Source organism: Amblyomma maculatum, chromosome 5, assembly GCF_055883805.1.
Source record: "Amblyomma maculatum isolate TAMU_Amacu chromosome 5, ASM5588380v1, whole genome shotgun sequence".
Classification (NCBI taxonomy): Eukaryota; Metazoa; Arthropoda; class Arachnida; order Ixodida; family Ixodidae; genus Amblyomma; species Amblyomma maculatum.
This window is the reverse complement of record NC_139348.1, coordinates 118722825-118794497: the sequence shown is the minus strand read 5'-3', so window position 1 is coordinate 118794497 and position 71673 is coordinate 118722825. Positions and strand designations below refer to the sequence as shown.

General features: G+C 46.4%; 1 protein-coding gene across 3 annotated transcripts; it reads left to right on the top strand.

Annotated features, from left to right (window-relative positions):
• The first annotated feature begins 31123 nt into the window (after positions 1-31123).
• LOC146189330 (uncharacterized) lies at positions 31124-68708 on the top strand. Of its 3 annotated transcripts, none has more exons than XM_084604184.1 (16): positions 31124-31352; positions 38252-38465; positions 39244-39455; positions 40421-40569; positions 43045-43245; positions 46578-46668; positions 48144-48282; positions 53562-53846; positions 55603-55649; positions 57215-57320; positions 59083-59277; positions 60155-60323; positions 62439-62554; positions 64178-64345; positions 65941-66033; positions 66589-68708. In XM_084604184.1, exons 2-16 carry the CDS (start codon positions 38313-38315, stop codon positions 66700-66702), a joined length of 2238 nt encoding a protein of 745 aa, XP_084460310.1. In that variant the 5' UTR covers positions 31124-31352; positions 38252-38312; the 3' UTR covers positions 66703-68708. The 3 variants fall into 3 exon arrangements, with proteins under 3 accessions (XP_084460310.1, XP_084460308.1, XP_084460309.1); XM_084604182.1 differs by lacking the exon at positions 31124-31352 and adding an exon at positions 31525-32025; XM_084604183.1 differs by lacking the exon at positions 31124-31352 and adding an exon at positions 31527-32025 and having other exon boundaries at positions 39247-39455.
• The last annotated feature ends 2965 nt before the right edge of the window (positions 68709-71673 follow it).

Sequence of the window (71673 nt, the reverse complement as noted above, 5' to 3'; positions counted from 1 at the left end):
CTGAAGCAAACGCGACGACTGACAAGCAGATAACTCATTTACAAAGTCGACACCTATGCTGTCGCTTCCGAGGGAGTCATCCGGAAAGTCGCGAGCATGGTCTCGTGCACGGACAGAATAACCTCGTTTAGTTTCAACAGAGTGTTTTACTTTTGATTTAGTTCCGAGGGCACCACAGACCAGCCCCATTCTGCTGGCTGACTCAATACCTACACAATTCCTGCCTACAGTGCGAGCTAAGCCTACAACGCCATGTATCCTTGCTCACTGCGCTTCCGTCACGGAGAAAAACCCGACGGCGATGGTCCTGGAAACCTCCGAGTCTTGTCACTTTATGACTTTTATGCAATGCTTGCGGAAAGAGCGCAAGTGGACCTTAAATTTGCACTAATGGCCAACCGGTGGTTTCCACGGACACAAGTCGCCCTCGCCTACCGCGAGGCTTATCCCCGCACTCACCTTCGATGCCGACGGCCTGGCTCGTAGATATTCCTTGGTAGTGACAGGTCTGTCCGCCGGGGATGAGTGGCCTTTAGGTGACTCCAGGGGCACGGTGAGCAGTTCCAACAAACTGGCAGCAACCACCAAGTTAGGCACAGAAGCACAGTCACGGAAACTTTCGTGGATAGTCACTATCTAGTCAACTCAGGTGTCACTGCCAAGTCTTCTCAAAGCATCTAAAGGAAGGCTGACTAGGGCGTCGTATCGTTTTCAGGGCAGCGGTGTGTTACAGGAAAAATTCAGAATTCAAACTATCTTCGGCGAAAACAGCGCAAAATTTGTTTCCTGGTGTCTCCGGCAAATTAACAACTTCCGCAGTGGCTGGCCCACAGCATGCTTGTACTGGAAATAACGATTCCTGAACATCAGCCCCTCTCCAGTATTCAAGTACGTAGTGGCAAAAACGGATCAGACTATTGATGGTGCAGCCGCTAGTAACGACGACAGTTTCGGCTCGTCGGGCACTGTAACGAACTGCGCGATTTCTGAGCTGAAATTTCTTTTCACTCGCTAAGCCATGGTTAAGCCAGCTCGCGCATGCGCGTTACTGTCCCAGACAAACCTTTTTTTTTTTTTCTTTTCAAGAACCACTGTCTCGCCTGAATTATCAGCGACCGATAAATAGTGCCGGCTTAAGGCTGCCACAGGGGCTGCGCACACCGCCGCACCGTTGCTACCAGGCGCCCGCCGTCGTCTTTTCTAGGATCAGACCTTATTTCTGTCGTGCATGACACGACTCAGGATATTCGCCGTGCTTGTTTCATAACGCTGCACGCGTTTATCGTTCGTGCCTCTTGTAGTCGCGAGCTAAAAGGGGCTCTGGGGCAAAATTTTGAACGCTGTCTGGAAGTCCCCGACGTTTCGTTCATTGAAGTTTTCGTTTCACAGCGAAAGGATGCGCCTTATAGCAAGTTTTAATTACAGGTCTTAAGTAGGACATAATTTAATATGATCTGATATAACATGATGGTGAAGCTGCGAAAGAACCGCGGAGGCGTGCACGATGTCGACTGGCCACACTCTGTCAACTGCAGTCAAACATAAGCAAGGGTTTTCTGGAAAAAGCGATTTGGAGAAGGCTCGACTGACCTTTCCCTGTTGAGCCTATATCTCGACGTGGGATTAAAACGCAGAACAACAGTCCTTCAAAAATTACGAACAAGCACCGTGTTCTACGAAGACAGCAGTTTTACCGGAGATTTCCTACCACTCGTTGAGTCACAGCGGAAATGTAGTCGTATGTGGAGAACTCCATTCGCCTCTTCGGAACTTGATATGAACTCTGGTCGATATTCAAGTAGATTACATTCCTTGCCCCCAGGTCCAAACGTTAACGGATAGTACATGTGAGAATCAGTGCAGCGCCTGGTATGGGAGAAACATGCTTAAAAAATTTCTTCCAGAGCCATTAAAATGCCGCGAAACCTAAATGAGGAACGCAGCATAGCAATTGACGTCGTACGTAACTCCCTGTAAAACTGCTTACATATTCAAAGCCATGAAACAAAGAGCAGGGAGCTAATACCTGTTTGTTCTGCTTTTTATTTCAAACTGTTAATAAGCAGTGGCTTGCTTTGTGTATTTCAGAACTCGTACTTAGCTTTACAGGCCTAAAGCTAAAAAAACAGCCATGCGTAACTGCTGACTGAGGAGGCTAATTACCACATATATTTTCATTACCTTCTGAACAATTAACTTTAACGTGCATGTTTCCCTTCATCGAAATTGGGGAGATGGGGAAGCATGCGGAGGCTGCAGCTGTACTGTAAAGTGAGAGGGAAAATACAGTTGGTTCTCCTACACGAGCAATCATTCTGAAGCCATCCTTAAACTGCAACTGGTCAGGAAAAAGGTTTGCGGTGACGTCTACTTTTAAACCTATGACGCAGATATAATCGGTGGCGATATCACCGTGTGTCACTCCCCTCATCTCTCTCTTTCTATACGGTGGCAGCCTTCGATCTTGGAGTCTTCACTCAGCGCAGTCTGTGCGCAAATTTTACTTGCTTCTCGTGGCGAAGTACCGGGTGATGTGGGCCAGATAGGCGCTGTTATTCACGGCATCTTTGTTGGAAGGCGCGGGATCGCCCAAGCTTATGCGTAGGGTTTGAAATCTGGTGAATGCACCAGACAGCAGCGGTTGGTCTGTGGCACAGGATGGTGGGGGTGAAAAACCTTCATTGGAAAAATGGTGAAAACTAAATAAAATCACATCGAAGCTTTGCGTGCGGCCTTCGGGCTGGCAGTTTTGGCGTCCAAGCCATGCCCAGTCATGACTTTCTTTTGGTCGGGTAAGCAGCCGAAGTTGGAGATCTGGCCCGTTGCTGGACAAGGAAGCCTCCCACTGCTGCGCACTGGTAAGGTGTCAAGCGGCAGGGGCAAATGTGTCTTTTGGTTTGTTTGGTAAAACACGTTGTTGGGCTAGTTGGTGCATTGCATGAAGTAAGACTAACCGGCCAAGAAGACGCACACAGGAAAAATCGACACAGAAAGAAAGAGGCTGGACTACCAACTGATTTATTAGCAGGAACGGGGCTCAAATATATAGAGGCGCTCAGTCACATGACCTTTCCACAATCACCATCACATCCTTCCGTCGTGGAACCACAATTCACTTTCATCGTAACTCCTTTATCGTACCTACGCTTACCCAGTAATCACTACGTACATATAAAACTTTAAAACACCACTATCTATGCAAAGCTGCGTCAGAAGGAACTAAAGTCTTACACAATACAAACATTCACGTGATTACAAACAGGTGATTACAAAACAGATTGAATGAACCTGATTTCCTTACTTCGTAAGGCAACAGAACAATCACTACAGCATGCATCTCCTTTCTGTGTTATCATAAATGCTTCAAGAACTTCACGCGCTATTTTGTCGCGATTTCTGCCGAGAATCTTAATGCCGTCAAGCACCGGCTCACATCTTCACTCTTTACAGTGAAGGGGCAAATTAGACCCGGTTCCATTCCTTAGGGAATTCGAGTGCTCCAGTGCTCTGTCGTTAATACAACCACCCGTCTGGCCTATATAGACCTTGCCGCAGGTCAGTGGTACTTCATACACCACACCGACCGCACATTCCACAAAGGGTTGGCCATGCCTCTTTTCGCACTGGGGCTTCTTTTTCCGCCCGATGCGTGCACACATCCCGCTCAGCTTTCTCGGGGCTGAGAATACAACAGGCACATCATACCTGGCTGCAACCTTTTTCAGGCTGTGGGCGACACGGTGCGTATAAGGGACCACCTGTGGTCTCCCTTTTCGAGGCTTAGCGGTGGAGCTTTTGGTGGTCCCTTATACGCACCGTGTCGCCCACAGCCTGAAAAAGGTTGCAGCCAGGTATGATGTGCCTGTTGTATTCTCAGCCCCGAGAAAGCTGAGCGGGATGTGTGCACGCATCGGGCGGAAAAAGAAGCCCCAGTGCGAAAAGAGGCATGGCCAACCCTTTGTGGAATGTGCGGTCGGTGTGGTGTATGAAGTACCACTGACCTGCGGCAAGGTCTATATAGGCCAGACGGGTGGTTGTATTAACGACAGAGCACTGGAGCACTCGAATTCCCTAAGGAATGGAACCGGGTCTAATTTGCCCCTTCACTGTAAAGAGTGCAGATGTGAGCCGGTGCTTGACGGCATTAAGATTCTCGGCAGAAGTCGCGACAAAATAGCGCGTGAAGTTCTTGAAGCATTTATGATAACACAGAAAGGAGATGCATGCTGTAGTGATTGTTCTGTTGCCTTACGAAGTAAGGAAATCAGGTTCATTCCATCTGTTTTGTAATCACCTGTTTGTAATCATGTGAATGTTTGTATTGTGTAAGACTTTAGTTCCTTCTGACGCAGCTTTGCATAGATAGTGGTGTTTTAAAGTTTTATATGTACGTAGTGATTACTGGGTAAGCGTAGGTACGATAAAGGAGTTACGATGAAAGTGAATTGTGGTTCCACGACGGAAGGATGTGATGGTGATTGTGGAAAGGTCATGTGACTGAGCGCCTCTATATATTTGAGCCCCGTTCCTGCTAATAAATCAGTTGGTAGTCCAGCCTCTTTCTTTCTGTGTCGATTTTTCCTGTGTGCGTCTTCTTGGCCGGTTAGTCTTACTTCATGCTTGGTTTGTTTGGTTTTGGGGTTTACCGTACCAATGCAACTCAGGCTATGAGAGACGCCGTATTGGAGGACTCCGGAAATTTCGACCATCTGGGGTTCTTTAACGTGCACTGACATCGCACAGCACACGGGCGATGTCAGTGCACGTTAAAGAAAGCAGTAAAGAAGAGGAGCGTAGTCGGTGCGGGAGCTGTCACATAAGCGGCCGGCAAACGGGTACATTCCGATGTCGAGGAGGGCAAGGCAGGCAAGGCGTGCAGGAGTAAGAAAAGTACAGGAAGCTCGGCGAAAACACGGCTTCCGTTAACGACATTGCGCATTGACTACGACGTGCAATTAGAACTGTTTGCCCTTTTGTGCCACGTCACGGTAGCTCATTTGCTTTATTCTTTTGTGCAAAGAAAACAGTAGTCATTGTCAATAGCCTTGTAGTCCTTTTTTGAGAGCAACGCAGCAAAAGAAAATACATGATGCGGTGTAGTAACCCAGGAAGTTCGAATTTGTCGCGTATAACTACAACAGGTCATCAAGAGATGTGCGCTTTCCTCCGTGCTTTCTTCACAATGCGCTGTTTACCGTTTCACGCAGAAAAAATCTCGCTTCCCATCATCAAGGAAACCGTCATCACACGCTTTGAGAACCGCAGGATTATTGAGACAGTTTCTTTCTACCCTTACTTTCGTTTCGATCATATTAGAGAGCTTTAGTTTACCGTGATCCGCGATCCGCTACCGTGATCCGCCACGGCGTGCTCCAGTGCGCATGCCCAGATCCACTTGACACCGATAGATGGCGCCACGTACTGGACGTCGGCACATTGACCTGCCGCGTCGGAACCAATCAGCTTGCGCACCCCGCCCACGCGCGGTGGAGGGTCACGGTGGCGGATCGCGGATCACGGTAAGCTAAATCTATCGAGTGTGGCACGAAGCACGGAGTAGATTCTTTACCGTTACCAATATATGGAAAAGGAGAGCGCTCAGAATAAATATTCTTGGAACTTATTAAATCGACTTATGTTCTTCAAAGCATTACATGCTCCATGTTTACTGGGCGAAAAAGGCAATAAAACACCTGCTTGTTCCATTGATAAGTCCAAATTCATTTATTCAGTATTTTAGATAAGTACTTTGTTGCGCCTTCTTTATTAATTGAACATCTTGGGAGTAATTTTGGAGTAAAGCGAATTGGGCCTGCTCCGGCTGGAAGCTAGATGGGGGAAGGAGAAAGTACACCGCAGAGGTGGCCGCCGCAAATCACTGATGCTCTCTTTCAATCCATTGTTCGTGTAAACCCAACATAGAATTGTCAGCGGTGCCACTGCCGTGTTCTGCAGTGCAGTGGCAGTGTGGGGCAAGCATGGCTCAATGTGCGGCGCTCACTTTCAAAAATATTTCTCATTTAAAACAATAATTGTTTGGAAAAATTTGCTCAGAAAAATTTCAATGCAACTAGCTAGCAACTGAGCTACAATACATATTTTTTAACAGGAATACCTATATATAAAATTTATACCAAAAAATGTTTCACAGCAAAGTTTTTTTTATTTTGGCCATTTTAGGTTACCAAATAATTAAATGTGAAACGAGTGAAATACCTTAAAAACGGTAAAATTTACCATATTACCGAGTACTGACCCAAAAAGACTTGGATAAAGCGAGCGCTTTTGTAATTTTCAAAATGTTTCGAGTGCTATGCTATTCACTCTGCATTTAAGGACGGCTATAGTCGGCCTATAGAACTGATAATTTGAAGTTAACAACAACAGAAATTACAAGGATAAATAAAAAATTGGAACTTACTAATTAGCAAATTATTTTTCAACTACATAGCTTGTAAATATTAGATTCCAATTAACATTTACGACATCTGTGTATAAAGTTAGGTTTCCAACAGACGATAAATTATAACCACATTGAAGTGTGTGTGTGTGGGGGGGGGGGGGGGGGGAGTGCCTTGAAACACGGTGAAACAGCCTGTTTAACCTTTTTTGACCATTCAATTTTTATTTCACATTGACATTATAAAGCGCCGTTTTATATGATATTCAAAAGCAAACCAGAATGAAAAAAGCCATTCTGGCATTTTTTATTTATATAAAATGACCCAAACTTGGCTGTTAAGTGAACATTCATAACTAGCGAATGGAGAGCAAGAATTCTAAACTTTTTGGCACAGAGTTAGCCAACTAATCAGACTGTGCAACCAACTAGGATCTTTGCCACCCGATAAATAGCAATCATGTTATAGCACAAATACCGAACAAAACAAAAAAATCATTTTGCCTGCATTCCTTGACATAAAACATGATTGCATCAAAACTTACCATTCGATTTTAGTTATCCTAGTTAATTGCACAGACTAGTAATACAGGAACGATCGTGCAAAGTTTCGGTAAAAAATATGTATTCATTTTCAAGGTGTAATTTTCGGCGCAACAAGAAAGTGCAAGAAATCAAGTTTTGATAAACACAAGATTAAAGTTTTTCAATCCTTGTCGAAACAAGATCATCCTGCCCTAGGAAGTTAAAACTTACCAGGTTCATAGCTAGGGCTCTTCTTAGCTGCCACAAGCTCTCTTTTTGCTTTTGTTGCTGCCCGTATTTTCTCGCGGAGATGTTTTACCTCACCCGTTGATTGACGCTGGGCCTTCTTCACGCGGTACTGGTCACTGGTGCAACACGCTACGGGAATGTGGTGGCCAGGTTCGATGCCTGCTTCCCTCAAATTATCTGCTTTACTTCTGTTGCCATCATTGAAGCGGCACACAGCATCATATAAACATGCTATTAAAAGCTGCGAGCATTCTTCCAATCTGAGCGACGTCTTCTTGCCTTCCTGGCAGGCCAATTTTACCAAGACAGATAAAAAGATCACATTTCTAATCCTATTACTTGGCAGTAGAGGTTCTTGCAGTGGCACTTCACAATCGTTCACCAAGTTCCCAAGCTTTGCAATACTCGCCGATACATTCATGTCCGCATGGTCTTCGGTCGAAACATTCATCATGGGGCGATCGCCAAGGAACTTCCGTTTCAATTCGCATTTTTACCTTGAACTTGACCATACCTTTTTATAAAAATATCCAGCCTGTGTTATTACTGTTGCTGCTAAAACAATATCTATAGAAAAGGCGAATTCGGTAGCATTCAAAGCGGTATACATAAAGCGCTCGCAAAGTAAACAACTCAGACGCTCGTAGCGTCATGGATCCCCCTTGCGGAAATTTAAAGCATGTTTAAAAAAAGGAAGCCTTACAAATTGCTTCTGAATAATCTTTTAGATATCAGACTTAATAATACGAAAACATTTTCAGAATATGCCGTTGATTATCGCTGAATTATCAGATTCTGTTTCCGAACCACATTAGTTTCGGTTTCAGAACTGTTCACCACCTGTTCGAAAGTTGGCAATAGCTTTTGAACTCAATAAGGTACGAACATGACTCTTGCTGAAGAACATTTTTAAATGATTGGGGATTTCCGAAATGTAAAAAAGAAGAAATGTCATTTTTACAAAAAAAAAAGCCTTTTCAAAGGTGGCGACATACCATAAGGGCATATGGTAATCTCAAGACTAAAGTAGGCGATGTCCAACGTATTCGATTCTGTAGTGAAATCGGGATTTACTTATTTGTGTAAGCTAGCGGCGATCATCAGCCAGCGGCGCTGTCAACGATCGTGGTTTGGTTCTCTGGACTGGCTTTAGCACCACAAAGCTATTACGAACAATTAACAACTGACAATATTCGCCTTCACGATTATGCGAAACAGACAGGCAGAAATTATTTGATGTCTTGCCGCCGCTCGACGTTCAAGGAAAGAACTGCAATCAATCTTGCGTTAAACCATCTGTCTTTAGCATGCAACAAGAAAATCAAGTTGCGTTAGTTTTTACCTGAGTCCACGTTCCGTCTAAAACAGATACTGACGTGTTGTTTTTATTCATTGTCTGCTGTCTTTCACATCGCACTCGCTGCGTCGCTCACAACTTAGTAATTTCTTCGATTCTGCATCTTGTTCACAAGATGAATTTCCAAGAATAAATCTACTAAATATTTTATGAGAACATTGTCATCGTTAAACCACGGGCCTGCCCTCACCAACATCACGCGTAACACCAGCCATGAGCAAGTTACTTTACAACCCTTCCAGAATCTCGACAACACGTCGCCGTCAACTGCACTTTCAAAATCGGAAAACCTCTCTCCTTATAAGGCCTGCGCCTCTTCTCATTTACGAGCTCTCTCGGCAAAATTATTTCACGCTAAGCATATGCACCTCGTTCAGTCGTAAAGGCGCGCCATTGCCCTTGCCGTAAGCAGGAATTGCAAAAAACGTGTCAGAAAAAATTCGCCCGCGATTTCTAGTCAGGACTGTGACGTAATCTTCCTTTGCAATGTTCATGTTAATGTCGTACTATTTCGCGTCCCCCTAACCATCCATCTGCTAATCAAATTCGAAACGACGACATATGTACCAGCTATTGTATGCCACTAATTCTTAGTGTAGGCGTCCAAACTCTGTGCCATTATCTCAATGTCGAAATTTCGCGGGAGTGAAAGGCGGTGTTAATGGAGCGCCCTATCTTAAAGCGAAGCTTAAGTGTCCTGAAACATTTTAGGATGTAATGCTCAAAACAATTGAACATCAACTACCATCTACCGACACCTACGCTCAGGCTCGAAGACAATCTAGCACAACTGAAAGAGGAGTGACTAAAGAAAAAATATTTGTTAAGACGCCAAAGGAGTATACTTGGCCGTGCTATATGAAATGAAGTTGGCTACATCAGACACAACCCCATTCCTTCTACCCAAACCACACCGAATGCGGTTCACACACGCCTGACGCCATGTCGATGCGCTTCTGTGCAAACGCATTACCAACATGGTAACTCTTTCTGCCATCCACCTTCGATCTCGACACTCCGCAGTGCTTGGACTTCTCAATTCCCCTTTTTGCACAATTAGTCAAACTCCTCAAGCACGGATACTCGGAAATGCTTCGAAACGTCACAACTTCATATACGCATATTATGCTCTGTTGAGGAAAAATGAGGGCACCATTACGCCTCGTGATCGACCCTCCATCTCATTACGGACGCCATCCACATCTCCACTTTAGTCTTATAGCTTCCTGTGTGCCCTAAAATAATCCTTACGACCCGGCCATAAAACCTCCTCAAGCGCCTGAATCATCACAATTCTCCTCGAGATCATTCCGATATTACTACTGGGACTCCTAATTCAGCAGGAGACAAGAAGCACCCTTGCCATGAATCTCCCGCAAAACCAGACAAACCGATTCACACATCTCATCCGCCGCACAAAATGCCGCAATTACGACATCAGCGAAAAAGTTCGGAAACACACGTTTTTCATTTAAAGGATTTACGCGAGAACGTTAATGTATCCTTCTGCAGATCCTCTTGCGGATCATCATTCGTCTTATGCACAACGAAGCTTATTCACTAGTCTTTTCGTGTGTCGTTTATCCCGCACAGAGTATTCAGTATACATTTCGCAAGCTATCACATAATATGAGACACCAACAAAAATAAGTCTCACGAGTTGCGCGTGTTGTCTAGAAGCAGCGTGCCTTACTCTGGATCCCGGGGTCTCGGAAACAATCTGCCATCTCAAAAAAGGTGGCCTAGCCAGCTCTGTCATGTGGTCTCGCGGCTTCCGATAACCCACCGAGCAATCGGTATTCAGACATGTCCCTCGCGAGCACCTAGCACCGGCACTGTACGTTTCCGCTCGTGGCGTTTATAGAGAGATTTAGCTTACCGTGATCCGCGATCCGCTACCGTGATCCGCCACCGCGCGTTCCACTGCGCAAGCCCAGACCCCTCTTGACTCCGACAGATGGCGCCGCATACTGGATGTTGGCACACAGACCTGCCTCGTCGGGACCAAACAGCTTGAGCTCCCGCCCACGCGCGGTAGAGAGTCACGGTGGCGGATCGCGGATCACGGTAAGCTAAATCTCTCTAATAACTACAACGGCAACGCGAACTTCTTTGCGGTACGAGAACCTTACGGTTTCGCTTTACCCAGTGTCTCGTATATAATAGGCAACAGTGTAGCGAAACAGGGCAGTATTCTGCTACGATCCGCCACTTTTCTTTTTCCTTAACGAGCTCATTAAAGGGTACGAAGCAGGAATCGAACCCTTGGACCCCGAGCCGGACAGACTTGCCCTGTAGGTCACGCAGGCAGATTCGTATGTGGTATATCTGGCGGTCTTTTTCAGGAACTAATTAAAGGATTAAACATTGAGCTACTAGCAAAATGAATTTGAACGAAGGAACAACAAGGAATGCCACCGGCGGGAGCGATAGGCATTGCCCCGTCATACTTTTTAACACAGCTTACGCGTCTCTAGTTATTTTCACAGGTGCCCGCTTTAGGTGCGCAGGTTTACTTTTCGACAGCATGTGGATTTCAAAGAGCAATGCACGACTGAGGACTAACTGGTCTTTCATACAGGATATATCGCACTGACTGATTTCAGAATCACGTCAAGTGAACAATTGGTCAAACATTTAGGGGAATCCCCCAAGGTGGAGTAGATTTGTAATAAGGGAGTAATTACTCATTGCATCCACCCAAGCGCAGCCATACGGCTACAAAGGAAAGCTATACAGCTTCCTCACAAACTTCGTAGTTAAAGAAAAATTCGTCCTGATCCGGGAATTGAACCCGGCACCACCGCCTATCCGGGGCAGTCGCTCTACCGACTGAGCTAACCAGGACGGTCAGCAGATCAGATGGTAGGGCGACAGCGATATGATCTATAACTCGAAGTAGGAATGGTGTTGGTCTTCTTTCCTTTTCTTCTTTCCAATAGCTTTTCCTTTGTAGCCGTATGGCTGCGCTTGGGTGGATGCAATGAGTAATAACTCCCTTATTACAAAGTGAACAATTACTGACACACGAAGCGCTTCGTCTTTCAGTGCTTGTTCACGTTAAGTCCTTCTGTGCCAGTTGGGGAGATGTCCACTTAGATCTGAAAAAACGGACATTAACTCCGCGTTTCACCATAAAGGCGAACGCTACCGCTGTAAATGATATTCTGCACATCGACATATGTAAACGTTTATTCCGGCAGTGCTTTCATAGTAGTATTCGCATAGCAAAATTACAGTACAATATTGCAGCATTCTTAATAGAAATATACAGCGAACCCCAGCGCTACAAGTGACGCAGACCGTCCGCTCCTAAGAGCAGGACGGCGGCCACCGGTGCGATACGCCGCCTGCAGGTAACCTCAGTGGCTGTGCTGGAAATCTCCGCTCCGTACTCCGTGCAGATCCTTTCAGCTGCTCAGCCACGGTGGACCGGCTCCCGCAGTGTCGCTACGACGCGGGCAATGACTGCGTTGTGCAACTGGGACTTCGTTTTCATGCTCGCGGTCCACGTGGAAAGTGGCAAGTCGACTTGGCAATCCCTGCACTCGACGTTGCCCTCGTCCACCGCCGGCGAAGCGCGCACTGGAGCCGCCCTTTCTGCTGGGAAATGCATTTCTGTGGAAGAAGAAAAAAATGGGTCTGGCTTAGCTTATGGTTAAGCCTAGGATGCGAAGCATACTAGCCTAAAAAATTAATCATTACCTGGCTATACCTGGTAAGCCATTCATAGACAAGACATTACCCCTCTCCCTGGCCGACATCTCGCTGCTCAACTGACTCAACGAGTGCGTCGCCTTTTATACAATTGCGTGACGTCAGCATCTCCTAGCGGTAGGAGCGGGAGTTAGGCCACCTGCGGAAGCTACGCGTCCGCAAGCGAGCGCACGAGTTGAGCCCCAGCTTTCACAGCTGTTGTGACGTCATATCACGTGGTGCGCCGATGTAGGTCAAGTGGTAGCTACGCGGCCGCGCGCGGCGCAGCAAGGAAGAGCTCGGTTGTGCGGCTAGTATGCTTCGCATAAAAGGACGGGGTGGTCATTACACCACTAAAGCACGCCTACGACCGATGTGTACTAAAATACTAATGGCGCCTTCTTGTCTTAAACGATAGCTTCTGCAACTGGTTCGGTCGAATAGCCGTCGGCGTCGCGCGGTCTCCATCGTCGTACTAGGAGTAGTAGTGGTAGTAGTTGTCAACACTGCGTGTTTCGAGTGATCGGGGGCACGGTAAAAAACCGTATACCACTCTGCCGTTCAAGTGATTGCCGACTGATTTATCATAGGCGATGACTAATTAATGAACGCATTGTAATTAAATAACTGATGGATATATAGAAATTGAAAAATGGGTTCAAGAGCGACAAAATACTAAAAATTAAAGCCAATGCTCGATGAAGCTAATTAAGAAAGTCTGGAGGAATTATTCGACTGAAATTAACAAAAAAAATGAAAAATGCTTACAAATGAGTGAAACTGGTCAAACTGGAAAGCCAATGTCTGCCGATCTAAAGTAAACAAATTATTACAAAAATTAAAGTGAAAAACATCCGAGTGGCAAAAGCGCTATCCCGTCATACCTTAACGGCGGAGCTTGAACGTAAACTGCACAACGAAATTTTAAGGCGAAACCTTTCTAGGCTTATGGTGAAAATCCCACGTGGACGAGATATGTCTGCGAGATGTGTCCGTGAGAATCGGCGAGAGACAGATACAGCGTCTTTCCTTTCCTGTAAACCAATAATAGAGCGCCTGTGAAGTTTAGTGCGTCCTATGGAACGCTGGTTGTGTTCGACAATGGACGCGCGATGTAAGTACCATGCGCAGCACCAACGCTCAGGCTTTCGCATTTCTCCTCTGCAGCTTCTGCGGTGTTCTCAGAACTTTTTTTCGTATCTAGCAACATAGTCCTGGAATATTGAAATTTAATACTCTCGCCTTAAATTGCGAACCAGTTGTCAAGCACAGAAAGCACGCCGTAGTACGTAAGCCGTGAGAGTTTAGGTTTGCTTTGGTTTGTGGGGTTTAACGTCCCAAAACAACTCAGGCTATGGACCACCTGGGGTTCTTTAACGTGCACTGACATCGCACAGTACACGGGCGCCTTGCTTTTCGCCTCCGCAGAAAGGCCGCCGCCGAGGCCTGGATTAGATCCCGCGTCCTTGGGAACAGTGGTCGAGCGCGCCCTAACCACTGCGCCACCCCGGCGGGGCGTAAGGACGCTGGGAAAGTGCGCGGTGTAACTGGCATAGAGCAAAGGATAGTAAAGGTCGTGAAATAGGCGGCCGCAGCGTTGTTGGCACCACCATTGTTCACGGTGGAATAGCGAAAAGCACCCCTCGAGCACAAAGCGGGGCTGTCTTGCCAAGGTCTGGTTCAAGGCGCATGAGCAAATAAGTTTGCTTTACCAACGTAATAACCTGTTTTTGTTGAATAGCATCCATGATCAATACACGATCACAAGAGTCGTAGACGCACCCTGAATAGACAGTCTTGAATAAACCGCTGAAGCATCGGCCATGACTGAAGGTTTGACATGGAGCAGCACGGCAATGCTGTCCTCATTCATGCACCATGGTCGATAGTGGTGGCTATTTTCTTGCTAAAACACAAATACCCGAACTGCTTTATAATTCTTTTAGTCTTAAATCATGCAGTTAATGGGGCCAAACATATCCCCCGTGCGAACAGAGCGTGAACTTTAACACGTTTTTGCGAACTGCGTTCAGTAGCCCTCGGCTAAGTAAGTAGCTCTCGCTGTTCTGACATAAGTCCGATAGTTATTTTTGCGTGGGTAGAACGGTCGCAATAGACAGTCCGCCTGGATTAGGGCCCGTATTCCGAGTTTGTGTCGCTATCTCCCGAACCTCGAGTCATCTGATTGGTGGAAACGCCGAAACATGATGTTGCCACCACTTCAAAGGAATTCTTAGTAGCAAAGGGATAATCAAACTCCAAACCTTTCCGCAGTGGCAACATGGTTCCGGCGTTTCGACCAATCAGATGACTCGAGGTCACGAGAGATAGCGACACTTCGATAACGACGAAAACTCAGAATATGGGCCCAGGACTGCTTTCGGCCGTAGCCGCTTGAAGCTAACATAGTGAACGCGACAAACAGGAATAACAGCGTCCATTGGCATTGCTGATGGTTTCCGGAATGAAGTCAGGGCTTACCTCCTGAGGCGAAGGATCTGAATCGAAGCCGTCACCAGCCTGCCACTGCGTGACTTCAGTTTCGTCGACAGCACTGAGCCATGCAGTCGGGAATGGCTCGGCTGTCTGTGGGTTCGTATCTGTTCTTTCCGCCATACTTGAGTTTGCACAGCAGCACCGGTGACAAAGGAAGAGCGACCAATGTAGACCTACTCAGCGAGGCTGTCTGTACGGAGAAACGGTGCCACGAGAACGACACGAGCCAATGGCGCTGACACGTGATCGATATGACGTAATTCTGACGCGATGCAGAGATGGAACGCCACAAAGGCTAACAGGGAAGGAAAAAAGGAACAAAAATTCACAATTGACCACCGTCGAATACAGGCGTAAGCACGAAATAAACAAGGAAATGCGTACCAAGCTCAAGATTAATTTCTGCTTCGGCGCGTCTCAACAGAGTGCCCTCTCCAGGCACTCTGTGTAAACAGCATCATCCACAATCTAGAACCTGGACGAGTGGGTTGCCGCCCTTCAAGATGATATTAGCCGCCACACTGAGGAGAGCCCAGAATAAATAAACGAAACACCAGACAAACACCTCCTGCACCTGTGGCAGGCCCGAAATTTAATCCAAGCACGTTGGAAGCCGCAGAAGCACAATCGCGCCCTGAAATTGAAAATTGCGCAGCTTGACCAACGCATTGAGGAGTACGCCCTAATGCTAGCCCACCAACAATGGGGGCATGTATGTGATAATATGCAAGGGCAGTTAGGTCGGGCTCGCACTTGGAACTTACTGCGGTACCTTCTTGACCCAGCTGACTGCAAATATACCCAATTAGACAGCCTGACAACGCTAATGCACAAATACCCGGGAACCAAAGGAGATCTCTTCCGGGACCAACAAACAATGTACATAAGCTCACATCCCTCGATCCCCCTTCCAAAGTATGCGAGGCCTGCAAACCAGAACTTGACGCCACAATCACCGATGCCGAAGTATGCTTCTCCATAACACAGCTTCGCGTAAACTCACAAGGGTGAAGGAACGGGCTAGTTGGTAAATTATCTTGGAAAGCAAAACAGCACACTTCAAAAACAGACACAGAAAGGGAACAACAACACAGTTGAAGTCAGCGCTGTGCTGTCGTTCCCTTTCTGTGTCTGTGTTTTGAAGTGCGCTGTTTTTCTTTCCAAGCGTAAACTCGCCCCCGGTGCGGACGGTGTTACCAACAAATCTCTACGAAACTTGAACGATGTTTCAATTACAGCACTTACAAATTACATGAATGGATGTTGGGTGGAAGGCCGAATTTCTGCAGCATGGAAGCATGCGAAGGTAACATTCACACCTAAACCGGGTAAACGGCTAGTCCTTGAAAACCTCAGGCCCATCTTTTAACATCATGTATAGGAAAACTAATGGAGCATTTTATTCTCAATCACCTCCACACCTATGTCGAGGATCGCCATCTCCTACCATCTACAATGTTAAGTTAAATTGGTTCACAGGAAGGGAAAGGCCCAGTAACTGTCACACTTGCTCTGTGGACACCCGAACCGCGCCGTAAGGGAAGGGAGGAGGGTGGGAATGAAAGTGGAAAGAAAGAAAGAGGAGCCGTAGTGGAGGGCTACGGAGTAATTTCGACCACCTGGGGATCTTTAACGTGCGCTGACATCGCACAGCACACGACGCCTCTTCGTTTCGCCTCCATCGAAACGCAGCCGCCGCGGTCGGGTTCGAACCCGGGAACTCCGGCACAGTAGTCGGGCGTCTTACCACTGCACCACGCCTACAATGTTGGGCTTCCGTTCTCGACTCTCAGCTCAAGATGTCATGCTGCAGCTTTCCTACCGCATATTACAACTGCCCATTGGCTATAGCACCAAAGCTATCCTAGGTCTAGACTTAGCCAACACATTCGATAATGTAGCACATGCTGCTATACTTAACAACCTGCACGTAATAAACCCTGGTCCGAGAACCTTCAACTACGTAAGGGAATTTCTCACAGATCAAACAGCCGAACTAAATTTTGGAACGCTTAAACCTGACACTATATCACTTGGCAGCCGTGGCACTCCACAGGGGTCCGTGCTGTCCCTCTTTCTATTTAACTTGTCCCTCTTATCACTCCCGGACGAACTGAACCGTATACCCAATCTGCCTCATACGTTATAGGCCGACGACATAACGCTGTGGGTCACATCATGTGTCGTCACCAAAGTATCACGTTTTTGCGGTGGCACTGATAATTAAAAAATAAATTAATAAACCTTGTCCCTAACCGGGGAATTGAACCTCCGTCCCTTGGATCCCCGACCGAGAGCTTTACTACTGCGCCACGCCCCGGACTTTTATTTCTTTATTGCCTGGTTTTGGCACACACATAACACAAACGGAAACTCCGACCAAACATGAAAAAAAGACACACAAGCTAGTGTACATGAATGAATGTCTTGATCAGCCAGTGTTAGACTGACCTCGTCGCTTTAAAACGTCTCCCATTGCCTGAGTCGCTTTGGGACGTTAAACACCACAAATCAACCAACCAAAACTTCCGCAGTGACAACAGGGGCTCTACCCTTGAAGCCATTCCGGTTGTTGTTGTTGTTGTTGTGGCTGTAGGAAGGAAGAAAAAGAAAATGCACGGAGCTCCTACTGGCTTTGTAGCTTAGCCACCTCCGCTACCTGATTGATTTATAGGAAGAGAAAGGCGCTGTAACTGTCTCACTTGTTTTCTGTGGACGCCTGATTGATTTAAAGGAAGGGAAAGGTGCGGTAACTGCCTCACTTGTTCTCTGCGGACACCTCAACCGCGCCGTAAGAGAAGGGAGGAAGGTGGGAGTGACAGTGGAAAGAGAGAAAGCGGAGCCGTACTTGAGGGCTACGGAGTAATTTCGACCACCTGGGGATCTTTAACGTGCGCTGACATCGTACAGCACACGGACTCCTCTTCGTTTCGCCTCCATCGAAACGCAGCCGCCGAGGTCGGGTTCGAACCCGGGTACTCCAGCACAGTAGTCAGGCATCTTACCACTGCACCACCCCGGCGGAGCTCTGTGGACGCCTCAACCGCGCGTAAGGGACGGGAGGAAAGTGGGAGTGAGAGTGGAAAGAGAGAAAGAGGAGCCGTAGTGGAGGGCTACGGAATAATTTCGACCACCTGGGATTTAACGTGCGCTGACATCGCACAGCACACGGACGCCTCTTCGTTTCGCCTTCATCGACTCCATCGAAACGCAGCCGCTGAGGTCGGGACTAAGAGGCGTCCGTGTGCTGTGCGATGTCAGCGCACGTTAAAGATCCCCAGGTGGTTGAAATTACTCCGCAGCCCTCCACTACGGCTCCTCTTTCTCTCTTTTCACTTTCACTCCCACCTTCCTCCCTTCCCTTACGGCGCGGTTGAGGCGTCCACAAAAAACAAGCGAGACAGTTACCGCGCCTTTCCCTTCCTATTAATCAATTATTCGTGCGGACAGAAGAGAAAATAAGGAAGAAAGGAAAAAAGGAGAGGGAGAGAAAGAAGCGCGCCGCAACAACAGCCGCCGTCCGCCCCCGAAGCAGTGGCGGGTGCAATGACGGCCTACAACAGATAAAATTCGGTGGCTGGCTAGCCCCCGCCGTAAGCGGCGTTGACCTACCGTCCCAGCCCCGGAGGGCCAGGAACTGCCACCCTTCACCACCTCCCCATTCCGGAGGTTATGCGGCCACTTTTTAAGGCGAAAGCCTTTAATGGCTCGTACTATCGTAGACAAAGTGTGTCCCGTTTTTGAGGCTTTCTGATTGGCCAAGGCGGGATACGTCCCTGCCATCTGCAATGCCACACCTAACGCGCGCCAATGAACGCCACCCGACAGGAGCGATGGTGTACTGTCCAAACACACTTGCCGGAGGGTGTTATAGATACTGCGCCTTTCCTTTCCTGTAAACCAATTATAATTATAAGTAGCACTGCAACGAATGCCGACAAGTGCGGCGGCTGTCGCGTGGCGTTTCTTTCTTAGCGCGCGTTCAAGTGTGGGATTGCAGATGGCAGGAACGCTAGACAAGACTGCTGGAGGAAAGGCGCCGTACCTATCACTTTCTCCGATAAGTGTGCACCGACGCTTTCATTACGAGCGAATTTGCATCTATGAGCTGGGTATGTGATGACAACCCTTCCCGTACAGGTGCTTATGCCTGCCGCCTGCCTCAAGGCACCCCTCTTCATGCTGAACTCCTCGCCATTTGGCGAGCCTTGTCAGGCGTGCCTTGCACAGGAACTGATTCAATACGTATTCTTACTGATTCCTATGAAGCTTACAAGGAAATCGCTACTCCGGGTTTGCAAGATACAACTGCTACGGCCATACAGCGCCTCCTTAAACACCACCAACTTGCGACCAGAACTGTCGTTATTCAATGGACCCCAAGTCACTCGGACGAATCAGGGAGCAATGAGGTGGCACACGCCGCATTGCCCCCCACACCTTGGCAGGTGGGATGTTCACATTAACTTCCCCACCCCCCTTCATCCTTACTCGATCTTGGGCGGGCAACACACCCCTTCTCCATGCCCTCATGCATTATATGAGGAAGTCAGGCGAGCAGGAACTTCCGCGCTAGATGGTCAGGAGCCTTTGAGCTCTGGAGACCTGGGTTGCACGCTCGATGGCCCGCAGTTGGATTACCTGGTCCGAGCTGAGCATAGCGGCCTCCAACTGCTCGCAGGTGGAGAGCTGCAGATCCTGTGGAGGAGGGTTTCGCGGGCATGCTCATAGTATGTGGTAGAAGTTGGCCCCCTGGTGACGTAAGTTACAGTAAGGGATGTATAATGCAGGGAATGCATGGGCTTAGATGACTGAATTTGGAAAGGAATGCGTCTGTAATTTTCGCCAGGTGACCTCCTGTGCCGTTGTAAAAGATTTGTCTCCCGTAGGGTGTAGGGTGCGTGTTTAACGGAAGTGTAGTGTATTTTATTGATAGGAAACCATACAGTCCCTCGCCGACCTCATGAGGGGTTGTCCCGTCGCCAGACTAACGAGTCCTCAGGCCAAATTGTGAGCAGCTTCATTACCAGGAAGGGAGGAATGTGCTGGTGTCCAGGTTAGCTGTATTAAACGGTGAGTTGTTTGAGAGGCAAGAAGCAATTTGAGTGCTATAGGGGATATCCTGCCTTTGCTGTAATTTCTTACTGCGGTTTTTGAGTCATTAATTATATGAAGAACTGTGGTTGAGCTTATCGCGAGGGCGATCGCAGCCTCCTCCGCTTCCTCCGTGCCGTTGGTAATGACCGAACCGGCCGTGACTTGTTGACCCTGATAATTACAGCCACAATCGTGAATGCATTACAGTCCGCGTGTTCGGCTGCATCGACATAGATCGCGCCTTCTTTGGACTGGTATTGCTTTTGTAGGGCTTTGGCTCTTTTTACTCGCCTGTCTGAATGAAATTCAGGGTGCATATTCTTCGAGAGAGGTAGAATTTTCAAGCGAGTTCTCAGGCTCATTGGAAGTTGCACTTTGTCCTGCCTCGTTGCAAGGTAACCGATTGAGAGATAGAGAGAGAGTCAACTTTAATTGGTCAACGGAATTTCGTGGCTGTTTCCGCAGTCCAGGATACCATTGGCTTGGGCTGCCTCCCAAGCCCTGGTGAGCAGGCTGCGCTGCTCAGAGAGATCCGTGTAGGTCTGCCTCCCACTCCGCTTGGCTCAGTGCTCGAGCTTTATATTTCTCTAATTGCTCTTTACAGTTCCATATCATGTGCAGGATGTCCGAGAGTTCCCCCCTTGCAGTGCATGTGTTATTTTTTTAATTTTTCGGGCCATATTTTATGGTAATTTGCTAGATTTGAGAATGCCCTAGCCAGTATGTTCCTCCAAGCTGCTGCATCCCGTCTGCTGTCTTTGTGTGGTTCTGCGTATCATTTTCATCCTCATATGAAGTATTGTATTAGTTCCCCGTATGTGAGAGAGGTTGAAAGCTCTGGGGGAGCATCAAGGATAAGGCGTCTCGTCGGTGTGTGGGTTAGCCGTTCGCATTGAGAGGTGAGGTGGACCTCTACCAGCTCGATAAGAGTGTTGTGGACTCTAAGGGCACTGAAGCGCTCCGTGCAGGTGTTTATGGGAAGACCAAGTGCGGACTTGAACGCCCATCTGATCGGGCAATCAACACGTTGTTTTTCTGCTACGCTAAAGGGTAGTGTGTAGGTAATTCTACTAATGACAAATGCCTGGAATAGGCGGACGAGATCAGTTTTCTTCATACCCGAATACCGGTTAGCGATTCGAACTATGAGACGCACTGTCTGAGAGACACTAGCCGTGAGGCGATTGAGGGACTCCGTGTTTCGGCCGTTGTTCTGGATGTAAATTCCAAGAGCCGGTATGACAGACACCTCCGGTATAAGTTGTCTCTTAACAGGCACCCGGATTTGGGTATGGCCCCCTGGGCCTGGTTTACCACGCATGAGCAGAAGTTCTGATTTTGGGGGGGAGCAGGACAGACCCGCCCTCTCTACCATTCGGTAACGGCGTCCACTGCTAGTTGTAGGGTTTCTTCTATTTCTGCGTCATTTCCTGGTGTGACCCACAGTGTTATGTCGTCGGCCTATAACGTATGAGGCAGATTGGGTATACGGTTCAGTTCGTCCGGGAGTGATAAGAGGGACAAGTTAAAGAGCAAGGCGGACAGCACGGACCCATGTGGAGTAACGCGGCTGCCAAGTGATATAGTGTCAGGTTTGAGCGTTCCAAATTTTAGTTCGGCTGTTCGACCTGTGAGAAATTCCCTTACGTAGTTGAAGGTCCTCGGACCAGGGTTTATTACGTGCATGTTGTTAAGTATAGCAGCATGTGCTACATTATCGAATGTCTTGGCTAAGTCTAGAATGTCTTGGCTAAGTCTAGACCTAGGATAGCTTTGGTGTTATAGCCAATGGGCGGGTGTATTATGTGGTTGGAAAGCTGCAGCATGACATCTTGAGCTGAGAGTTATTTTATTTATTGCACTTTGTAGCAAAAATACAATTTTTTGCCGTGGGACCGAGGCTAAAGGTGACGTACAAGTCACCTGACGGGGCCTTCGGCACCACAATGACATGTGCAACACAACGCAGCAGGCACAGAGCAGCACAAAATAGTCAGTCATATGTGAGAATGTAATACAAACACAAACAGTTGAGAACGGAAGCCCAAAATTGTGGGTGGTAGGAGATGGCGATCCTCGATATAGGTGTGGAGGCGAATGAGGATAACATGCTCCATTAGTTTTCCTATACATGATGTTGGAAAGATGGGCCTGAGGTTTTCAAGGACTAGCCGTTTGCCCGGTTTAGGTATGAATATTGCCTTCGCATGCTTCCATGCTGCAGGAATTCGGCCTTCTACCCAACATTCATTCATGTAATTTGTAAGTGCTGTAATTGAAACATCGTCCAAATTTCGTAGAGATTTGTTGGTAACACCGTCCGCACCGGGGGCGAGTTCACGCGAAGCTGTGTTATGGAGAAGCATACTTCGGCATCGGTGATTGTGGCGTCAAGTTCTAGATTTGCAGGCTCCGCATACTTTGGAAGGGTGATCGAGGGATGGGAACTTATGTATATCGTTTGTTGGTCTCGGAAGAGATCTCCTTCGGTTCCCGGGTATTTGTGCATTAGCGTTGGCAGGCTGTCTAATTAGGTATATTTTGAGTTGGCTGGGTCAAGAAGGTACCGCAGTAAGTTCCAAGTGCGAGCAAGACCTAACTGCCCTTGCATGTTATCACATACCTGTCCCCATTGTTGGTGGGCTAGCTTTAGGGTGTACTCCTCAATGCGTTGGTCAAGCTGCGCAATTTTCAATTTCAGGGCGCGGTAGTGCTTCTGCACGTGCTTGGATTAAATTTCGGGTCTGCCGCAGGTGCAGGAGGTGTTTATCTGGTGTTTCGTTTATTTCTTCTGAGCTCTCCTCCGTGTGGCGGGTAATATCATCTTGAAGGGCCGCAACCCACTCGTCCAGGTTCTCGATTGTGGATGGTGCTGTTTGGTCACGGAAGGTGCGGAATTTGTCCCAGTAAGTGAGGAGAGTTTTATGTCGTTTCGTTCGGTATGATTCAGAGGTAAAGGTAGCAGATATAATGTAGTGATCACTACCGAGGTTTTTCCCTTGTATTGTTTCACGGTTCTACATGTATATTTCGGCAGAAGGTAAGGTCGGGGGTTGTATCTACTGAGACACTTTTACCCAGCCGGGTCGGGGTATGCTGGTCTGTGACGATCGCGAAGCCCAGCTGTTGTAAATGTAGCCATAAATCTTTGCCCTTGGCGCTGTCCTTGCGATAGCCCCAGGCTATGTGGGGTGCGTTAAAATCTACTATAATCTACCCGTGGTGCTAAGCGAGATTAAGAGTCTGTGAGAAGAGAGAGCTAAATTTGTGTCGTCGTTCTTTTTCTCGAAGAACCAATTATGAAAAGCACGCTTCAGAGCTCAAGTCGAAGACACAGAGCTCAAGTCGAAGACATGACCGCACGTGGTACACTCTGCAAAGCTAACAATTCATGAATATAACAAGCGCCCATACCGAACTGCAGGTAACATGCGCGGTAACCAAGAATTCACACATTCACAGAGAAAAGCATCATATTTTGATGTAGTTTGCATATATACAGCTAGTTCACCACGGTAAAAAAAAAAAAGGCCTTCGCTTTTCTAAAAATGTCTCGAATAGCATCGTTTCAGCATTAAGCTTTTGGCGCCCATTCCTGGGTTTCGTGTCGGCGTCGGCGTCGCCGCAGTCCCTCGTAACCAGTTGTCTGTTATTTTACATACATGTCTTGCTCGAATTCTTTGTCTCAATCTATCCAAAGGCTGAAAGAGCTGATGATCTGCGCTCGAATTTCGCATTAGGAAGTACCGTAATCGTCACCAATTTTTTTCTTTCTTTAGTTCTCTATTTTTTGCTCTGTTCTCGCGAGGCAGCGGAGGCGGCTAAGTTACAGAGCCAGTAGCAGACTCGTGCATTTTCCTTCTTCCTACAGTGGCAACAACAACAACCATGAAGTGAGAGTGTTTTTCGTATTTTCAGTTTTTCACTACAAATACAGCTTGGTGTGAAAGAAGATGATGCAAAGCTCAAGGTCAGCATCTCATGTACTCATTGAAAGTTCGTTCATCTAAATCACGACAGTGTGAGGTAGCCTGACTCTTATGCAATGAAGGATCCCTGCCTAAATATTTACTTATGTAGATGCGGGTTCAGTACATACAACCTTTGAGAGGCGTATATATGGTGAAATCGAAATTACTGACCACTTGCTTCTCGCTCACCGAAGGTTTTCGCTTCAAAAAAAGAGTACATTTAGAAATTCCCATTTTAGCGAAATTTGATTTATTTTGTGGGTCCCGCTTTTTCTCTCCTTGGGTGCGAGCACAAATGAATTTGCTTTTCTCAAGGTCGGGAATATTTACACAACTGTGTCACAGCTACGGAAAGATTATCTTGCTAATTGTATTCAGAATTCATAAACTTCAAAAAACTTTGCTCAGTACTTTTTGCATTCATTCAATTCTATGATCTGGAATCATATAGGTTTTTCTTTAGTCGATAATTTATTACACTAATCTAGTATGCGCAGAAGATTTGGCTGTCCACACTGTGTCCTAGCCAATCTCCCCTTGTTGCGACTGAAGGAAGAAGGAAAATAAAATGCACGGGCCTGCTACTGGCTCTGTAGCTGAGCCACCTCCGCTGCCTCGTGTGGACAGAAGAGCAAATAGAGAAGAAAAAGAAAAGGGGGAGAAAGACGCGCGTCGCAACAGCCGTCGTCCACCACCGAAATGGTAGCGGGTGCAATGACAGCCTACAACAGATGAAAATATGGTGGCAGGCTAGCCCCCGCCGCAAGCGGCAGTGACCTACCAGTCCCAACCCCGTAGGGCCAGGAGCAACCACCAATCTCCCCTCATGGGTAAGGAATAATAAGAAGAAGAAGGAGAAGAGGAGGAAGAAAGAAGCAGCATGTAGGCGCTAAGAGGTGACCTACAAAACCTCGTTTAAGTTCTCCTTCGGGTTCTCCTTTCGGTTCGCATCCGTATAAATTAACTGGCTTTCAAGAAAGGAAAGACGATCTCACCCTTCTCGACTGGCCAAGATGCCGCCGAGGTCCAAGAACTGCCTTTCTGCAACTAAAGCTACTGTGCCACCTTCCAGGTCTAAACGTCAAAGAGCGGGATAGTCACCCTGTTGGACAAATAAAAGTTCTCTCTTTCTCTCTCTATCTCTCTCTCTCTCTCTCCTTGTTTAGCATCATGCCAACGCGATCGCGCCACGACGTCTGCCGCTGACGTCGTGGCGCATCTTAGCAACAACGTGACGTCATGGGAGAAGGCGGCAGGGCGAGACGTCCCGGGGAGAGAGCGGTGACGTGATGGGAAGAAAAGACCTAGAAAGGTCGTGCGCTTCGAATCCGCTTCAGGAGATTCCACCCCGCTATAAAGGATTTCGCCTCACCGTACATTAATTGTCTAAAGCGGCCCCTCTAAATTTAATGAGCAAGCATTGAATGGGTATCTTTTCAAGATCATATCAGAATTTTGTCGGAAGGATTACGTTCGAATGAAATGAGCGATAAGAAAACGAGTGATTGTACTAAATAGAGAATAAAAACATCCCGATGGAGAAAAATTTTGGTGCGTACAGAATAGTTAATTAATTAAAGCCAATTAAGCCATTCAGAAGTCGAAATAGCCAGGGGGTAGTGCCGACGTCCAAGGGGAGTCACATGGTACCCAACTTGCATGAGGTGTTACGTCATAGTATGGCATCACACACCGGAAGCCTCTTAGTCCGTGTCTCTTCTTTCTTCTACAAAGAATAAGCAGCGATTTCAAACGTTTTTTTGCGTCCACAATTTGGCCTCACCAAGATAATCTGTCAAGGCTTTCACCTTAACGAACAGAATAAATAATCAAAAGCAAACATTACAAAAAAAAATTACAAAAACGTCGTGGCAACGCCAATGTTTCACATTCTCCCAGTGAGGTTTCTGCAGCGACCTGTTATCTTTAGTAGATACGCGTGCTGAGGCAGCCTGTAGCTTCAAAGAGTAGGGTACATGGTCTTGAGTTATCAAAAATGTATTCCTGATTTTCATTATGGGGTTTCGATATAGTCACAACCTGCTTATTTTCCATAGAATTTGCCCACTTTTACCCTCTGTTTCACTTGTAGTTTAACCCTCTATAGCGAGCTTGGACGAGCATTTTCTCCAATGTGAGTCAATATTTTTTAGGTATATAGGTATTTAAGCAGTTTGGTTGACCACCTGTTATTGTCCAATTTACTCATACGTTCCTCATATAATATTTTATATGAGCTTTCCGTGCTTCGAAACATGCCCAGCCCTCATCTCCCTGCACCGCCTCATTTGTGGTTTTGCCGTTGTCCCATGGTGGTAATCATCTAGCAGCTCTCTGATTTATTTCTTATATCTATTGTACATCTGCCTAATTTAGACACAAAACCTTTTTCCTGAAAGGAAGCCCTGGCATCGTTATTATTCTCCAAATACCCATCAATACCTAATGCGTGATAAATTCCCAGAATGTCCTATGCTTCATTATCCCGTTATCTTTTCGCAGTTTTGACCTAATAAGTTATTCGTGCACGCTTTTTCATGTATAAGCCAGTCCTTCGTTCGCCCATATCCCAAGACATTTGTATTGTGCCACTCTGGGAATTTCAGGGCCCTTGTATCTTAAGCACCTGATCGGCTTTACCATTGAATATTATCAGGCCCGGCTTAACCGCGTTAAAACTGAAGATTAAAGCATCCACTCTTTCTCCACAAGAATTAACTAGACTTTTCAAGTCTTCCTGGCTATATGCTAACAGTAAAATATCGTAAAATATAAAATAAAGTCCTTTACGCCTGAACTATATTTTGTGTTTCAAGTGCTGTGTTCTCGGATGTGACTAGAACAGTGCGCCTTCATCGCGCGGGGGAGAGACCCACCCCTATGGACCGCGATGTTGTGAAAACGAGCCGCCTTTGGGCCCCTGAACTCGCCCCCTCTCCGCGCTCAGCGGAATGCCCCCCTCGGCGGGCTCTCCCATCTGTGGACGCGCGTTCCCTCTGTTGTTCGGCCGTCCAGTTCGGCTTTCGCCTCGGCCGACGCTGGTCGCACCCTCTTGTCTGTTTAATAAACATATGCATTTAAAAGTACCGCGTACGCCTTTGCTACATTGACGACGCGCAAGCACGACACTATACTGCAGATTAAATTTCGGTTATTGCGGCGTTACGACGCCCGACTATTGTACCGGTGTACCCGAGTTCGAACCCGACCACCAGTGGCTGCGTTTCGATGGAGGCGGAACTTAGTGGCGTCCGTGTGCTGTGCGATGTCGGTTGTTGTTGTTGTTGTTGTGGCTGTAGGAAGAAGGAAAAGAAAATGCACGGGCCTGCTACTAGCTTTGTAGCTAAGCCACTTCCGCTGCCTCATGCAGACATAAGAGAATTTTTTTTAAGAGAGAATAGAGAAGAAAAGGAAGAGGGAGAGAAAGACACGCGCCGCTACAACAGCCGTCGTCTACCACAGAAGCGGTGGCGGGTGCAATGACGGCCTACAACAGATAAAAATTCGGTAACAGGCTAGCCCCCGCTGCAGGCGACGGTGTCCTACCTGTCCCAGCCCCATCAGGGGAGATTTGTTAAAGATCCCCAGGTGGTCAAAATTACTCTGTAGTCTTCCACTATGGCGTCTTATATCATAGCCTGAGTCGTTTTGGAACGTTAAAGCCCACGATCCAAACCAAACCAAACTTTGTATAGCCTTCTTTCCATACTTAGCATACAAGGCATGAACAGCAGGGTGATACAGGAACACACTGCCTTATTCATTTGCATACCTCGACAGTTTCCATACCTCTTATCCCTTCCAATATAATTTCTACTCTATTAACTCGGTATAATTCCTGTATAAAATTAGTTATCTCGTAATAGTACAAAACTTGTGCGGCGCCAACTTGCTTCTGCCACAAGATACCCACCCACAAAGCAGCCTTTGGGATCTGAGGCCCGCACCAAGCGGCGCCAGTTTCGAATACAGTTCTCGTCTGCAAACGAATTCCAGTTATTTCTCTCGCAGCTTGTGAAACTTTAAAAATACAACAAAAGTGAACCAAAAAGACGTTTTAATCAGTTATCGTTACTCTATACGGTTGTCCTGTCACAGGCGGAGAATTTGCTGCTGCTTGTCGTCTGTTTAGCTTTAAGTAGATATGTGTTCCGTCACCCATTCATCAAGAAACAGGTAAGAAAGTTTTTGTTCTTTGCTGTCTTGTTTTTTTTTTTTTTTTTCCTCTTTGAAGGTAGCCTCCGCTCATTTCTACATTTAATGTTTCGGCCTGAAAGTAGATAACTGAATAACGGATAAAGAAACTGTGGCTATAGACGGTGTTAAGCTTCGTGCGTAACGGTTTTCCGTTCAGACAAATATTGAAGCGGTGTATAGACCTCTGTTTGACACTGTAGGGTGTCATGTCGTTTAAAACTAAATCATAGCGCGGGAGCCATTTTTCTTTTATGCACGTATATTACCATAGACAATACTTCAAATACAACTAACATAATAGGTCCGTACGATAGGTGGCTATCAACATTGGGCCGCAGAAGAGGTGTAAAATTTTAACTTTAGGGGCGTGAATTCTTACGTGGGTTGTTTATTTCAGCTGTTCGCAGAATTTGTGGCATTTCTTTGTGTGTAAATAGCATAAAAAACCAACACGAGGCGACTTATTTGCTATAAATCGCCGCACTATTTACACTGAAATAGACAGAATGGAAAAATTTACCTCCAGAGGATTGGACCCAGGCTTTCTGCACGAGAAGCAAATGTTCTAACCACTAAAAAACACCACTTTTTTGTGTTGCACTCAAAATATACAATATTTACCCAGGAACCGTCAGCCATATTTGACTGACATACTAGGGTTAAAATTGTTTTAATGATTTCAAAATTTCAATGTGCGGGAGCCAGTCAGGTGCTGGCTCCACAAGTTTTATAAGTTCACAATATCTTCCAACATTTTCCTTAAAGTACTCTCTAGCTAGCCGTGCGTCAAGATCTGCATGACGCACCGCCAGCCTCCAACGCCATTACAAGGTCATATGGAATACCGTCCTCGTTTTCAATCGGGAGATGCCTGATTCCGCGAGAACCAAGCGGAAACTGCGTCCCAGCAGTCCAAGAAAACATGCTTTATGGTTTAATTGTTTTTTACATAACAAACAGCGGATTCCCCATGGAACAAAAATTCCTTTCTCTGCAACCCCGCTTTAATCAGCAAAGTCCCGCTATGTAGTCTAAAAGAAATAAAAAGAAGGAGTGCCACAAGCGAGAGCCTGCAATCGAGGCCAAAAAAAAAAAAAAAGTAAATTTTTTTGTCTCACTATCAGGGTCTTGTTTGAGGCACTCTTTTCTCCTAGTCATGCAGAGGCAGCAAGCTACGTGAGAACACATTCTTCATCCACACAATTAGGAAGAAAACAGAAAGCTAAAGATCAAGTATCAGGAGACAAAAAACAACGTAACCATCACCGTCCGAGCCCTCTGCTAAGTTGCGATTCCTATATAGGAAACGACGCTCTTCTTCACCCAAAAAGACTGATGGTGTGCCGACACATAGTTTTCCTGTAATTTCACCCTCTCTCTAGCTGATTAACTAGTTGGCATATTTATGGAGTATTGTGGTTCTTACGAAGGTACCATGTTCCTTGCACTGTTCGCAGTCATGGCAGTGTACGCCAAGGAGCTATGATGCCCCAATGACGATTTTATTTATTTATTTATTTATTTATTTATTTATTTATTTATTTATTTATTTATTTATTTATTTATTTATTTATTTATTTATTTATTTATTTACCGCGATCTGGTACAGATCACAGCAGGGTGGGAAAAACAAAAAGAAATACAAGCATATAAACGCACTCAAATTCATAAAATTTGCAGGCACTTTTCAAACATTAGTAAAGAACTCTGAGTTACAGTCTCGCTATTAAGTTTATTCCATTCCGTAATTGTCCTCGGAAAGAGAGAATATTTAAAACTGTTATTTCGCGCGTTCACGGGGGTTATTGTTAGTGCATGCCTTTGTCTCGTATTATAACCTGAAGAGTAAGTAATATAATTGGAAGTGTTAATATTATAATGACCTTTTACGAGCTGGAAAAGAAACTTTAATCGACAGATGCGATTGCGCTCAGTCACAGAAGGTAATCCACTACGCTTCACAAGCTCGCTGACAGACGCACGGCCATATGAATTAAATACAAACCTAACGACCTTATGCTGTATGCGCTCAAGTTTATGAATGTTAGTTAAGGTATTTTGTATTATTTTGTTGTGTATGAGCCTGTCGTTTAGACCTCTTCCCGTTAGGCCAATGTAGGTCTGGCCACAGGGCAATGGTATCGAGTAGACCACGTTTTGTATGCGCCTTACGAACGATTACCGAGGCCTAACAGTGCAGTTGTTGTTCACAGTGACGATGAAGTGCTCCTTATTGTACAGCTTGGTAAGCTTTGTTTTTTTTTTTTGTTGTTTTTTGCGATGTTCGTTGCCTGGGAGCATAAAATAAATGTAATGAAGGATGAAGGGTACGGTCAAATAAAGCTTTATCGGCGCCTTGTTGCAAAAAAAACAGCCTCTTGTTTTTTCTCTCTTCTTTAGAACGCCATCGCCCACAGCTCTTTATTTCACAACAGAATTTGAAATACTCATAAGTATAAGAAACACAAAGGCACATAAAAAATTAGCGGAGCCCTATTTCGCATTAAACTCTCAGAAACCAGTGCGTTTTGCAGCAGGCGAAAATATAGATTTGTTCAAGCGTTGCGCAATTCCAGGGGTACAGACCGTTGCAACATTCAGCCAGTTAGTAAATTTTCATACGTAGAAAATCATTGCAGTGCGAACAAGCCACACGAAGGAGTTTCTGTGTGGGCGCGCGGTTCTCCACGCGCGCCGTTCGTGCTAGCAGACGACGCTCGATTTATGGCTGTAGTCCTACAATGGCCGTTAGAGGACGCTAGTAACAAGACGTTTTTAGCTACAATCAAATCGTTTCAATTTCAGGAAATGAAAGCAAAAGCCTGCATCTTCGTATTTTCACACAACTATTTGTACATTTAAACGAGTAAGCAGTTGTCCAATAGTATTTCGTCATCTTGACGTGATAGCCGACCACTTTTTGCAGCCGACATTCCGTGAAAAACTAGGTTTCGTTTCGCGCACAGGTGCTGTCTGCTGCTGTGAACATGCGGAAATGTGGGTAGAAACGACGGTTAGTAGGACACATCATAGCATCGACAAAAAACTACATCTTAAAATACCTCGCGCTAAACCTTCACGCTAAAAATATATTCCAATCGAATTTCGCCGCATTACACTAACGTCCCAGCATTTAGCCGCTCAGTCAACTTGTTGACAGACATCGAATCCAAAGTCTAACCAAACCACAAAAAAAGCGCGGTTTATCAAGATAACGGATTTCTGGGTGGTCGACATCTGACAGTTAATTTCAAGTTTGACAGCGAGCCCGCCACTTCAGGCTGCTTAGGACCCGGAGCTATTTGCCGCGCCTCGTCCTCGTCTATCCGCATCGTCAAAGCACAGGGGAGAAACGTGAAAGCAGGTAAGTGCACGAAAGTAAATACACACACCTGCTCACCTGAGTGGTATGTCGAGAGCGAGGCCTGCCTCCTCGCCGTCGCGTCAGCCGCATTGTCTACGCTCTCAGCTGCTAGTGGGAGGTGCTTCGTAGACGCGGAAGCAGCGAGAACGCCGTCGTTTACGTAGTATCTTGCGTTCTCTCGCCTCGTTCCTCACTTGCTCGGGAAGTGACGACGAAGACGAAGCGTCGTGTCTGTACCGTTGTCGCCATGGTGAACAGCTGAAGTCGACGGCGGCGGTTTTATTTTGAGGTGTGTCGTAGTAACCGGCGTGGGACGTGTCGCGGGCCCGCTCTCAGATCCTCGCTCGTCTAGGCCTAAAGAAATAGCTGCCGACGCCGTGAACGACGGCTCAACATCCACGCAACGGAACAAGTTGTTGCCGCGTGACATCGTGGTGTATCGCGCCAGTGTGGTTCCCTCCTAGCGCGCCGCTTTGGCGCTGGCAGCAGGTCCTGAATTATGGATGTAAAAGTGGCCCACTGCTGAAAACTGTGTCGGGAAAGTTGCGCATCGTCGCTTCGCTGTGTCCATCGGGCTTCCCGACGAAACCATGCTTCTGCGGAGTCGGTGCGGTGAAAACTGTCGGTGCGAAAAGGCGCACCACGCCGATAGTGTCCGTCGGACTAAAGTTCGGTGAGTAATCCTAACGGGTGTTCCCTGCGTGCTCAACGAAACCCACTCAAACGACACACTCTGCAATATTTGTTTCGACCACGGCTGTATAATAGCGCTCAGGAAATAGGTCAGCATTGACGCGTTCACGCCCACGTTTACAAACGATGTTCTTGCTTCAACCGCGTGTTAGCGAGTCAAACGTGTATGTGCCTTTGTTTACACGGCGCCGCTCTGCCTGTAACCGAAAGCAGGTGTCCGTTGCGCTCAATTCGTTCTACTGGTGAAAACTTAATTCGTACATCGTGGGACGCCGCCGAAATCGAGCGTCCTAGCTCGCCAGGTGTTCGTTGCGAGTTGGCGAGCTAGCCGCTCACAACGAGCTCTTGTTCCGGTCCGGCCGCGCGTCGTCCGCGGTTTCGCAACATGTCACTTTTTAATTCCCGCCGGCCAGGGTGGACTCGTTTTAAATGGAAGGACGCCTCTTAGCAACTTTGTGCTCGGTTTTTGTAACACCATGACCTTCCGGATGTGCCCCTTGTGTTAGCTGCTTTCTCGAGCTATTATCAGTTTTCAGGGGCGCGCAGTTTACACACTTCGTAATCGAGTGGCTGTTTTGGTGCAGCCTGCGTCTTGCCGTTTTTGTTTCTTCGCTTTTCAAGCTGTGCAGGGTTGCACTTTGGACCGCGTAACGGTCGTGAGTGACGGGCCGTAAACACGCGTAGCTTTATCAGCCGCAGTTTGCGTGAGCGGATCCGCCCGTTGCTAACGGCCGCCTTTCAAGGCGCGTGGCTTAAATCTGGCTTGCCGCCTTGGATGAATGCTTTAGTAAAGGTGAAGGAAAAAGTATAAGGGCCGCGACGCTCGAGAGACTGCCGTCTCACTGCCGTGTGAAGGGTTGATCCGTTTGCGGGTCGCTCGGCGGGGGTCCCGAATAACTTTTCCAGCACATGTGGTCCGCACGTGAACGAGGTTGCGAAATCAAAACTACTACTACGGCAAAACTTGTACGCTTGTACTGCCTAGAATGGACCCACTTGAGCGAGACTCTTAAAAATAGCCGTCGCATGTCCGTCGCACGAGACATTTGGTCCAGCCCAGCTATTTTGAGTGCCCCAGCTCTTATGTTCCTATACAGAATTCGCCAATGGGCTTGACACAGTTGAGTTATTTTGTAGGCGTGCTTTCTGTTATGTTGATCAGGTGCTGCGACCAGAGACTTGATTTAATTGTGAGCCACTCGAACAGTTGTGGAGATCATGCAGATTTCATGAATCTCTGTGATAGCAACAAGGGTTTCTCACAAATGAACAATTAGTTTAAAAGAAACTTGCTGGTCCGTGTGGATAATTGCACTTAGGACTATGTATGATTTTCATTGCTAAGCTTCTGCATGATGTTCATTGCCAAGCACTATACATTGTCATATGTGATAAGGGATTGTGTATTTGTTTTTGAACACTATGTGCAACAAAAGTCAACATCTAGCCACTTCAAGCACTTCTGCAGTGCGCATTCTGTGGTCTAGCATCCTGTTATAGTTTTGGGGACAAACTTTTCTGCGCAGGCTTGTTTAATCATTTGCCGACGCTGGCAGTGGGCGTGTTCTGATGTTGTGCACCCATTTTTCATGTGAACTGCTTCAGTATGACGTGACGTACTCAAAAATGTTATTTCCCATTCATGAATTTGCAAATTGAGGATTTAGAGGTTCTGGCAATGTCATCAGGGTTGGCCATGACTCCACACGTGTTAATTGTCAGCAGCAGCCACAAATCTTGTTTTGATGAAAATGAACATGGTGAACAGCTTTGATACTGCAGTGCATGAAGAGAGTGCAAACATTTTCAATCTTAATAAGTTTTATGGGGACGCATTTTTTATTTAAACCAAGCATCTCTCTCGTGGTTTCCAAAGCAAATGCAAGGTGTGGGACTGCTTGGTGCATATAAATGTGGTGGCTGTGCCATTCGCATTCATGATTAGACGCAGTGCCCTCTTCTATATGAAATGACTCAGAACCGGCCGTGCAGCCTACTAGGGAAACCTGCTTTGCCCTCTTCTCTCACTTTAGAGATGAGCCCGTGGTGATAAGAAGAGCCTGAGGCTGGTGGCCATCTGAGAAGAGTGCCAATGGCGAACTTCCTTATTCTTTTTCTATCAATTTTCACGTTTAACTTCTTGCACTGTGTCCTCAACTAGTTACTGTGGAATAAAATGCGTGGAATAATATAACAATGCCAAAATCCATTCCATTCCACTGGAGATGACATCAAAATTGCGTACCATGACTTCAAAGAGTGACTGTTTACGAAAAGAGCCAACCAGATAGTAACAGGCACACCCAAACGCCTTTTTTTTTTTTTATTAACAAATGTCCACAAAAAGTTTATTGTTGAAGAAAATTCATTTTCTGCGAAGTTGGTAGCAGTAAGATGTATAACAAGTTTCTGTGAGGTCGTGCAACGCAACCTCATTTTGCGCATATTCAAAATTTGGCCAACCAATCGAAGAGAGTGTGACAGCATGGAATCATTTTTTGCTGGAATAGAATCTCTATTATTCCACCCCAGAATACACTGATTAAGGGCACGGGGTAGGCCCTATACTTCCCATGTACTTTAGCGAATGATTAGGGTCTGCAAGATATAAAGCAGTCAGTGTTTTGATTGTTGCCGGCTCTTATTGCTCTGCTTACTATTATTGTTTAGCTTAAGTGTATTTTGTTTGTTTTTTTTTGGACTCGTTGCATGCAAGCAAGTGCGACATTGGATCTAGCTCAGGAAAAAGTGAAAATATGTCACAGAAAATAAAGCAAATTAATTTTTGGAAAATTAGGCTACCTTGCTGGCTTAATTGCGCCCTATTCTTTGCGCAGATGGTTGCTGATATTTGGATCAACATTTCAAAATTTGTAGGTCAACCTTTTATAGGTTTCACAGTCTCGCATTCCTGTGCTGGGGCGCATTGCTTTTTCGCGTGAAATGTCTCTACAAAAATTTTTGCCTTTTCATCTTTCTTTCATTTTGGATTTTCATACCTACTCTTTTCTGCAAACGAGCATGCAGTGTAATCTTGCCAACTCAAACTTCCTGAATTTGCGGTTTAGCCAAACTTCTAGTTTTTAGATTAACACTGGAGTTATTAAAGGATATCAAGTGTATTAAAAGGATATCTTCAATTTGAACACAGCATAGTTTGAATTCTTCGCGCCATTCAAGAATACGAATGTTCAGCGCATTTGAGAAGGCAGATGGCCTTTTTCTGTGCCTTGAAGCAGATCTCATTTGCACTGTGTCACATAGCTCTAAGGGCGAAATTCATGTTATGAAATAAATTTTTAAGCTATTGACTGTCTTACAGTGCTTTCCTGATGAGAGCCTCTGTGACAGGTTATGAAATTTGTTCCTTGTAGCTGTAGCCATGGTAGGAAGTAAATTTTTTATATTTGCGCACTAATCCTCTTTTAGGGCTGTCATTAACTAGGCTAATACAAGGACATAGATTAGTGCAATGCACGTCAGGAAAAGGAAACAGTTTTTATATTGTGGTCTTTCCAGCTTCATATTGTTAGTACAACACAACACAAAAGGACTAAATAGCACTCGCTAAGACGCTAACACCTTGCTTGGGGGTGTAAAAATCTGACTAAACTTCACGTTGGTGACGTGAGACATGTAGTAGTTAGCTAAGCTGTGCTTCTCTTGTCTTCTTGTGAAATTGTTGGCTATTCCTTGCTTATTGGGTTTATATATGTCTGCTGATATTTAAAGAATTCATGGGGACATAAAACCTAAGCGACAACTCTGGTGTTTTTATCATTTCGAGTTATTTATTGCGTTACATTCCTTTGTGTGTCCCGACGCTGACACAAAAAACTTTCAAAGTTCCAAATAGAATGTTCCTTAAAATGAGAGAGCAGATCGAAACTGAAGCTGGTTTCATGGCCAGAAATGGCCATTTAGTTTACGGAACTGTGATGCCATATACAGTATTAGGAGGGGACAGTGGGTAGTAAAGCGGATATTTTCAATTTATTTTATTTATAAATATTGTCGACCCTCATTTGAGGGTCCATTTGTGACGTCACAAAAGCAGTTTTGCTCACAGAAATCATCGGAACAGGCCACGAGAACTGCACTGTTTAAAATAAAGTTGCGTACAAATGAATTGCCGCACGGCGTCCAAATTGGGCAGAATGAATCAGTGCGGAGAGAAAAACCTACAGTAAGATTTCTCCCACCATATGTGAACGTCGAAAAACCTCTGTAGTTGCCCTTTAATATTGATGCAGGACAGGTTGCAATAATAGATTTAAGCAGTTGTCAAGAAAATTTCGCCTTTATTTTGTTGAAGCAGCTCCGAAGGAATCCTGGCTCTACCACTTGTTCTTGCCAGTGTCACATATTTTGTTCTCACTACAGTTCGCTCACAACCGTCTGCTTTCTTGCCTGATCCTACTGAGCATTTCCTTGGAAGAGGGAGGGGGGCGGCATTGTGTTCACTTTCTAACAAAAGCTGTTTCTGCATTGCTCTGCACCTCGTCCTGTGGCCATCAGGGCCTTCAAAATTCTCTTCATTCCATTTGCCAGATTGCAAAGGAGACTCTGTGGTTTGCCACCACTGGTGGCTGTGCGTGATTCACTGAGACTTGCATCGTGCTGTATCAAAAAGGTTCTGCATTCCTTTTTGGTGTCTGGGAGTAAATTGAAATTGACTTTATTGGATTCTAGTATATGGTTGCCATAAATTCTAAGGATGTGACATGACATTGTGCTCTTGAGGCGCGTAATATTTATCTGCTCAAAACCTGCAGTAAAGAAAGTGGGCTGCTAGTGGGGGTCATTTGGTTGTTTAAGCATCGTGGTATGCTGTACGCACTAGCACATTGAAATTTCGGGCTGTGAGAGTGCTTTTGTGAGAAAGCTGTTGTTATCTAGGTAGCTGCTATTGGATTTTTTTTTTTGCTCTAAGCTCATTTGAGAGCGGCATTTCAGGGACAATTTCCCTTTGATACATTTGATTTCCCGTATCATTGCTAGTTCCACTGTTGCGTGGATTGTCATTCCACGCCGACCGCGTTTAGGAGCGAAGGTAGCCAGCTGTAAGAGCTGTACTGCAGCTGCTTTTATGGAATGCAAGGGTTGAGGCCTGATAGGGGCTGCAGATATTTTTCTGCCTTGCTCATATATATTGCTCCAAGAATTTGTTGTACATCTATGACTTTAATAATGGAGGTTACTCATTGAGAGACCTGCATTTTTCCAATAGCCTTTCTCGCCATTCACAGTTTCATATTTGCCATGTTATCTTTTGTTTGTTATGAATGGGACTTTCACAATTCTCTATTAACTCTCCTCTACTGTCCATTGTGCTTTTTTTCGTTGTTTGCTGGATTGATTACGCAGATGAGAGCAGCTTCCATGCTGTGGACTCTCCCTTTTGCGTTTTTTTTTTTCTTATATTTTGCAGGGTGTTTGCCTATGGCAGCACTGCTTTTCTGTCTCTTTCTATCAGTTAATGAATATCACTGCATGTGATCTGTAGTCTTTGAAGGGCCTGCTGAATCGCACTGCCACCTTATCTGCGAATGAGGCAAGGGTTGCTGTAAAACGTGACGTTAGGCAAAATGAACTGCTGCAAGCTACGAGGAACAAATCATTTTGTGGAATAAACCCCTCAAACTTGCTATAAATTCTGCAGAACTCAGTGCTGTGGTTGGGGCCGCTGTTCACTATATGGTTAGTAATAGCCTAGGGGTAGATTGCCTGCACTTAGGTGACACTTGTTGTCAACGGAGCAGCATGCTTGTGCAGTATGGGTATGAGTGGTTGGGGTCCATGGCTACTGGTCCGGAGAACCGGAGTTCATTGCCGGCTGTGTTGGCTACGTTTCGCTAGCTGCAAAATGCAATAGGAACATGTAGGCTGTGCATTGTCGGCGTGCATGAAAGCCCCTCAGGTGGCCCAAATTAATTGGGGATCCTTCACTGTGGTGTCCCTCACAGCCAACGTAGCTTTGAGCCCTACTAGGTGGTTGAAATTGATCCAAAGCTCTCCTATATGGAACAAGTCTAGGAGGTGTTTACGGGTAATAGTCTTTGAATTTGAAAATGGGAGCAGTTAATGTGCTCGCGGACAGAAAAAAAAAAATTTGTCTGACGTAGAACTTGGCATTGTACTCCAGCTTCGTAGCCTGCCTCTGTTTGCCAGCTTGTATCTAAGGGTGTCCTTGTTTACGCATGCAGGCGGACCTCCCACAACCTCCCGAGCAGCAGGGGTGATCTGTCTGGGCTGTCACAACAGTCGATGACCAGGGAGACAGTGAGCATCGTGAAGACGGAGACGAGCTCCTTTTCCTTTTCACCGCTCCGGCTCTCGACACCAATAGAGTCTCGGGGAGCCGCTGTGGCTGACTTGTCCCTCCTGTCCTCTGAAAGCAGCAGGACAACTACATCTCGGGTACAGGCGCTTTTGCACTTCTCTTTTTTTCTTCCTCGTCTCAGTTGTGTCGACTAGTGTCAAGAGAGTGAAACTTCCTCAAAAGGCTTTCACAAAAAAATTGAATCATTTTCGAAAACTGATGTTGATCATCTTTGTCCATCAAAGTGTCTTAAGCTTCTATAACATGCAGCATCTGGGGCTTGAGGGGCCCTGTGTTTCTTGTGCATACATGGATGAGACATTCAGTGGCATTTGAGTAAAGCAGCATTGTTCAGGCGTAGTGTAGTAAAATTTGACAAACTGCAAAGTGAAGGCAGCTTGCAGGCACAGAATTGCTGCACAGTCTCAAATGGGATTTAAAATGTGGTCCTCAAAATGCGACGCTCTGGACATGGGAATATTGTAATGTCTCTCAGTATCGCCAGTGTTCTTTGACCTCTGGTTGCGGGAAAACAATGCATGCAAAAACCTAGAATCGAAGGCCTAGAAAGGTCAGGAAATGGATGCTCTCGAAGCAGGTTTGGTCTCTTTATGCACCTCATGGTGTACCTGACACGTTTGTTTTCGTTAGTTTTGTTGTTGTTCCTTTAGTCCAAATGCACCAACTGGGCAAGCAGTTTGGTTTACTTGTCCCTAATAATGTGCATTACAATTCATCGGCTTCCTACTGATAAAGTTGTACACATCCCATTCTCTGTTCTGATATAATAAGAGCACTTGCTTGTGAGCATGGGCAGAGCAGTTTCGCAGCTGATGGTCCTGGTGGACTGAGAAGATTGTTGATTGACTGACCCAGCAGCAGCAGCAGCATCCCGTGGGAATCCTGAAGTGGGCGGAGGAGGAGGGTGGCACGGAGCTCCAGTCCAGCAAGCAGGTGCGCTTTGGCAGTTGCATCCTCCAGAACGGTGGTGTGCAGCACAACGGAACACTGTACAGCGACTCGGAAGACTCAGTGGATGGTGACTCTCGCGGCGCCGGCAGCTGGCAGCGTCAGTCGCAACAACGGGGGTGAGTTGGCAGTCAGCTTAGTTGTGGCACTAACTGATGTTGTCGCAACCAGTGGGTCTTTGCTCAGTTAATGAACATGGTTCACGGACCTAACTTTAATGAATGAATGCATTGTCCAAATTTGCACTTCAGCTTTCCCATGCTGATGGTTTTTGCCTGCCTCTGGTTGGTGCCAAGAATTTGTAATGAATGGCTTGATACCACGGGAGATTAAAAGTGAAATGCCTTTCTGTCATCGAAAAATCTTGCCTAGAAAGCAATAGAGAGCAGCTATTTTACTGTATTCTATGTCTGAAAACATGACCCTTGCGAAGCACGGCAGTGAAATGCACTTATAGGGAGTATGCTTGGGCATCAAGGGGACACGTTAAGGGATGCAGCGGTAAACAGGGAGACACTCACTCACTGGTAGTAACAAAACGTTACTGACAATGAGTGAATTTTGTAAAAAGAAAAAGAAAGAAATAGATGAGATAGCAGGTCTATGAGAGCCACTGCTGTGAACACAAGAGCAGATAAAAGTATGCGAAAAGGTTGTCCACCTCTTGTTTACCGAGCATAGTCATTAACAGTGCTTGGTATCGAGGCTGATCAAGAGTGCACGCCTTTTAAATCATCATTATAATGCATTCCCTTTCTTGTGTGCACGTTTGTCTTTTCAATGTGCCAAATGCTACTAAGCTGTGTGGCATGTGCGTCTTGCTCAAGGCCCTTAGATTTTGCGATTTTGCACACTATTGCGGATTTTATCATCTTTGGGATTATATGCTTCACAGCAGCATTCTTTTTCTCAAGTTTTGTTGATGCAGACAATAGTAGGAATGATAGAACGGTGGGAAAGCGAATAGGACGATGTCTGCTATAGGATTCATCTGCATTCACAAAGTGCCTCGTGAAAAAAAGGGTGCAGAGAGGAGGAAATTTCTGACTGAGAGTCGTTTGCCGGTTTCACATATCATACGCAGTATTCCCAACGGCTTGTCCAAGGGCAAAGATTCAGAGGCAACCGTGACTGTAACCACCACCACCACAGAGACTGTGATGAGCGAGGTGCCGCAGCAGGTGGCGTTCTCAGACTCGGAGGATGACGAAGTTGCCTCCGAAAGCCAGGGCCGTGAGTGATTATTTCCATTTTCTTTTTGCACCGTTGGCTTTCACTTGGGGACACCTTGACCCCATGCCCTCGGGGGTGTCTTCAGAGACATTTGTAAACATGGGTTGCCATGTCGAATTAGCCTGTATTTTGTACGTAATCTTTAAATTGTAGTTTAAACAGCCACATTATAGGTTCTAATATTCATGGAGGTCCAGTATGAAGAGGAGCATGTCATCCACATTCTGCCAATTAATGCTTCTACTGTATGCGTAAAAACCCCAATTTCTCTTTTCTTCTGAACAGTTTGCTTCTTTCCTACGTTTGGATAATTTCAGCTTTGGTTCAGGTGTAAGAACAGGACTTAGTAGTTTTGTGGAAAACTGGTCGTTTCCATGGACGTTCGAGCTGTGTGTACTAGAATTGATGTCATGTCAGGCATTGAAAAGTTTCAGTAATAGATCGTTTATGCTGCTGGCAGCTCTGCTAATGACAGCTGCAAAGCATATACCTATCGTTTCACCTGCATGCTAGGTGGCTTGTGAAATCGTATTTGACCTGTGTTGCCAACGTGCATTTGTTTTCAACCAGCGTGCAATCTTCCCTAGACCTGCCCAGGACCCTGGCTCTAACCTGGGACCAAGGCTAACGCCCGTATTTACAAACGCGCCTTGACTCGATGCTCCACCTCCACTCCTTGGAGCCGAGAATATAGCTGCTCCTCCACTGCAGGGCCAATTCAGATTCATGAACGCTCCTCGTCGTTTCTTGCGACAGTTCTTATCGAGAATACCTCCTCCACTCGAAGCCGTGCAACTGGCGTATGGGGACGTGATTAAGGTGAACTGTTGGCCTGAAAACTGCGTGCTGAAGTGTGTAATATGCAGTTTTTCATGTTAAGTCTTCTAAACAACTTTCGCAAGCGACCTCGACGTTAACAGTGTAGTGGAACTTGTTTTGTGGGCTGGATAAAAAAGGTCGCTGTGAAAAATGGCCGAAAATGCTTTTGCATCTGGTAACAGCCGCGGCTGGTGACGTAGAGTTTACGCAGAGCATGACGTAGGCTTCGAGAAATGGTGTGAATACTTCGGTTTATTGTGTTGGTGTGAGATCTACGCTTCGCCTTTGCTGCTTTGCCTTTCTGTTATTAGCAGGCTTTGACAGATTTTTTTTTTATTGCCAGGCTTTGACGGAGTTTTTTTTTTTATTATTCGTTGCCGGGCTTTGACAGACATCAAAATATATTGCAGGAAAAAAATGTAAAAGCCACCAACTACTACGAGCATGGCTCCTTCATGGGGCTCGGACGGCTCAGTGGGCGAGCGGTGAAAACACGCGTGCTACTTTGCAGCTCATGCACACTCAATTCGACTCTCCAGAAGCAAATGCCGCGTGCGGTTTCCTAGGGAGTCCTACTTGAAAACATGTTTGAAAAGCCATGCCCTTCATCGACTGCGAATATCCCTCCGTAGGACGAGCACAGCAATGCACTCCCTCGACAGCTCCGCACGTCATATGACGTACTACGTACCCTCGGGCGATGGGATGCACGGGCTACAGCACAGATGTCCACACAGCCCCACCGTGCCTCTGGTGCCCCCCAGCTTACTACATGCAACACGCTGTTCCCCCACAAATTCGCCGCCGTCTGCGGAAGCGCGCAGGTCAAGCCACTGAGGAGAATGCGCCGCCGCCGCTCGACTCTAGAGTCCGGCCGCGGGCAAACTCACCATTAACGGTCAAATCGTGCCTCAACTCTACACTCGGTAGGCTCCAAAAAGTTATCCACTTATCCGGTGATGACTTGAAATGGCCTCGCGCCACTCAAGCAAATTGTAATGATGTGACGATCAACACAGTACAGACGTCAGTGGCTGATCACGGTTATCCATATTTAACGTGAGCGGCAGGTACGGCCGGAGGCTAGCCATGGCCGCATTCGTAAAACGATAGCATGGTGGAAGTCCCGGGTCGCTGTCACTCTCAGCCGATGCTTTAGAGAAAGGTTTGATGATCCTCGTCGTATTCGCTTTCTTGAAAAGTTTGGTATGCCGCCATAACGAAGTCCACACAGCGAGCGAGTGATGCGATGTCCGCCATGTTTCCAAACAGAGTGGCGGTCGAGGGGCGGCCAAGGTAGCGTCGTCACCAACTCGAGATTCTCGGCACCGCCGGAAGAGCGATTTCAGTGGAGGTTGATTTCTGAAATGAAAAACAAGCCTCGAGGGCCGCTTGGAGTAGAGGTTTGAGTGAAGGTGTGCTTGTGAGTGAAATTGATAGAACAGGCCGTAGTTTTTCTTCAGGACTGTACGGCTGTCATCGGGTGGGTGTTGCTAACGAGCAATTAAGCTTCCTTATTAGTAGACAAATCTGCACATTGCTTGGAATAGGTGCGATGTGTGCTGTAAAACGAGGGTCCACAGTTGACCTGGCCTGCGTCTCTTCTGCTGTCATTGCTGGAGGCACAAATGATGGGCGTGCTCACATTTCATGCAGGTGGCGGTGTACGGCTGCGGCCGGTGTACCTGCTCCGAAGCAATGACAATGGAGCGTCGCCCGCCCTTCCCAGGGCTGCCAGGCACTGGCAACAGCAGCGACAGGAGGAACTGGAGGGGCGGAGGCAGGCATTGATGGCAGGCCTGGCAAGGGACTCTGCTGGACACCAGTTTGAGCAACAGCAGAGGACGCGGCTCACAAGTGAGTCGGTGCGCCACGTTCAGTGGCAAAAGTAATGTAATGAAGGAGACAGTGTGCATAAGCCCAGTAGTTCATGCTCTAAAGTGAACTGTTTTATCTATTTTGTGCCTATCTCCCCGGGCAATCTTTTTCGTGACTGAATAATTCCGTGGTACACGAGGTCAAAATTAAAAGGCTTGCCCTAAATGAATCTGTGGCAGGAATGCGTTTTGCTTTTTTTGTTTCTTCGGGCCGTACTTGCCCGGCTCGCTGTGCTCGCTTCCGCAGTGTTTTGTGTGCTAGTCACACCTGTCCACTACTTTTTGCTTTTCCATTTTGGTGATGATTTTTGCTGACCTGAACGTCCTTGACTGACTCTCACCCCGTTATGATGTGGACGTAATACTGATGTCGTTGGCATGTTTAATGTGGGGAGTGACATTTCTACCATGTGTTAACATCAAGACAGCGATGCCGAGTAGGACTTCCACTGGCCTGAGAAAATTTCGACGCGACCATCTAGCTGAGTTCACGCCATATAAACAACTCGAGACGTGGAGTCTCATCTCGATAGCGTTGGCGAAACATTTACCAGTCGTTCTCGGGAGAAGGCTTGCGACAGATTGGCTGACAACGTCTACCGCCTTTGAGTTCGTGGCGCATGAACCACCCAAGAACCGGCAGCATGGTGCCGCGTGTCGTTGAGCATCAGTAACAGTGTCTCCATTTTGTTTTGTTTTGTTTTTTTTTGTTTTTTCATTTTTTTTTTTAGCTCATCTGTGCCAGCTAACTGACCGACAAATGTGCGCAGCTGTATCTCAAACCGCACGCAACAGCGCCAGTGTGTTTGCGCCTTTAAAAGAGCACCTCGTCTCCTTCTTGTCATCCCTGCACAACAATTTCGACACATGGGCGATGCGGTGTGACCGATCTTGAACAATAACCCTACTTGTTTACGAGCCCATCATCGCAGTTCCCAGGTCGCCATCTTGCCATCAGTAATTTGTTACCTCATTGCCATTCTGGCTACTTCCGTGCTTTCTTAGCCGGTGCTGCCTTAATTTATAATCTTAGTTAGGGTATTTAACATGCGGGGTGCTCTAACAAGTGTCGGCTGATCCGGAGCCATCCAGTGCAGCTCTGACCACCCTCTACAATCTGTCTTGAGTCGTTAACCTCAAAAACTAGCTACTACCAATGTCATTGCTTTGGTACACTTTGATGTGGCACCGCTTTTGCGCAGTCACGCCGAAGTTTGTAAATTTTAGTACAAGGGTTGCTCTCCTTGCACCCAACACGGTTAAGAGGAAATGAACATAACTGGCACGGCCAGCCGCAGCCCATGTTACGCGGTCAGTGTGAAGCTACTGTGGCGCCGTCGCTCCAGGCCAGCACCACAGAATTTCATCGCTAGTGGATTAGCATGCTGCAGTTGCACAACGAAACTTTAGGTTTGGCTCCCTATTGGGGAGGGCACAACACTCACTGGAGCAAGCGTTTGATGTTCGGTCTGCGAGGTGCTGAACTGGCTTTTCAGTGCATGCGCAGTGTGTGCTGCTGCTAATGAAGACGGGAAGAAAAGGAAGAGAGAGAGATAGAAAGCTTGGGAGAATATTTATTTCCTTTATGCTCCCTCATATCCGTGGGGGCAGGAAAGAATTGGGACATCCTTGCTCTTTGCTCTTTCGAGTCTCTTCCCCTCTCTCCGACAGCACGGCTGAATTGGTCGGGTCTCCTCCATACTGGCCGTTACCAAACTGGTTCCCCCTCATTCCTTCACGTTTGTGACTTGCGACCGTCATGTGGTGCCACACGCTAAATGATCAAGGCAGATGTGCGCTTCTTTGGGGAATGCACCTTCCAGGGCATGGCACTGCTTTTTGCCGGCCATCGCCGAACCAGTTCCTCTCTCTCGTTCCTTCCCCACATGGCTTGCAAACGTCACGCGATGTCATGTGGCAAACGACTGAGGGTGACACTATTCTCTTTGGGTAAGACGCACCTTTCGGTGCGCAGTGCAGAGTCTGATATACCGTCGCGTGTAAAGGCTGCACGTTTTTTCACGCTGGCACAGCGTGGTCTTTTGCCAAAAAGGTAGGCCTTTCCTCTTTAGAAATCTTTGTGACCAGCCCACACTAGCTTTGAAGTCCTCGCGGTATGCTTCTCGCACGTGCCCAGGCTTGTGTCTTCACGCGCATTATGTCCGTTGTCAACGCGTAGCCATTGTTCTACAGTTCCATTTCATAGCGAAACAGCTCTTCCAGTTCAGGATACAAAAGCATGCCTTTTTGTAGCTGGTGTTCTTCAACGCATCCTTCTGGTTGAACCTCTTTAGACGTACTCCTCGTGCATGTCAGTTTTCTGCCCGCCGCTCGCTTGCAGTGCTCGAGGGCAAACTCCACTTTCAGTTCAAAACTTGCCATGTAGCTGCCAAAATATGCTTGCCGATCGTGCTAGAATGGAAACGCTCAACGGCAATTCATGAAAAATAAAGCAGAGAGCACACAAGAGCTGCACCTACGGCATGCGACCATGCCAACCACGCTACCACTGCTTACTACATGCCTTTGACAGTTGAAAAAACAAAGCCAAGGTGGCTGGGGCGGGCGATACCGATGCCGATATGGATTGCGGAAGCTAGTGGCAGAGGGAATATGATGATGATGGCCCGCGACTTCAGGCGTCATCCGTGGGCAGCATCTGGAAGCTCCTGTGCACATGCATTTTGAAGGCTATTCCCGCGTGGGTCATGAAAAGTTGGGATGCGGCCCTTACACGCATTTATACGATATTCAGCAGTCTGTTAAATTGTAGGTTGATATGACTCAACTTTCTTGTCTTTTACATAGGATCATTAAGGGCATGATCAGGTTCGATATAACCAAAAATTGGAATATTCAGGTTCGGTATGTCTGGGTTTAACTGTGCATTGTAAACAAACGCAAGCAATTAATTAAGAGCAGCCTTATTTTGCGGTTAGGTGACACTGCAGTCTGGTCATTTTCAGTGTCCTCATTGTCCCGATAATGCTTAGGCATTTCATGTCTGGAGCCGCAAGCAGAGGAACAGAAACCAGTGTGACCATCCAGCAGTCTGTTGTCATAACTCGGCTCACGTGGTGGCGCATCTCTCTCACTCGTATTTTGGTTTTGTTTGCTCACAGGTATGCATCTTTAAGAAGTTACCCGTCTTCTTCATATTTTTACCCCGGTACGTTTGTGCACCTTTATCGGCTTCTCATCAGCATCAGGTTCTCAAGGGTTGCTGTGTCTCGGTGCTTTTAAGAGGCCTTAGCCACATTGCTCAGTCTGTTGGTATTATGGGTAGCCCACTTCCCTTTGTCTCCTTTGCAGGTGCTGTTCTGGGGCTGTTTGTTGGCCTGTGGAAGCTGGTGTACATTGCCACGGCAGGGTACATTGTTGCCGACGCATGGATGCTCTCGAGGTGAGTGGAAGGATGAAGAGTTGACGGCGCTCTTGCGTGCACTTGGACTCCTGTCGTCCATTGCCCAATGGCTTGACAGATGCAGTTTATTGCTTAATAGCTGTGTCCTGGTCATTTACATGAGGGCTGCACGAAGATTGCTGCATCAACCGGTAACAGTCGACACTGCGCTGATTGGTTAGCTTTCAGATCAGCATCATACAATATAATTTACAGTATCCCTTGTCGGGACGAATACTGCTGAGATTATCAGATAAGGCTGGCCGTGTGGAAATGTTTGGTTGATCTCTTAAACTTTCTGAAAAAAAAAAAAAAAAAAATCTGCTTAAGACAAGACATCGCACAGCACACAAGTGCCTTGCTTTTCGCCTGCATCAAAAAGCCCAGTGGGTAATGATCACTGCGAAACTTGTCTAATAATAATAACTGGTTTACAGGAAGGGAAAGGCACTGTATCTGTCACACTTGTTTCTATGGACGCCTACGCTGGGCTACAAAGGAAGGGAGGAAGGTGGAAGCGAAAGGAGAGAAAAAGGATCATAGGGGGGCACTGTGCTCCTCTCTGTCCTTCCACTTTCCCTCCCATCTTCCTCCCTACTGTTATGTGTGGTTCAGATGTCCACAGAAACGACAGATAATGTGCCTTTCCCTTCCTGTGAACCAATTATTATTATTAGACATGTTTCGCAATGATCATTCTCACTTTTGATGCAGGCAAAAAGCAAGGCGCTTGTGTCCTGTGCGATGTCAAGCACGTTAAAGGACATTCCCAGGTGATCGAAATTTTCATAGTCCTCGACTACGGCGTCTCTCAGTTTTTTTTGGACATTAAACCCTGCAAAGGAAACCAAACAGTCATTTGCCACATGCTCAGAAAAATGCACATCGCAAGAACAGTGTAAGAGCACCAACGGTGCATGGGGTAGAAAATTGCCCTCATTTGCTATTTTTTGTCAGAAATGTGGTAGCCTTTTTGAGACTGAGAAAACAGACCATGTTGCGAAGCTTCTTAGTGGACACCTACAATTAATGACACACAGTCGGAGGTACACACAAGTCACCAGTTAGATTCCCCATCCCAAACTAGCCTCCAGTCTGACTAGCAGATGGATGCTAAGTGGGAAGCGAAACTGTATTAATGCCGCACAAAAAAAAAAGTCTTCACAATTTTGATGCAAAAGCTAGTGCGTATTTTGTAACACATTTATCTCAATTCCGAAGTATGGCTACAGCTTTCTGGCCAAACAAGCCCTCTATGCGATCACGTAATAGGAGAGCAGTACAGCTTCTCGTTTCTGGCGAGATTTCCCATTAGTACGCCTGAAGATTGGTGGATGGTCGCCCTCTCATTTCACGTTTTGTCGACGGGTATGCAGAAATTGTGCACAGCTCTGACCTCGTGTGCCCAAGCATTGCGAGGTATAGTGTGAACGAACACATTTGCTAGCACGCGGTGCCCGTTTCTTTGCCCCCAGGGTGTCACCGCGTCGACGGAAGCGGCTGGCCGTCGCCTTGTTTTTCCTCGTCATGGTGCCGCTCCTGCTGTGGTTGCTGTACAAGGAGCAAGGCATAGGCAGCACCACCCTAAACTCTGCTGGCAGCCAAGCCTACGAGGTAAGAGGTCCGGTAGTTCTGTGCCGTCTTTTTGTGGCCTCGTGTGGGCCATAGGGGGTTAGGCCACAAACAGTTATAATCAGGCGCTGCTCCTTTATATTCAGAAGCCGTTTTAGTTTCTATCCGAATATTCTGCGCTGCTGGGAAAGAAGCGATTTAGAGTTTGTAATGTAAAGCACTCAGAGCGGCGAACCTTCCCAGCTGTGCACAGTTTAGTAAAAACTATCCCAGTAGTTGTGCAGCTGTAACCTGCCTCTCGCATGGGAACTAGGCTCTCAAAGGGCGTGCTGTTTGGATTAAAAGCTGGACGAGTCGATAAGTTTTCTAATAAAGCAAGACTTACGTACTTGTACATGGGAGTGCTGTTTGCATCCACAAGAAGGCTATCAAAGAAGGGATCTAAAGACTAAGACGCTCAGCTGCTGCAAAAAATTCGGGAATTTTAGGGCAGGAAACCGAGCTAACATGTTCACCATTGGCGGTGGCTGGAGAACAGGGGATGATGGCTGTAGCAGCAGCGCTTTCCTCATTGGTGGCAAGGAGCTTCCCTCACTTTCATCTGTTTCATCCTAATGCATGAAGTTCTTATTCGGTGAGCACGATGCAAGCGTGGGTCGCCTTCCTGCCACGTGAAGAGTTTCTATTCGGTGTTTTTTTGCGCTTCCACTATCCTGTGGACAGGCAGCCCAGAATGAATTATTGCAGAGTTCTGGCTCGCATCAGAGCATTGCCCGGTGGAGTGTGGGGCAGTTGCAAGGGAACCAATGGCACGGTTTGTTGCTCTGTTCTAGCTCTGGGACGCAGAGCCAGGGGCTGTGCCGCGGCACCAATGGGAGTGGGCTGCTGCTGCTGCTGCTACTGCTGCCACACTGACGACGAGTGCACTGTTCTGAGAGATGCCGCTGTGCTTTCTAGGTGGCATAAACAGCTCTTCAGGCACAGTGTGAATACAGTCGAACCCGGATATATCAAACTCGAAGGGGATCGCAAAATAGTTCGATATATCGATAATTCGATATACAAAAATCTGCTTGTGACGGCACTTACGATGCCAAAAAACGATACCGTATTTGTCGCATAAGCAACCCACTCGCATAATGAACCCACCCTGCGCTTTTTGCACGGAGAATTTGAAGAAAAAAAAAAGCGTTAAGGCCAGCTCGCTCACATGCAAGCGATTGAGCGATCTCAGGGACGAGCGGCAGCGACAGGGCGAAAAATTTCAAACTCCCTCTCGCCGCTCGAGCCACCGCGGCAGCTCAAAACAAGGTTTCAGTGTCGCCGCGGCAGAAATCGTGACCGTTTTCGCTTGCATGTCGATGGCGCGCGTCACTCCGTTTCGGTCGTCTCATCCACAGCTCATTGCTTAGCAGCGTGCCAAGATGCTGCGCTGCGATAACGTCTTCTTGATAGCTCCTGCGGTGGCGGGGAGCGAACTTGGCAGAGTGCCCGTGATTGCTTGATTGCACGTACAAGCCTGGTTCGATTTATCACGCCGCGCTTGGGGCGGGCGTCATGATCGCAGCAGCCGACCGCCTGCTTTCGTTGACTCATACATGCAAGGATAAATGACTCCCGCAAAAAAAAAAAAAAAAAACCCTGTCGCTTCTTAACTTCCGAACAGCACAACGATACGAAAGGATGACTCTAAAAAAAAATAAATAAATAAAACAAAGAGCTGCCGCTTTTTAACGTCCGCAGGCACCATAGCCACCTCAGTCGCTGCACGCACAGAGGGTTCGCAACACACTCTGGAGAAAGCGGCGTCGACGCCCGTCTGAAAACGGACTGAGCTGGCTTGGCGCATGCGTAGCGCGTGCTGTTGGAGAGAGATAGCTTGGCAAAAGGATGGGCACACCCACGCGTATGGCTTGCAAACGTCATGTGTTGGTGCGCGGAAAACGATAACTGCAAATGCGCGCGCCTTTGGGGAATGGGCGCGGCGCTGCCCAGACCAGCCGTCGCCGAACTGTCCCCTCTCATTCCTTCCGCACGTGGCTTGAAAACGGCACGCAGCAAACGGCCAAGGGTGATGCGATCGTCTTTGGAGAAGGCACACTTTCCAGTGCGTGGTGCGGAGTTCGATATATCGAACGACCGGTGAAATTAAGTTCGATATATGACGCGCCTTTCCTATACTTTTACATGGGATTTTCAAGGGGATATTCCGTGAGTTCGATATAACCAAAATTCGATATATCCGGGTTCGACTGTAGTGCCAGATCTGTCCGGAAGAGAGAAACCACTGCACAGCCTGGCACATTCTCAGATGAGCACAGCGCTGGCTTAGCTGACGGGGGAAAGGGGGGCGGGGTGGAGATTACACACCCCAAATTTTTCCAAGCTTTTTTTTTTTCAACTAACGGCATATAACAACCCCTGAAAGTATTTCTTCACTACTGCACCGGTAAAGTTATCTGCACAATGTCTGAATGAATCGATGCTCTTACTGCCTTGAGCTCTGTTATTAACCTGTGTAGTACAACCATACTGTTCTGTTTCTGATGATTACTGCAAGTGCTGAAATTGTGTGGTTGTCTTCTGCTTGTTTTTGTTTGTTGTAAGCAGAACATGTTTCTTTGGTATCTGCAAGGCTTTGGGGCTCTTGCAATAGTTCTGCATGCGTGTAACCTCTAAAACATCATATTGTGGGTGTCTGTCTGCTTGGACAGCATTACAACAAGGGAGGGGGGTGACAGTAGCGAGGAGGGAGCGCATGCAGGTGGGGGTGAGGTCAAAGATGGGGAACTTTTTTCTGGGCAGCTGCTCCACTCCTACACAACCCTCGTGCGAGGGCAACTAGAAATTGTTTTCTAACCTGCTAGTGACAAGTTTTACTGCCGGGTTGATTATGGGACCAGAGAGAGAAAGTAATTTAATGAAAGCAAAGGTGGAGAATAGTGAGACCAGCTTCTTGGGAGTGCCTAAGGTACTTAGTCTTAAAGAGCACCTGGATACAATTAAGCATAACTTCTTTTTCGTTGATCCATTATTTTTTTGCTGTTTTTCACTAATTGGTGATTGTACTCCTCAGTTTTCTAACACAGTCATCCATGCCAGGCATCGAAATCGAGAAATTTTAAGAGCTTTCCATGCCCACTGTAACAAAAGACAGCTGCGTAGGTCAACCATCAGTAACTGTCTGTGATCAAGAGGTCAACTTTTTCTCAAGTGCTTGCACCGTGGCAAGGAAGGGATTTTGCATTTTCTTTTCTTTTTTGAAAGGGGAAGTGGGGCTTCGGTGTAAGGCTAACCTTTTCCTTTGTGTTTTCGCTCATTTTTTAGTTAGAATAATTATGTATGCAGTATTTCTTTGAATAAAAGTTATTTGTGAGTAAGCATTGTTACTATGCTCTTTTTTTTTCCTTTCTATCGCCCCCGTATTAAATTCTGAATTTCTCAATTTCTTTTTGTCAGGAATGTCTTCCGCGTGCTTTTCATTGCAAAATGTTTTGTTTTGCAGTCAGAGTTAGCTCTGTGCAACCTTTTGGGTTCATTTATTCCATGTGTGTATGCCATTTGGCTCCAGGACCTCGCATATTTTCGAAATTGTTTTTATTCTTCTTTTCTCCGTATTGGTGGCACGAATTGGGATAGCATGCTTCTATTGAGATTCAGTTCTAGTATTTTTTTCCGCCTACCCATAATTGCCTTTAGCAAGGCCACGTTTTCGTCATCGACAGGCTTCAGCCGCTAACGAAAACCCAACACAAAGAATGGCTTCTTCAGCCAGACACGAAAAAGTGGGGCAAACAAACTGTCCAATATATAAGCATTCTTGTAAACCTGAATTAATCTGCCACGTAGCCTATTTTTCTATTGAAACCGGAATAAACGCCCTTGCTCCAACCTTTTTAGATCAACTGTCCACAGAGGTTAAGTCAGTCGATGTCTAGGCCCCGCTGTGGTGGCTCGGTGATTAGGGCTCTCGACTGCTGTGCCCAAGGATGCTGGATCGGATCCTGGCATAGGCAGCCACTTTTAGGTAGAGTCGAAAAGCAAGGCACCCGTGTGCTGCGGGATGTCAGTGTGCGTTAAAGATGCTCAGGTGGTGTATGTTTGCGGAGCCCTCCACTATGGGGTTTCTCGTAGCCAGAGTTGCTTTGGGACTTTAAACCCTACAAACCAAACCAATCAACCCGTTTATGCTTTGTCCTGTAGCTTGAGCAGCGCGTGTTCATTTCTGGAAGCTCTAGATGAGCAAAGGGATAGTGTCGAGTGAGTTGCTGTCATTGGAAAATGTGCACGCCAGCGGATCAGCATGACATGAGACAGCTCAACTGTACGACCAGAAAAGAATGCACTGAGAGACTGTGAGCTGCACTGCCCTGTGTGCTACGTCCGTATCAGACCCATTTCATGTTTAAATCTGCTCTCGGTTGGGAGAGAGGCTCCGGGTTTTATTTAGGCCTTGGCCAGAAACATGAGTCGCGGTTACTTTAGGTGTCTCATGGATCATAGTATTTTCATTGGCTACGGTAGAGTGATGTTGAGTCTCGGGAAAGCTAACAGCAGACACGCGTTTTATTCCTGCGGGCTTAATTAGCAGCTTGTGATGTCTGCAGCTCGTGATGTCTGCAGCTAAAACTGTTTTGATGCAACCCCCAAAAAAGAAGAAACAAAATTTATGGATGGCCACTGCACCCTAAACGCATGTTAAAGGCCCTTTTCTCTAGAGAAGTAGGGCGTGAATCTTGTTGACATTGGAAGTGGAATCACAAGCATGCGTCTTGATAGTCGGCTGGTGATATGGCCAGGCACTCGTTCATCGTTGAGTTGCGTCACGAGACCACATCAGATGGCAGAGATGGCAGGCACTCGGGCACAGTACTTCTAGACTATGCAGGCTCAATCATAAAACTCTGTTAAAGCCGGCCTTAATATTTCTGAGCTGGTTTGTGCCATAACGTCACAGCAACTTACGACCATACGCGGATGGGTGCATGTGAAATAACAGGCACAAATTAATAAATTTGTGATCGGGCAGGCAGAAAAGGGCAAACAGGGATCTGCGAGGGGAGCCTCAGATGGGAGCCTTTAATGCTGTCCCATCATATTCTTAAGATCTGAGCTTGACTGTCCTTCCCAGCTTCTTGCTCCAAGGTCGCTTCATCGTGAACTACGGCAGCCCAACTACATTCACCTCCATGATGAAGGGGCGCTTCCCCTAGCATCCATCCGTCCGACTCTGCTGCCTCTTCACTACTTTGCAGGCCAAACGTTTATCGAACGGTCAGCTTGTAATTTTACTTGAATCGGCTTGATTATTTTTCGACCAGGTGGTCTCTGGAGTGGCCAAGCCTCTGGGAATGGCCGCAGCATACCTGAGTGCTCCTCTCTCCTGGATGTCGTGGCCCTCAACCGGCAGTCCGTCCACTGCCCCTCATCCACCCCATGCCGAGGCACCGGTCCTTCCAGTGGACCGCGTGGCTGTTGGCGAGCAGGTACTGGAGCCAGAGCTGCTCTTAGAGGAGCGCCTCGAAGGTGCAGTGGAGAAGGTGCTCAGACGCCTGGCGCTCCAGTTTCCGCACCCCAACGAAGACAAGGTGGTCGGGAGGACCAAGGTGAGGCAGTGCTGGTGTATACTTGCATTGTCTAGTATGTCAACTTAGTGCTCTATAATCAGTGGCATGGCAAGAAGTTGCTATGGGATTCCTTCCTCTCCCCCCCCCCCCTCCCCTCTTTTTTTGTTTTTGCCTCCATTGTTTGTGAACTGTTTAGCAATGTGTAGCTACAAAGAGCACTTTTGAAGTCCGCTTGAAAAAGTTTCCCATGTATAGGAAATGCAGGAGAAAAGGGCTTTTTAGATTCCCTCAGCACCTGAGTTAATCCATGCCTCAGCTTCTCACTCCCCTCCCCCCCCTCCCCCCTTTTTTTTTTTGTGATGGTGGGGGATGGGGGGGGTGCACTAGGCACACTTCACTTGTTAGTAATGGTGCTTTTTTTTTCTCTCTGTACAACCAGTTGTAACTAATTGAATGTAGTCCATTCCATTTTTTTTTTTTTTTCCAAAGAGGCAGCATATGTCTTCGGTTCTTTTTATTTGCACATCTGGTCATGTGATGTCACAATGAAAGTACCCTGGGGTTCCACACTACCCTTTGAAAGTCTTAGGGTTTCCCGAAGGCTGAGAAATTCTGGTATCTCTGGAATAGATATCTGCAACAAATACTATTTGCGCAACAATTTTCCATTCTGCCTAATGTTTGCAAAATATACATTGCAAGTGTTTCAGTGGTGAGATTGGGGTTCGCTTGCCCGTGAAAAGAAAGGGGGAAAAAAGAAATTGGCAGCTTTCCCACAGGTCTCGTGTGTCAGTCACAATGAAATGCGGGCTCTGTCCATTGGCTGCTCGATCAGACACTGGTCGTGCTGTGTGGCATCTGGGTCTGGAGCAAAAAACGAGAGAAATGCTACATTGTGGGAACTGCCCAAATGCAATGAGGCAACATATACGGCTAAAGAAACATTCAATCGTATTAAAAAATATTTTGATGCTCGCTGCTATGACTATCAATGTCTTGTGTGACATTGTGTGATGTCAAATCAGGTAAGATAAGCAGGAACTTTCACCAGTCTTTTGTGCAATGAGAGTGCCATCATAAATTCACCGATCAGAACATTTTTGGATTAGGTCACTCTCCGCTGTTTCCACCATCGCAGCAACTACATTGTCAGTGCATGCATACAACAGAGCATATTGTATACATACAACATGATATATCAGTTTTTTTGCTGTAGTCATTTGTTTGTGTTTTTTGTCTTATAACCTGTTATAGTTCATGGCCATTGTACATAATGCTTCTGTATCGCTATAATCAGTTTTTTTCTGTGTTGCTGCTTGTTTGTTATTTAGTTTATTAATCAGAATAGGGTCCCGTGACAGGCATTTGACTTGACATCTTGCAAATAAATTCTTCTCCTTCAACCAACCTTTGAGGAAGCTATTCTATAATGACATTTGGCTGTGTGAAAGAGGCACAAGTCTTTTGAAGGGGTGATCAACCTATGCCAACTCCTTCCGGGGTGGCGCAGTGGTTACGGCGCTCGACTACTGTTTGGCAGCTTTTTGATGAAGGCGAAAAGCAAGGCGCCCGTGTGCTGTGCGATGTCAGTGCGCGTTGCGTTAAAGAACCCCAGGTGATCGAAATTTCCGGAGTCCTCCACTACGGCGCCTCTCATAGTCTGGAGTTGCTTTGGGACGTTAAGCCCCACAAACCAAACCAAACCATCTTGTTCTGTTCGGCAATTCGCTGTCAAGGCTCGAATGCATTGACGACTCCTCATTGTGTACGTATGGTGTGTGCCTTCTTGGCGCAGGAGGACATTGAGCAGCTGAGGCAAGAGCTGGAGGCTCACAAGACCACGTGAGTGCTGTTCAAGATTTCTTTTATCCCCTCCCTCAGTGGCCACTTGCCATTAAGAGGAGCTGTTTACTTATGGATAATTTCGGAGCAAAATAACTTGCATCCAGTAATTCTGCACTTTTGCATGGGATTTCCAAGGGGGTTCTTTGACTGTTCGATATAAGCAATATAGTTGAAGCCAGATGCATATTGAACTGTAAGAATATCCCCTTGTAAGTCCCGTAAAAAAATTGTAGTGTTGTTTGCGTCTGTCGAACTTTCGTTCAGTGGAACATTCAATAGGTCGATCTGTGTCCCGCACCCCTGCAAGGGACGCTTCTCATAATTGCGTTCAGATGCTAACTTTGTGCACAGAGCTGGGTTGGCCAAGCGTCCTTGGGCACCTGCTGGGAAAACCGACGCTGTAAAACTATGTGATGCGGTGAACGTAGAGTCCCCTTGAAAGTGGTCTTCAGACTGCCATTCTTGTTTTCAACGCGGCTTTGCAGTCACGCAAGGAAGGCAGTGTTCGGTGTACCAGTTGTCATGTTGTGAAGCCACAACTTTGCTACTGAAAGCAAAGCAGAGATCAACTACAGTCTATCCCGGAGATACCTAATTATTGCCTATATCAAACTCTCTGTACATTTCCGACGCAAAAGTACACGACTGATGTTCACATTTATCGAACTCTCATTCAGTAGGACATCCAATAACATCGAACTGCACGCTATGCCCCTGTAAGTTGCCTCGCCCCTTATGGCACCCCACAATCATTTTTTGCATGTTGAGCCTAGTCGGCTGCGCAGTCTTGGGCACTCGCTGCAACGATAACGCAGTAATACTGGTTGGCGAGATTAATGTGCAATCCGCTTGAAAGTGGCCTTCAGTCTTTCGTGCTCGTTTTCAACGCAACATTGCTCTCATGCGAGGAAGCTGGCATTCGATGCACAGGACCGGATGTGCTGACAAAAGGCTTGCAGCAGCACTCGTATGGCCTGCTTCGCTGCTGAAGGAGACAGAGAAATCAACTATACTCTGTTTTAGCTGAGATAAAATTGAGTTTTTAGCATCCCGGTAACAGAATTCAAACTCTTATGATCAATGGTAGCTTTTTCTGTTGCACAGTCCGCAGCAGCTTTTATGTGGACGTTAACCACAATGGCACTTGTGTCACGCGGTGTGATATGCGGCTTCAAGATGTGAGGTCTAATTTCTCCCCCCTGTATCCCACAGCAGCTATAGACCTTTTTTTTTTTTCCTGATTTTTACTTTTCCTTGCTCTAAGCACTTTGAAGGTGCCCATCAATGTGGCGAATGACTTGTTGCTGCGCAGCAAAGCAGAGTTCCCGGGTTTTGCAAAGGGCCCTTTATAAAACGTTGTTGGAATGCATTTTTCAAGTAGCAGTCTGGTTTAACCTGATGCTTGTTAAGCCTCCTCTATGTGAAGCCAATACGGAAGACTTCCGTTTTATTCAATACGAACGGCCACCTATTTATGGTCCTGTTGAATACCGTAATGGGTGTAATTTCACTTTCGGCAATTCCCGCTTGTCTCGCTCCGGCCAACCCCGTCGCTTGTGCAGGGTGGAGCAGCTTCTGCTGCGGGTGAGCAACCTGAAGGACTGCTGCCGGGACACGGCTGCATTGCTTGCCGGCCTGGACACCAAGGTCGTCGCCAAGGTCCTCGAGGTGAGCTACTCCCCTGCAGTTGGCAGGGAAATGCACCACTGCAGAGTGTTCAGGTGGAGAGTAGAATGCAAATTTATTTCCGCCACTTTTTACGGTAAGGAAAAAGAAAAAACTGGAAAGGAGCAAATATCACGCCAACAGTGTACTATTAGAAGCCCTGAAGAAAAATCTCCTCAACCGGCTCAGTCAGACAGGCGGCAAAAAAAATTACAGAAAAATACGGAAACAGGACATAAAAATATGAACGATACATAAAAATGATACAGAAACGTCTTGTGGGATCGGATGTGGGATCAAATCCCGGCCTCGACGGCTGCTTTTTGAAAGCAAGGCGCCCATGTTCTGTGTGATGTCAGTGCATGTTTGAAGGACCAGGTGGTCAAAATTTCTGGTGCTCTACACTACGGCGTCTCTCGTAGCCTGAAGCGCTTTGGGACGTTAAACCCCACAAACCAAACCAATCTTTTTCATGGCTCGAGTGAAGTGGTGGTTTTGGCGTCAGTGACGCACTTTTGTGGTTCAGCTGTCTGCTTTGGTTCTTTTTCCCAGCTTTCTTCTCGGGGATCGATGTCAGATTAAGGAGTGAAAGGAATGGTATTGGGAACACTGTAGAAGTGCATAGACTACTGTGCATACTCGTACCACACCCCTTACTGGGCTGGCAGCTGGTAATTCGAAAAAAGAAAATGTCAGCCAAAAAAACTTTCATGCACGCATAATTTTTGCCATGTAAAAAATCGTTGCAAACATGAATGCGTCAACCCGCATGCCATGCTCTGCCTGGAACCCCGAACACACTCGTTTTGCGTTTGCGCCAGAAATGGCAAAACCTTAGGCTGTGCAAAAGCTCGAATTGGGTGCAGGCATGTTGTGTGCACCTCACTGTGGAAGGAAACATGAGCGGCACGCTTCCTTGTGGTGACGCGCCGCCCGCTGAGCTTGGGCATCGATGAGGATGCATCATACAAACGTGCCCTTTACCCAGCGGCGCTAGGATTAACGTGTGTTGCCTTCGTAACATGTCTGAGTCATAGCATATTTGTGCTGCAAGGTGTAACCTTGTTATTAATGTGCGCCAAACAGTAAAATGAATGTACAGTTGATTTCCGCAAGACTTTAAGTGCGACATGAAGGAAATGCCTCCCAAGAGAAGGCTGCCCGCACCGACAGCGGCTGTGAGTCTCATGTCAAGCGCCACTCCAGACCGCTGGCCAAGCCGTCACAGTGCCGGACCTTAGGACCACGTGACGTTTTCCAGTAACGTAACGCAGCGCTGGCAGCCTGTTTTATTGTGGGTGGTAGTAGGACAGATTGCAGGCGGGCACATGACATGTGTATCAACCATACTGCGCGTTATGTATTCGAAGAATCTGCCGCGCCTGCGCTGATCCGTCGTAAAAATGCATGTAGCTAAGTTAAAAAAAACTGACGTGTAATCGGGGCTGCGCTGTGGAGTTTTAACAAAAAAAAATGTCTGTGCCACGTAAGGGCTACACCTCGTCAGAACCACAGAAAAAAGTGCGGCCCTTGCACAAGTATATACGGTATATCGAAGCTTTACTTGCAGTCAAAGGTACGATCCTGAATGGTTAGGTGTTGTGGAGCATGTGTCACCAGCTGTCGCATGATCACTGCCTTAATCACCTTCACCATTCTATGAACTCAAGCAATTTCATTCTGTCGTAGGGTGCACTGCCAAACAAGTGTAGTGCCATATTACGGTGTCGTGCTGTATTGCATTCCACGGATGCCCGCTGCGCAGGTTATGAACGACTCATCGTCAGCAACGGCACCGCGGAGTATGCTGCATCGTTGGCTGATGGAGGAGATGGACCGGCGAGAGGCAGTCTTTGATGCCAGTGTGGATGCCCGCCTTGGCGAGCACAGGGACAGCGTTCAGGCAGCAGTCAGCGCTCTCAACCAGCAGGTGCAATGGGCTGCAATGCAGGCTGACAAGGTAAGCGAGAGCAGCACTAGGGGATTCAGCAACTGGAATTGTTTACGGTGCATTCCTTAGTTCTGTGGTTCAGCACCACCGCCGTGGTGACCGAGTGGTTACCCATGCTGCACAAGCCATCAGCCCAATATTGGTACTGTAGCGAGCACGGTGCTGGTCTGAGTCAGAAAAAATTACGTCCGCACATAGTAGAGGTTCAAAGCTGACTTTTTTATTTCCGAAGTGAAAGGAATGTGAAGGGAGAGCGGGGAACCGGAGAGCGAGTGTGTGTCTGGCATCTGGTGGGAGCCCGTGAAGAACCGCACTCTGGGCAGCCGGGGTGAACTCTTGAATGTGCAAGTAGAGAGAGCGGTGCAGAGCAGAGAGGCACGAGCTGCCAGCCAATTGGCGCCATAGCGTCTCCTCTTGTTTCCAGTTTCTGCCGGCCACGACACTTCTTTCGCACATCCCCCCCACAGGCCTCCCCCCCCCTAGGGCTGCGGAGCAAGGAGGAGTAAATGAGAATGTAGAAAACAAGGAAAGAAAAAAAAAAAAACTTAAGTTTTAGAGACTGAAATCCTCTTTGTAGTGATACTAGTCCCAATCGGTGTTTGTTCAAGAACCTATGAAAAAGTTATCATAAAAAGTTCGCAACTAAGAAAAGTCTAAAACACCCGTGTTTCTTTCACACAGGTAGCACATATAGTCACACTACATATCAACATTTTATGTACAGAATGTTTTGAGGTATGTGAAAAAATACAATCCCTAGTGAATATTGTATCTGACGGGCCGAAGTTGTCTTGTGTGTCACTGCAGCTGCCAGAAACTTGTCCGTAGATGCATGAGACTCTGAGGTGTTTCACCAACCTCCCCCTGCTTGCTACACATCTTGCAGAAAGTGGAGGAAGCCATCGCAGTGGTGAAACGGGCTCCGGCCATCGTGGCACCAGCAACTCATGCCGGCACGCCTTCCATGGATGACGTGACCCGTGTCGTGAAGGAAATGCTGGCCAAATATGACGCCGACAAGACTGGCCTGCCTGACTATGCCCTGGAGAGTGCAGGTGAGGGTTTCCCCTTTCCTCTTCCGAAATTGCTCACAGATGTTGAAGGGGAGCTTGTACAGTGTGGCTGGTATGCAGTAACGGTTCACTGTAGTACTAATACAGTTTTGAACCCCGTTTTAACAAAGCCACATTGACTGGAAATAGAATTCTCAAAAACTGGGAAAATGTTTCAGATTAGTGGAGTTTCGATTAAGCAAAAAATTTCAATTTTCAATTTCAGGCCACGAGTACCTGGATTCGAACCCGAGTGGCCTTAATTAAATCCTCTGCAGTATTTGTTTTTCTTGGAGTGAGAGCACTACGAGAGGTCATGGTCAGTCACCGTTCAGTCATTGGCTTCATCACGCTCTCTGTTGGCTGTAGAACTGGAAAGAACCGTCAAGGGAGACTCGCGTGTTGGAGCTGCTTTAGTTTGAAACCAGACTTAGTTTGAAAAACCGCTTGAGGCCACATGGTTGTAACCTCACAAAGCAGCTTAGCCAATCAGAGCGACGGCACAAATAAGATCGGACACCATTCTTGGTCGGTAGTGGTAAGCATGTGAGGGTTCTCGCGTTAATACCATCTGTGTACAAAGGAATCCCGAATTCTTTGGCGATGGCTGACTTGGTTTACGTTGCTTGGTGTGGGACATTGCAGTCGAGAGGCATAGGCTGTTCTACACTCAGTAGGAACTATGTGCTCGTTCGGAGCCCGTATCACCTCTTGGTAGCAGCTTCCGCCTTCAGCCCAACTAGTGAAAATTTCAAGATATCCACAGTACGTGCAAAAAAAGTTTCAAGGTTAACAGGGCATAAGGGCATAACGCAAGAAATCTTTAGACATAACAGATTGTGCAAGTTCGAGTCAATGAGGGTCTACTATATATGATGCTAGTCTTAAAATGTATGCATGCCAATTCCTGCAGACAAGTCTGCTAATACGGTTCAACCTCTGTATGACGAATGCGGTAAAATTAGCAGGTAGCAGGTTACTTCATAAAATTGTAATTTTACAACATCGAAATTTGTCTCTAGGCATGAAAAGACACCTCGAAAAAAACATATCGCAGACCATTCACAGGAATGCCTTTAATTGCGGTGAAGCTAAACATATCTGGCATTCTACAAATATGAAGTTCGAAAACTGAAATACCTAGTTACATCCAGGATTATGTTACATTTAAGTTTGTTACAAGGTTTAACTTGTAACTCAAGGAAAAGTCTCTAAGGTCAGATGTGAAAGCGCACCAAATTTTAGTTTGAAGCTTGTTTTAAAGAATGAAATCTTTTTTTTATTTACTGTTAGGAAGGGAAAATTAGCATGGAAATTTGGATGTTGGCCCGTGCACAATTGATTTCAAAATATTAGCTGGTGGTCCAACTTTGGTTAACGCTGGAGGGATGGCTGCGCTCATGCAGAGCTTGGATTAAACACGTGCATTTCTCCAAACTTAAAGCCATTTCTTCATTGGTCTCTTCAGCATGCCACATTTTCAGGGCCTCATTCCGACGTGCCTTCGTCGCGTTCTGATGCGTTACTGTAGCTGGGTGCGTCCTGCTCCATCTCGTTCAGTGTTGTAACCTAGGCAGGAGCCCGGGGCTCCTATTTCTACACGTATCACCGCTCTAGTGCCCTCTACTTCCACATCACTGATGTCATCTCGCGTGGCCTCAACTTGACAGTGGTCACGGGCCACTTGGTGGCCTACGTGACTATGACCCAAAGTCACATGGCAACCACTAGGTCACGCAACCTTGACAGAGGTTACAGGTCGCTTGGTGGCCTATGTGACCATGCCCCAAAGTGACATAACGGCCACCAGGTCATGTGACCTTGATGGAGGTCACGGGCCACTTGTTGGCCTAAGTGACTATATGCCCCAAAGTTACATGGCGACTACCAGGCTTGGCACAGAAGTTTGGCCCCTAAACCTAGTCATCGATACTTGCATCATTTGCAGTAATCATCTAATCAGCAGCATTTTGGTCGGTGGTTTTAGGCTTCCACATCATCATCCAACCTCTGGAAGGGGTAGCTGACGTAGTGACAATGCCTAACAGGCGTCGTTCCTTGCGGTGCACCTTTATTTGTATGTTTGGAGTGCACACAAGCAAAACCTCTACCATGCAGGGGGGATTGTGGTCAACACCCGTTGCACGGAGACATACAGCTACAGAAGCCGCAAGTACTACATGCTTGGCGTGCGTGTCTGGACATCCACCAGCTCTCCCGTGGATGCCATTAGGGTGAGTGGAACGTCGTGCCTTTGTTTTTTGGTTGTTTGTAGCAGGCTGTTTTTCACTCGTTCCTCAAAACTGAGTCATTGGCGACGGTGCACTTGAGACCGTAAGGTTCACGTGCTGTTAAACATCTAATAAGATGTGCTGACCAATAATCAGGCCAGTACTGCAGTGGTCAAGTGGTCAGAACATCTGCTCGCTTTAAAGTGAAAGCTTCGCTATGCTATGTAAAGCCAAGGTCACCTTGGCACCTTTCGACCTTCAAGTGTGACCCTGACCTAATTAAGTGTGGGTGTCTACCATTCCGTGGTGTCCACCCAAAAGTATGCTGCCTTCTTTTGCCTAAAACCTAACTTATAGAGACAGCCCTGTGTTGTGCTATGTCAGTGCACTAAAGGCCCCCAGGTGGCCGAAATATTCAGTAGCCTTGCACTACGGACCTCTTTCACTCTCACATTCCTCCCTTTTCTGAAGTCTAACAGATACTGTATTTCATTTCTCTTCCCCTTTAATTTCTTTACATATTTCATTATGCCCTGAGGCAATAAACAATGTTATTAAAAAAAAGAAAAAGCTAAAACATAATCATGACCTGGTTAGGTGTAGGTGTTCACCATTCCATGATAGCTACCCAAAAGTATAAGGCACCTCCTTTCCCCAAAACCCAACTTGAAACAATTTTTTTGAAGAAACTGCTGATTGAAAATGTGGTGTTAAAGAGGCTATCACTGCACCACTCGTGGCGTTCGCTCGATCGCTAAGTTCAAGCCAGGCTTAAACCCTCACGATATTTTGCGCTCTGATGTCTCTGTCCTTGCAAATGCAAGTCCGCTAACACTGGATCGTTTGCATTACAAGTTCTCAAAACTATCCTGCAAAGTCTCCTTTGTTGCTTGACACAGACCTTGGCTTGTATGCACTTATGTAGCCATGTAGTGTGGAAAACCCAGCTAGAGTTGAATGACCACATCGTGCAGACCCTCCTAAGGAAAGAGCTCTTGGTAAAATGAAATTTTCAAACATTTAGAGTTGATTGTCAGAATATTTTTTGCTCCTTCCGTTCTTAGAGTTCAAGTGGTCTCCCAGAGCATTGAGAGGAAAACGATTAATAGATGCGTAACCAATAAGCCCAAGTGTGATGCCGCAGGCACTATCGCAAAACCTTATCCTTGCACCGATTTGCTAATCTGGTGACTAAAAATGACTGCTTAGCTGTGAACATAAATATCTCTATGCCGCCAATGAATTCATACCGCTAGCGATATCGAAGATGATGAGTGCTTGTAAAATCTCTCGCAATTTCGCTTCCAACTGAGGGAATCTGGGTTGCCATTGGGTATCAAGCATCCGAGCATTGGTCCAGTCGTTTTCACTGTCAGCTTCTACTTATTATATTGAGTAAATTATACTCATTGTATTCTATTTATAATTAATTATATCAGTGAATTATAGTATGCAATATATGATTATATTATATTGTTAATTATATGGATAATTATATTGAGTGATTTGGAGGTGAGCGAAAGAGCAAATAGGAGTGAATTATGGAGAAAAGGGAACAAACGAGTTGGTGAACCTATGCTGCGACGTGGGAAATGTCACTTGCTCCTCTTTCCCACCTCCTGGCAGCCGAGCATGCACCCAGGGGAATGCTGGGCCTTCTGCGGTTCCCAAGGCAACCTGGTGATCAAGCTGTCCCAACGGATCCGGATCACTGCGGTCAGCGTGGAGCACATCTCCCGCTCCCTGGCCAGCCTGGGTGACACCAGCAGTGCCCCCCGTGACTTCGAGATATGGGTGGGTGGCCGTCCCCATCTTCTACGAAGCCATCTTATTAGCTCAGCCGTACGCAGTCTCGCTGTATGTAGCCCTGCACTGTATATCAGTAGTCTGACAGGGTGTTTACCAACCGGGAAAACCGCGAATTCTCTGGATTTTTGGGAATTTCGATAATCTGGAAAAACTCGTGGAAAACTCGCGGAGTTCGCGCTTGTATGGGGAAAACATTATTTTCAGTTCTATTTAAAGTGAACAAAACTCGCGATAAAAATGGACTGCCGTTGCACGGGTTGTACACTATGGCGTTACGCATCCTCCTCTCACCTACTGCCGGCCACTCGCGTTGTGCTGTAGCGTGTCATCCCAGCAAGGCCACAAAAATCGCGGCGGCGCCAAAGCGTGTTGAAAGCGGATACTTCTTCAGCGCTGTGGCCAGCGGCAGAGCTTGCGCTTTCTACGGATTGCACTTAGGCTGTTCAGCGGCTACCGCCTCCCTCGTTTCTTGTTTTTCCCAGCAGACAACTCCAACAAGGCGGCAGAAAACATTGCTAAAATTTGCTATGCTCCCAATTCCCAATGGGAGCAATGCGAGTCTCGAATGAACTCTTCCTTCCTGCGCACCGCCTTGATGTAAGGCTCCATTGCTGCCACTGGGGGTGCACGCACGTGATGCAGGCGGCGCAGCTTTGAGAGAGGGGGATATAGTTTCGCACCTTATCATGAACTTTACAAAAAAATAATTCTCTGCGAAAAATTTGTTTACAAATCTCGAAGTTCGCTGCTACCCATGTTTTGTCTATCATTTGATAAAATGAAGTTTAGGGAGCGCCGAATGCTTTTTGGACTAGAGCTCACGACGATGCATGTGGCCGGCCGTCAACTTCAAGTCAAATACGTGAACTGTCGGCTCTTCCATCGGCACTTCTTGGAAGTGCTGCTGTGTCACGTGACTTGACATCACTGACGTGAAAAAATGAGTGTGTTTACAATTGGAATAGTGGCCCTTCCGTAAAGTATCTACACTCCCTTAGATGTGGTGCGCTCAGTAAAAGTTAAAGAAATAGTAACAGGTCATTCCTGAGAAGTGTGCAGTAACCGAATGTTACACTTAGAGCCGTAGAGCAAACAGATTCGCCGTAGCCTCCCTGATACACATTTTATCTTGCTCTCATTGGTAGTGTCATGCTTTGGTTTCGATTGAAAGTCAGCTTCAGATTTTGAAATCGTTAAAAGGAGGTCGACTTACAATCTTGTAAATACGGCAGCAGTTTCTGGTACTGCGTATTATTTGCGTCGTCACACATTTTTTCTTGTAACAAATAGGTTGCTGCGTACTACTGTGCTGAAGGGGCTGGTGGCTTCAGCACCATTTCTTAAAGGGGCAGATCTTTACAAGTGTTTTCTTTCTCAGTGATAAGCCATTTGGAGAAGTGAAGTTTTGTGCGCATAGTGTAGTTAGCAACAAAAACGAGGGCCAAGGCGGGAGAAAAACACGAGTGCTATTTTCTTCCGCCTTGGTCTTCATTTTTGGTACTAATTATGTCATGAATCAGATGCAACTCGCCCAAACTTTCCACCTTACTAGCTTCTGTGTTTTGGGTCTACCACTCCAGGGTTTGCAGTCAGAGACGGACTCCTCGGGTCAGCTGCTTGGGCGCTACACGTACGATGCAAATGGCGAACCTCTGCAGTACTTCATCATCCAGGTGGGTTCGAAAGTTCCCATAGGCAATAATAGTGCTGCAAGAGTGCGAAACTGAGGGACCTGGTAAAAAAAAATTGAAAAGCTAATTCTCGACGACAAGGTGGGAAGAAAGGAGTCATTCATTGTGCGAGCAAATGGTACTGAAACATTGGCCACTACCGTTACAGTTACTGCAACTACCATCACCGCTTTTTTGCTGCTTTTTGGAGGGAATGCGAAACCACACGAGTTTTTCATATACTTTCCTGATAGTAATACCCAACCCAGCGAAAGTGCGATCATATTAGATGTACAAAAATGCATTGCCTTGATAGGTCTGCATTGCCTTGATAGGTCGTCGGTCGAGAACGAAAGTGTTGTGCCGAAAAACTTGTTAAACAGAATAGTATCCACGAGATTTAACTGCATTAGAGTTTCGTATGTCCAGGATCAGCAGTGTTTGCACAGCCTTCTGAAACACAAGAAAGCTTGCAATAGACACGGCGATTTTAAATTTCTCTTCCTCTTTTTTTTTTTTTTTTCCTTTTTTTTTTTCACGTTCCGGTGTTGCACCCAGACTCCAGAGCCAGCCATCTACGACTATGTGGAGATGACCATCCTCAGCAACCACGGCAACCTGGAATACACATGCCTGTACCGGCTGCGGGTCCACGGAGAGCCAGCGGCATGAGGCAATGCCACCCGCTCTCATTGTGGCTTTCCGTTTCGGCTTCTTCATTTCCACCCTTCGGCTTGCGGCATTGAGTGTTGTTCCCCGTGTCCTTGGTGGCCGCAGAACATTTGACCACTCGCGAACCACAGCAGCGTGCTGCACACTCGGAGAACGCAGTTATACGTGCTTTTTTTTTTTTTTTTCTCACATGCGCACCGAGAACATTGTGTGTGGCCATCTGCAAAGGATTCGGAGCAAGCCGCCAGCTTGTGCCGGTGTCAAGTGTTGTGTGCGGGCAGTGCCGTCTTGTCCTGGCAGACTTTTCAACGCCGTCTGGCGAGGCTGGTTGCTCGACTCCTCCGGGGGCAAAAAGTGACGTGTGCTGCATCATACTTCTTTAATTCTGAGTTTTTACTTGCCACAGGCATGTGGCAATTTTCATTTTCTCTGTGCTTGTGTAGCGTTGCATATTGGGCATTAACGTCGCCTCTTGCCACAAGGTCCGCGGAGTGTTCAGTTGTCTTCTCGAGAGGAAGAATCTATCACGAACAGCCCATCTTCTTCTTTCTCTTCCCGATTCGTTTCCTCCTCTTTCTCACTCAGAGTTGTGTGTTCAGTGAACATCTACAAACGGCAAGCAACGGGACACGCAAACGTGGTGTACCAGCCGTCTTGTGCCTCGCTTGTGGACTGGGTGCGGGGACGTCCGAACCTTGTGACATCATCGCTGTGCACATGTGGGTTCACAAATATGCAAGTGTTTAAAGCTTGTTTCGGAGAGTATGGATGAGAACACAAGCCAGTGCACGCACTATATACACCGAACTTGCCCCTCCCCCCCCCCCCCCCCTTTTTTTTTTTCTTTTGCATTTCCTCTTTCTTTACGAGGGTTCCTTCATTGCACCAAACCTTTAGCTTTTCCTTCATTTAGTTAAGCCTTTTATCATTTAAGCATGCAAAATCTCTCATGCATTGCTTCTTTAACCAGTAATTTAATTTTTCATGTTCTTTTATAAAAGTAAGGTGTGGGAAAGATTCCCGAAAGATTTGTTCGTAATATTGACACCGGTGTGCTAAGCGTGCACCTGTATTGGATCCACAGGTTTGAATCTGCCATGTATTTCGGTTGAATGACGCACAGTTTTCTTTTAAAGGCATTTTATCTTAAACTTGCTGCGGCACAGAAGTTTTAGTCTATAGTTCTTAGCCTTGACTAGCAGATACAGAGTTGCTGCATCCCCACTTGAAAAGCAATCGCTCACTCGTGACAGTAAACAACCTGCTTTCAGCAGTCCCTCCTTTAACCAGTTTGCATTTTACTATTTTACTTACAATACGGATCCCAGAGGTGCCCAAATTTCCTTAGTCTTTCGTCAATTAGTGTCAGTAGTGAGCTGTTTCAATGATTGGTTTTTATGTTGAGAGACTTCCAAAAAAGAGTCGTCAAAAAAGTTGTGGTTTTAGGCTGAATATAATTGGTCCATTCCCTCTTTTTTTTTTTTCTAGATTACCTCATCACTCTAAGGAATGAAATGCCTTGCGGGCCTCTGTGGTTCTGCTGTACTGATGAGGCTTCATTTGGAATTTTAGTTGCAAGTTTGGTTTCATTTCCTAACTACTCTGCATTAAACAGTCAGGGTAGCAGGGTTGTACTTGGAGGTGTGAAGACTCTTGGTGCATTTCTTGACACAAGAATCTCTGTTCCAATGAGTTCCATGTTGATGGCAATTGTTATGACTCCACTAGTGGTTGAACAAAAAAAAAAGATCTTCCTTTCTTTCAGGTAACTATAAGTCCTTACTGCAGGTCACAAAACTACTCTGCACATTTTGTTGAAGTCATCTGTTTGGAGTTTGTACAGTGGTGAAGGCAGTGTGGGTTTATTTAGCACTCTGTATGTACAGTGTACATAGCATTCTATTGCGATTTCTTTTTGCTCTGTTTGAAACTTTCTTTTGAGCGACTATGCCCGGTGAGCTGTAGAGTTCTTCAGTCTCTGTTGCCATAGAGCTAATTTTTTTTTTCTAGCAGTAAGTAGTCAAACTTGCCCAATATTCTGCTTTGCTGACATTGCCTTAGCCACAGTGTCCTACCCCTCGCTTCTTAATCTCTGGAGCTATGTTTATTTACTCTGGACTTGTGTTCTCACGCATACCACAGTGGTGATGCAGTCCGCGGATGAACTTTTATTTTGGAGCACTGAGTTGTGACGCTTCCTAATAGCGTGTTTTATTTCTTCCTTGATAAGCTCGTAGTCCGAAGTTTTATATACCTACAAGAAGGGCGGTTAGCTAGTGAGCTAACTAGCTGGACCCTCTAACAAGTGCCATCAACTTTGAAAGAAGACCAAAAAGTTCTTAATGCCTTTCATTTTTTTTAGCAGTGTTCTCGGTGGTGTGTCGAGGGTGAAAGCAGTCTTGCCTGTGGGTTCTAGAAGAGTGTCTGTTTAGTTTTTGGTTCCAACAAACCATCGGTGTGCAACGTAAACTTGTTTATATCAGTTATGGGGGGCAGTAAACTATCTCAAAGTGGCCTTTTACTTTTAAAATCTTGAGGAATGTCGCTTCCCAGAGGCAGTAGAGAGCGGTCGAATATTGTTTGTTTAAAAATAGCTTGTAGAAAAACACTGGGTGTGACAGCGAGGGTTGAAATCACCAAAAATGAAGAATGGGGCTGTCAAAATAAAAAGGTAAAGGATTAAATGAAAGCCACCAAAGAAAAAAGCATAATTTAATAGTGGTAGAATTGAAGGTAAAGATGCACTTCCCTATTTGCTGTCCCTACTTATTTAAGGCACATGCGCGAAGCACGTGTTAAGGCTAACTCAACAAAACACACTGCTTCGCTGTGTTTTACGCAGTTGAAAGTGAAATGCTTGTTTTACCACCTGTTGCTGTCCGCTTTCCCCTTCACTGTGCAGCAAAAAAAGAGATGTGCTTTGCTTTTCTTTTCTGTGCTTTGATTACGTAGAGCGAGCGACCTATTGCACGCACTGTTCTGCATCATAGCCAAAGGTCCACAAAAAGGTTTCGAGTATTCCACAAGCACTTGCCATCCATGTCGCGAGGCATTGAACTGCGGTGCCATTATTGCTTTCACTTCTACGTGTTGCCCGGAGATGTACCTTAGTCAGGCAGTGCTCGATATGGTACAGCCTCTACAGTTACAGCTTTCATTAGTTATTGGAGTACCTATCAAAAAGTACTTGGTTGACTACATTTTATTCATATGATTCTTAAACATTTTAACCATTGTTGTTTTCCATGACCTGAAAGTGCCTCTCAGCCCTTTCGAACTTAAGCAATGTGTTTCTGATGCTGGCACGAAGCTGCTGCTGACCAGTAGTAGTAGTTAGTACAAAGTGTTTGACTGGGAAAGCCCTGCTTCCTCAGTTGGAGGCAGTGCCTTTGCTACTTGGAAGGGAGCTTGTGACAATTACCGGTGGCCTTGGATAAGTGTCTTCGGAGGTAGGCATAGTATTTATGCTATTTATACTGCATCTATTAAAAAGACAAGCAGGTATGACTAACTTTAGCAACGGTTGGGTCCCAAGCAGAGGTGCCAAGTTGGAACTGTGCATTGTTTTGGTAACGCAGAAAAAAAAACACTAGTCACTGATTGTCAAAAAAGTGAGTTAAAAAATGCTGATGCATTTGTGGATGGGCCTTGAGGTCCACTTTCTTGCTTTCACTCAGACCGCTTGCAGTTTCGTTGATTTTTTTTATGCTGTGTGTTCATCCGTCTTCAACGCTTAATGACACGCACATTGAACAGTGGTTGTGTTAACGGGAATGCTTTGTTCAATATGTGGAAGATGTGGCTATGCACTAGCATAATGAACTTCAGCACTGCCATGGCATAAGTGATACAGAACGAGCACTCTATTGCACCTTTATAGTATCTATGCAATGCTCTGTAGCAGCCTTGATGTTCCTGTAGTATCATTAACATTTGGGCTGACACTGCACTTTCCTTTAGGGTGTAGAATGTGTTACAGAGCACTGTGTACGGTCGGAGACAAAATTTTGTGGGATGCACGTGCGCGCAGCAAAACTGCATCCTGGCGCCACCTGTTGTAGAGATGACTTCCACTAAAAGTTTAGCTGTGTGTATCCTCATCTCATAGAATTTTGCTCGCGGCTGTATGTGCAAGCACACAAGCCAAATAATGTGCGTTAGGATTCGGGGGGCATTATTGCAACCCTTGTAGCCATGAGTCATTTCCTCACAATACCAGGCTTAACGCACCAAGAAGCACAATTTTGTTTAGCTGTTTTGACTTTTTTTTTCAGTTGAACATGCTTTCAACAGTGAGCGCTATAGAGAAATATATTTCAGTGACGATAAGAATTGAATATTGCTATGTGGAACAGCACGCCTTAAGGCCTTACAATGTAAACAGAATGCAGATATACTTCATGCGTTTACGAATTTGTTGATGCACAGAGTGCCTTCACTTCTGAAAGCAGTGTTCCTGGTGAAATGATCTGTTCTATTCATGTTCTGTGTTTATATTCTGCTGTTTAGCATAGATCCCTTTTGCCATTATTTTCGTCACCTGTACATCAGTTGCAGGAAAGCACTACAGGCAGATTTGGTGCATGCTTAATATGTCATAACACATCTTAATTTATTCTGAGAGTATCAAAAATGCGCACAATGTATTTGTTTGGATGTTTTTGTTGAGTCCCAATTTTCTTTTTTGTGCTGCACAAGAATTTATGGTTCAGTGCTGTTGTTGTGTGTGGTTTTTGTGCTCTAATTTAAACTGTAGTGCAATTGCAGAGCTGTGCCTCTTGTTGAGAAAATAATAAATATTGTTTTTCTGATCTCAGAGTTCTTTCAATCAATTATCACAGTGAGTGCTATATTGCCAGACTTCACCTGTAAAAGTCACTTCCTCACTAGCTTTATAAACAAAACTGTGCACGAATCCCCTATAGTACAGCCTGCATTATGTACCTTCAGTTGTTTTCTTGCAGTTCAACA

What these genes read in the sequence shown, in the direction of transcription:
- LOC146189330 (XM_084604182.1), top strand. Translation starts at nt 31,943, where the DNA reads ATGCTTCTGCGGAGTCGGTGCGGTGAAAACTGTCGGTGCGAAAAGGCG. An exon ending in GCAGGACAACTACATCTCGG is followed by an intron (nt 38,466 to 39,243) that starts GTACAGGCGCTT and finishes TGACTGACCCAG; the next exon opens with CAGCAGCAGCAGCATCCCGT. An exon ending in CCCGTGACTTCGAGATATGG is followed by an intron (nt 64,346 to 65,940) that starts GTGGGTGGCCGT and finishes CTACCACTCCAG; the next exon opens with GGTTTGCAGTCAGAGACGGA.